The sequence below is a fragment of the Scleropages formosus genome, chromosome 8 (genome assembly GCF_900964775.1).
Source record: "Scleropages formosus chromosome 8, fSclFor1.1, whole genome shotgun sequence".
Taxonomy (NCBI): Eukaryota; Metazoa; Chordata; class Actinopteri; order Osteoglossiformes; family Osteoglossidae; genus Scleropages; species Scleropages formosus.
The window spans coordinates 18838021-18898968 of NC_041813.1; the positions used below are offsets into that span (position 1 = coordinate 18838021).

Genomic DNA, 60948 nt, shown 5'->3' on the forward strand with positions numbered 1-60948 from the left:
CGGCATGTATATTTAGCTTTAGTCCATCGGAATGCTGAAATAATAATAATGATCTTTAAAAAATGCTCAGGAACAAGGAACGGTCTCCAAATAATGTGTTTCCATGGCAACCTCTTTAACCGTGCACCGTTCTCAAGGTTTTGAGGTCAAATAATACAAAATAATATTTTAAAAACTCCAGAAGTTCTTTGTTCTGCCCGTCGCCTAACTACTAATTCTGAAAAAAATACACGGGCTCTTTCGTCAAGTGTATTATCATGCAGACATTGTGTTTATGATTAGTCAGTCGTAATTCAATAAAGCACATAATGCACATAATGATATCTGACAAACAAACATGGAGATCACTTTTTCACCTCAGTAACTAGATATTGGAATTTAGAGAAATAGCAGGCTTTGTTGCAACTGTAAGCTTTTTCAATGATACAAGGACTCGTTTTAGGGAGACAAAAGATGCCTTCGCACATTCATATTCACATAATGAATATTTTGCTGATTGTTCTCAATTCAAATGGTGTGGTGTAACTGAGTCAGTCAATGGATGTGTTTATTGCCCGCCACTCAAGACGGTAACTTTGTGCGGATTCCCGACTGGCTCAGCTACATATCCTCTGAATGTCAGCCTGCTCGAGGCGTTGCTCCAGGTAGTGTAGGTGTGAGTTGGTCCACCTGAGCATGCTGCCACCTGTCCTCTGGTCCAGGAGACGTGATGTTCTGTGCCCATCCTGGAAGCACCTGTGGAATTAGCTTGAATATACAGTACATGTAATCATTATTTACTGAGGTTACAGGACTCTGTGCATGCTCTTAAAGATTTATTAAATTTTTTGTCCAAGTCTTATTCATTAACTTTGAGAATTTCTAAATGAAGTGATGCAGGTTAAGTTCCTTGCTCAGCGTTGCAACAGTAACCTGGTACTAGGGTCCGTCTGAAAAATCCAGAGTAGCCAGCTCCTGCGCAGGTGTACGTTTTGCAGAAAATGATAAAAATATCTTCATATGTTGTCTTTTTTTCTCGCAACACAAAAATTTATTTGCCACCTTATTTGTGTGTGTGTATATTTATGACTTGTTTCTCAAATGACTAAATCACAACGTAAATAGCAGATTCAGATTTTGTGACTTAAAGATTTAAATATTGTTAATGTAGAAGACATCGTAAGGAGGAAGCAGGAAGGATAGAGTGTTTTTAAATTAAGCAATAATAAAACTTCAGTTAAATTTGTTTATATACAGCGATTTTCTCACACAGTGACACAGAGCTCTGAACAAAGGCATGAAACAAATAGATAGTTGGTTATACATTTAAAATGGGAAAGAAAATAGCAAACCTCAGCCGTTGAATGACCTGGTGCCTTTTCACGTTCTTTACGCTTAGCGGGACTCCTCAGCATTGTAAACATAAGAATCCTTGATGAGTTATTCCCCAACGTGTCATTGTGTTCAACAGAGGACTGACTGTGTTTGGTTTTGCTTATCCACTGTCTGCTCTGTGGAAACAGACCACTGCGCACCTTCGATTAAACGGTATTCATGGTGCATAGGAGTACTTTCAGATCAGAAATGCAACATAACTGTGCAAAATACTTAAAGTATTTTCATTACAATGACCAAAAATTATTTCTTTGTAGTTACTTTTATGTTTCAGTAAATGTGCATGAAAGGACACCCATCCCTCCGCTATCAGTAACCTCTTGTCCTGTGCTGGGTCGTGGTGTTCTAGAGCCTATCCTTGAAGCATAGGGTGTGAGGTGAGGTACACTCTGGACAGGACAGCAGTCCATTGCAGGGGAATAACACACACACTCAGTCGCTGACACGTGCACACACTGCAGACCTTTCCGGGTTTGAATCTGTCTCCAAATCTACAGCCAGAAGCTCCAATGCGCCAACACTACCTGCACTGCCATCATGCTTCCCAACATACATTAGTATGTCTTAATTGGCTGCAACTGGACCCCATGGGGTGACCATCGTTCAGTATCAAGCGAGTAGGATTTTCACCTAAACTTACAGAGTAAGCTAAACTTGAGTGAAGACATTCCACCTCCGAACCCTCCAAAATTAGCTCCACGGCCTACTGTTGCATTCAGATCAGATTTAAATTCCTAGAAGTCATTCTTTAGCCCACTGGTCGCCCTCAAAGAAACGTTTACCGATAAACTATAACTGGAAAGTTTATCAACACGTAACCAATGTTTCTCTTTTGGAGGACGCTAGAAATTGCAGTTATTTTTCTGTGTGCTGCGTCCCCTCCTCCCACTCCTCGAAGTGTCACTACACCTCAGAATACAATGGACGTATTTTGGTACGCTCTCGATTTTGAAGTTTTGTTGGCGATGGCTCCTATTTGTCCCTCAGCAGTGGTGTCCTGCCACACACAGCCTCTTTAACTTTATTAGTCATGATTTGGTGCTAATTACAGAGGCTCAGCTGGGATCGGTCTAAAATAAAAAAGGGCGACGGAGGTTTCGTAATGGAGAAAGTGGCCTATTTCAGTCAATCTCCTGCTTTCGCTTGCAGCTCCTTCAGCAATGTCACCATTTACAGATCTGATTTACGGATAAGGTATTTTTTCCCGCTTCTTTTTAAAGCATTAAAATGTCCCTCTTCACACAAAACCCCCCTGAAGCAGTGCTTTTGATAATAGCAATTACACGGCATCAGAATTGCTTACCATCTCCCGAAAATATAACTCATGTTTGATGTGCTTTGTCGTCTATGCAATCGCTACGGAAGCGGTTCCGAAAATTCAGGGCAGCCTCCCGGTGCCGTCCATAAGGGGACACAGCACAGACTTTTTATTTTATATTTTGTGTTTTTATGTGCTTTTAATTTCATTGCATGCCATTTGCCTCATTTCTTATGCCTCAGGTCCTGGTGGGATCTGGTCCCCTGTGTTTGAGCTCTGCAGGAGATGCTATATCTTAAAGTGGGCCTGACTGAAAGAGATACTGGCGCCAAAACAGCAGAGATGCAGCTGCTCTGGGTCACTGTTATAACGGGGCCCTTGGTAGCTTATTAAGAGGATGGAGTAAAGAAATTTTTGCCTACACGGACATGTTTGTGCCTATAACCAACAGTTCAAAAGCTATAATATGTAAGTGAAATAAACTGCTTAAATCATTTGCATTTTAATTGCTTAGAGGGGGTGCGGTGTTGCAGCGGGTTTGCCCTGTGCCTGCTCTCTGGTGGGTCTGGGGTGCGAGTCCCTTTTGGGGTGCCTTGCTACGGACTGGCGTCCCCTCCTAGTCTTGCGCCCTGTGTTGCTGGGTTAGGCTCCGGCTTGCCGCAACCCAGCTTGGGATAAGCGTTTCAGTCAATGTGTGTGTGTTCAATTGATTAAATCCAAACAAATATTGTGCGTTCAATTAATATACTTATTTTTTATTAGTGTATATGATTATACTATATTAATCTTTATTCCTTCTTTACAGAAATTTATAAAATACCATTTTCTGCTGATAATGACCCGTTCTGTGACCTGATATCACAGCTGATATCCTTTACATACTCATTTATTTCACTGTTGATAATTAATGTTACATTCAGTACCTCTACTGAATGCACAGGCACTCGATGAGAAACCTGTTGCACATGTTCAGATTTGTTTTTACAGTATATTTTGGTTAGTTGCCTAGATGCTGTATCTCAGTGGTTGCATTTGCTCTGTGAGTGGTGTTATTTCTCTATAATTCATACAGAAACAAACACAAAACACCGTGCGAACGTTTTAAAACCATTTGCACGATACAACAGAACTCCTTCAACTCAACTCCCTCCCATCAGGTCGTTGCCATGGAGACATCCAAAAGAGGCTCCCAGGCAGACACTACGGTTTCCATCGCCATGGCAACGTTTGGTTTTTCAGCTCGGCCGCGGGGTCTTCTCCGCATTCTCTGCAAACATTTCGCTGGTAGATCAACTTCAGTTTCCAAGTTGCATCCAGATAGTGCTCTTTCAGACCATCTGACACATACAGATGTATCCAGCACTTGTCCAGCAGTCAAATGAATGCTTACACACCACAGAGGCCTTAAGCCAAGTGGAAGACTATGCTGAAGCAGTATGTTGTTAAGTGTGCATTTCATGGACAAATGCTAGTGACTCTGCTAGAAATGCGTCAGAGTTATTTGAACCTGTTGTCCAGGAAACAACCTTCCTATTTCAGTTCCTATGTTGAGAGAAAATGATCGTTCTTCTACAACCTCTGTCTGTATGTGTAAAAGTCAGGTGTAAGGCATCCATCAGGGCAGAATCAAAAAAGAACTCCCACAGATGATGAAGACTGAGGTTATCACACTTTGGGCACGTCATGAGAAGATTCCCACAAAAAGACCGTGATGATTGGAAAAGTTGGTGGAAGAAGATGATGACGAGCAGCAACCACATGAATGTACTCAGAGTAACAACGGACACACAGTTTTGAACACTGAGGACACAAGTGGAGGAACTTTCTGGAGGTGCTCTATATGTGTTCACCAAGGGTTGACATTGACTTAAGAGTACAAGATCCTCCAGAATGTTCTGTTCTCCCGTTGGATTGTTAGGGACACAGGAATACAAACTTTGAGTAAATCTAAACCTCTCGTGATGTTTCACGTGTCATAACCGCACTCAACATTTGTGCATCTAATGAGACCTCCTTGGTGAGTGTACATCCGATCAACAGCAGAGGGCTCCCTAAACCTGTCAGCTCTTGCACAACATGTATTGCCTCTGAAAGGAAGCTAGTTCAGGATACTTGCTGTAGAACCTTGTTGGTTTGCACCTGGTCTAACTGTTGACTGTCTCGGTTTTGGTCAGTAGCCTTTCTCTCATGTCTTCCTCCTTTGTTGTGTTGTTCTTCTGAAGACTGCACCTTTTTTCACTGTAAATTAAACTCTGCATGTGGGTAGGGTTGGCTCTTCCGTCCACATCGTTATTCTGAGCGTGATCTCATCTCAGACAGGGTTAGGCTTTTGGTGCAAATTCCCGCTTATAGAAAGCAGGGCTAAATTACCACCATTTCTGAGCATTTCCTGACTTAATTACCCTAGTGCTTTAATCAGACACACTGTCAAAGATGTTGAAGCTCACCTCACTCTAAGGTTCTGTAACTCTTCCCTCTTCCTTTGGCCAAGAGGTCGAGGACCCCAGGATCACAAGGTTCTGCTTGCTGAAGAACCTCAGCATTGACCATTATTGTACCTAGCAATGCAGTCCACTGTTGCCTTCAGACAACACTGAAGGGTGGGTGACTGTAGGGAGCTTTCACATACTATTGAAACGATGCTGGATCGCAACGGACCCAAAATCTCTACCCATCTCCTCTTCTGCGAGATAGATCAGCTATCCACGCTGGACAAGCACTCAAAATTGTTAAAGAAACATGACTTTCCTTATTTTTTGAGGACAGTTTTGGACTGCAGGCGCATCACGAAATCATCCAAGTCAAGCAATGCGTCATCAGACACGCATAAACAAAATGATACATAGAAGGTTGCTCTTTTGTGACTTTCATGGAATTTTTTTTTTACTGATCAGTGTTTCAGGCCAAATAAAAACAAAAAAAAAACAAAAATATAGAAAAGCCCCTGGTCAACAGAGAGTCATACTGTTTAGCTTCTTCCATTTGATCAACCCACATTGTAACTGCTCAGACAAAACAAAACACATCTATAACCTGCAGCTAATTAACCAATATACAAATATTAAATTGTCTATAACTCAGTGTTGACATTGGACAGATGGAAACCTTTCTTCTGCAATCGAACGAGAGACAATCTGTCGCAGGTTTGTCATGTAACATATGAATTCGGGAAATAGTCATGCTTAGCTGCACATTTGAGAGGCCTCCTGACATGAACATGTTACAGGAACCTGCCTGTCCTGCAGTTACTCCCTTAATCTGCAGTTTGTCACTGGCTGGGATACCTGGGGAGCTTCAGACATGATAGATGGCTAACTTGCTGGGTGCCATTTTAATTGTTTACATGGGATATCATTTACATTACATTTACCTTTATTTATTTGGCTGATGCTTTTCTCCAAAGCAACTTTCAATGAACTCAATGTTGTGTAATCAGCCCACATACCTTATTCACCAAGGTGACTTACATGACTTACACTGCTAGATACACTACTTACAATGAGTCACTCATCCGTACACCAGTGGAACACACTCTCTGTGTCACTCACACATGGTGGGTGAACCTGAACAGCATGTCTTTGGACCGTGGGAGGAAACCAGAGCACCCGGAGGAAACCCACGCAGACACGGGGAGAACACGCAAACTCCAAACAGACTGAGCGGGGATCGAACTCGCTTCTTCTCGCACCACCCAGGCGCCGAGATCAGATCACAGGTTAATTGCCTTGAAGTGGAGTTTCTGTGGGGGTGCGGTGGCGCAGCGGCTTTGGCCTGTGCCTGCTCCCTGGTGGGTTTGGGGTTCGACTCCTGCTTGGGGCACCTTGCGATGGACTGGCATCCCATCCCGGGTGTGTCCCCTCCAGCCTTGTGCCCTGTGTTGCCGGGTTAGTCCCCGCTTGGGACCAGTGGCTTCAGTCAGTGTGTGTGTGTGTGGAGTTTCTCTGGTAAGAACTGACGGTTTATGAGGAGACAGACGATACTCCAGCTCAACAGGCAAAAACCTGTGTCCTCGTGCCCACTGTGCGAAGCCATGCATTCTGATCAAGCTCTGCTTCTTTTAGTGCCGCTATTTTGACTTGTTTGGTTTCTTCGCTGTTGTCCACGACGCACGCATAGCAAACCACTGGCGTAACATAAGCAGCAGCGCTGAAGCACTTCTGTGTTGTCCTCCCCCAGGATGTGTAATACATCAAAGTCATTGTTTACATTGTGGGTGTGTGCTGATTAATGGTTTAAGAGATTGCCTGAGTCACCGCATTCCTCCGGAGCGCTGGCCACCTCTGGAGGATCTCCGTGGGACTAAACAAATGTGCAATCGGTGATGGGCCATCTTCGCAAGGTGTACGCTCTACTCCCTTCAGCTGTGTGGCACGAAGGGAGCAGGAAGAAAAGGCCTCGCCGCACAGCAGGGAATGCTGATTAGCAGAAGCACTGTGTCATTGTCTTGGTGTTAATGGATGTTGAAGGCAGGGATGCGGAAACAGAAACCTATTATTACTTACACACCGCTGAGACCACTTCAGCAGTAACATTTAAACACAGCAACAGTGCCATGTTCAGTACTAATCTGCGAATCTTGCTCTTTGCTTGCAAGAGTCATGACTTCACGAGTCCAGCGTCTTGGTTTTCCGTCGGCTTTCTCTCTTGCTGAAAGCTGCTTCTGGGGAACTGGAGATAATAATTAGCATCCAGATCTCTCCTTCTGTTGATGTCATGCATTCTTTGTATTGTTCTCTGAGATGTACATTGCTTTGGAGGAAAGTGTCTCCTCAGTGATTAAATGTAAATGTAAATGCACATTAGAAAGAAGCCTAGGTGTCAACAGGTGGCGTAGTAATTACAGTTGCTGCCATGCAATTGATTAATCCTGGCTTTGAATCCCCATTTCTACAGTAGTACCCATGTGGTAATCAGCCTGAGTTGTTCCAGTAGAAATACACATCTACATAAATGAGTAAATAAGTGAAAGTAAGCTGAACATGCTATAAGTAAAAGCATCAGGGGAAAGAAAAGCAATAATGGTAGTATTACTATAACAGCAGCTATCTGAGGTGAGTTAAACAACAGTACTGAGAGAAGAAAACACATGGAAGTACTGTGGTTTTTAATAGCCACAGTTTCAATGCTTTAACTTTGTTTTTGATCGCGCTGTCCTTGTACCAGTTTGCAGAGAGCCTCAGAGCTGCACAGCAACTGCACTGCATCGTCACTTATGTGTTTTCTTTAAAAACTACTGGTTAAAATAACACAGTACAAACATTAAACTTTCTTTTGTCAGTTTTTTTTTTTTTTTTTTTTTAAAGATTATTTCCCTCATTTAATCATCTATCAGGTACCCCAAAAGTCACACAATAACTGTGATGGGACTGAATTGTCCCCTTTAAAGACCTGCCGCTGGCTGAAGGAACAAAGACTGAGATTCTTTTGTCAACTATTTCTCTAACACATAACTGACAAAAACTCCACTGTAATGTACTAGAGGCATATAATAATCTATTTTTGTTTGAAAAAAGGTATATATTTTCATAAGGCACTGTAGTGATTTTTTTTTTGTATTATATGAGGACTGAGTGTATTTTCATATATTGGTATAACGGTTTTCACTGTCTAGGAAAGTAATTCTAAGCAGCTGAGTGTACCAAGCTACTATTGTAAATTGCTTTTGGTGAAGGTGTCAGATAAATAATGGTTTATAATATAAATTGATAACTCCTCTTTTATGTCCAGTAATTATATTCACGTGGCTGCAAAGTTGACTTTGACTCCATTGCCACCAATCAACCCGAAGTCCCTAAGTATGGAGATGTGCCCAATTTGGAGTGACATTTTCAAAAGCAACTGCATTCAGAGTATTACAGGACCAGGATTGGTGATCACAGTTCTGTTTCGTCCCAGCAGGAGACAAATGGTATGATTTGCATGCTGGCTGTGTTTTCAAAACACATTTTGAATTTCAGAAGATTACCAAGGGTTTTTTGTTCTTATTTTTGTCACTGTGCGCTTGGCAGAGATAATTGTTCCTCAGAAATGTGTTTCCTCTCTGTTTAATCCAGCAGCATTAAACTTTCAGTCTTTGCTCCTCCACATCTGTAGACACAGGTCCTATTTGATTCTATATGAACGTGGAAGCTGGACACTGAAAAAAAAGAGGAAGGGATAAACCTGGACACTGTACTGTGGAGCTGAAGACTGGGGACTTTTAAAGACACCTGGAGCAGCTAGGAAAAAAAAAAAAATGCATGTTGGATCAAATCAAAACAGAACTCTCAAAGAAAGAGCAAATGATAAAACTGAGGTGATCATACTTTTGAACACATCACGAAAAGACTGGGTTCTCCCAAAAAGACAACGAAGTTTCTAAAAATTGAGCGATAAGAAAAGGACAAGCAGCAACTAGATTGATGGACTCAACCACAGTGACAATGGGCACAAAAGAAGCTCAGAACATTTTCGATGGACTATATGGATGTAGCGTGGGGGCGCGGTGGTTCAGTGGGCTTGGCCGGGTCCCACTCTTAGGCGGGTCTGGGGTTCAAGTCCTGCTTGGGGTGCCTTACGACGGACTGGCGTCCCCTCCTGGGTGCGTCCCCTCCTGGGTGCGTCCCCTCCCCCTCCAGCCTTGCGCCCTGTGTTGCAGGGTTAGGCTCTGGTTCACCGCGACCCTGCTTGGGATGAGCGGATCCAGACTGTGTGTCTGTGTGTATATAGACATATGGTTGACTCAGTAACACTTAGCATCAACAACAACTTTGAACTATACAGTTAGTCATATCTGCAAATCCTGTGCTTCTTCCGTGCTTATCCCAGTAGCATTTAGATAGTTATGAATTTCTATAACACTGTCAGTACAAATGACACGTTAATGGGTGACATTTTCAGTTGTGTAGTTTACTTTAAATAAATCTTGTGGCCATCTCTAGGAGATCAAACTGTATTGATGAGCTTCTATGGAAATTCCCACTGAGCTTCAAGGAACAGTGTTCAACAGGCAGAGGAGTCCATGATCTCTTAAGCTGCAGACAGCTTGTCGATTAGCTAATCTCTAAGATCAACCAAACAGGAAATTACCTTCAGTGAGCTGCGTCTCTAGCAGCAATGTTTAGTTAATGAGAGATGCTCGGGTTTTCCTTACAAGGTTTTCGTCTTTCTCTGCTCCAGGGTTTGTTCTTTTTGAATCTTCGTCTGGGGAACAATTTTATTCTCGGGTTGCGCATTACTCCTGGTGCCTCATACTACTGAAAAATCACATCTTCTCCACTGCCCACCCTTTGAGGTGTCTGTGTTTAACTAATTTCCCAGATTTATGGGCCGTTTGTATAACAACAAGAATCTGGGGAGAACTCCACAGGAACTAAGCTGCAGCGTTGCACACTGTCACATGGAATATGATGATTGATTCGATATTCGGAATTACACGGGGTACCACGTTCAGGCTCTGCACGGCTGTGGGCAGGATTGGTTACCCTGCGGGACATTGGTGACAGGGGTGTCATGAAACCCAGGTCCCAGTGCCTGAGCTGAGCTTTCACCAGGAATTTCTGACTCATTACATCTTCCTTGGCTACTGCAGAGTGCAATCCATATCAGTGGCCTCGCACCTGCCGCTTTAGCAATTCAATCTTGTGTAGAAAATTAGATTTTACTTTAAAAACCAAACAAGCAGGAATATACCTAGATCTGCCTTACTCTTTTGTCCTCCTCTACTGAGAATAACAATGGCAACATATTTCTGAAAAAAAGCATTATGTCAAATATTAAACTGACTCAAGTCCGCCAGATTCACTTTGACATTTCCATTTCAGTACTCTTTTGCTTGTTTGTTTCAGCATTTCTTTCCTTAGATAAAATGCTTAAAACAGTCCACACATGAAACTCATACTTATACTTGTATGAAAGTCGAAGCAGTTTACAAAGTGATCTACAAGACATGAGTTGAAGTAGGTGTAATAACGTACTGACTTGCATTTTGTGACGTTTTCTATTTTTTCCAAAATTGCCCTGATTCCTCAGCCAAGAGAAACAACAGGAATTGGAAGTCTGCTTGTATATCAATTTGTTTCCTATAAATTCCAAATCAGTAAAAGGCTGATAATATAAACTTCACTTAATTTATTGTTAGTAAGGTTATGCAAATAACAATGATATAACTATAATAAATGAAAAATATAATTTTTAATATTTTATTGACTTTGAGCTACTTCAAAATTATAACTAATTTAAAATCACTGAAAATGAAATGGCGCTGTCTCCACAAACTTCTATTTGAGTTGAATTACATCAGTTTCTTTGGATTTATGACCAACAGAATTTTTCGGAAATAGATATCCTAATGGGGGGGTGCAATGGGGCAGTGGACTTGCCAGGTTCCTCTCTCCGGAGGGTCTGGGGTTTGAGCCTTGCTTGGGGTGCCTTGAGAAGAACTGGCATCCTATCCTGGGTGTGTCCCCTCTCCCTCCAGCCTTGCGCCCTGTGTTGCTGGGTTAGGCCCCATTTCGCCGCGACCCCGCTTGGGACAAGCAGTTTCGGACTGTTTGTGTAGATATTCTGATTGCAGTGAAAACTAAATAAATTCATTGTGCGCCGTCAACATGACAACAATAAACTTGAACTAATTTGGAAAATATCTGTATCTGCAAAAGTTCATGATGTGACAAATACGAGGAGCAAGTGTATAAAAAAATTGCAGCACACATAAGGCATATAGAGTCTCACTTCTATGGATTGAAAGGCTAATGAAACTTTACCCTCATTTCCTTTTTGCTCCTATGAGAGGTTCCTTAGAGGTCTCTCACAGAATGCAAACTTAATGATCCAGGTACTTGGTGAGAATCTTTGAGGAAAGAAATCAATACTGAAAAAATCTAAGTGAAAAATGGATGCTATGATAGATATTTATTAAAGAAAGATAACCTTTTGAAGAATAACCGCTAAAGGTTCCCTATAATTGGAAAATATCCAGCACAACAGATTGAGTTTTTTTCTTTTTCGTTTTCCTTGTATACCAATTGATGTCTCCTTTAAACCCAAAGCTGTCTGGGTTGGTGATATACAGGGAATTTTTTGTCTAGACCTGCTTTTCGGCATGGTTTGGGAAACTAATTTACAAAAGCAGATTTGACATAATCACCATAAGGGCTTTTGAACACTTGAAGCGCAAAGCTTACCAAAGGCACAGTTTTGAAAAGATAAGGTGACCGTGTTCCTTTATCCATCAGAGGGGTTTCTGGAGACACAGTGGGCAAAGCGAATGCTCAGGGCAGCCTTTTATACACAGTGTATAGAAGCGCTGTTAAAAGGATGGGAAGTCATAGGGCAGAAGAACAGCTTTCCCTTTAGAGAGGGCCTCTAGGTATCGGCAGTGATGTCAGGTATGTGCTGTGTTTCGGGACTGGAGCTACAGGACACAAACGTCCCTCTGCATCCACTTAAGAGCACAAGCCAGGCCTTGGGGTTTCTGCTTGTCTACAGATTTTGGACATGGTATCTAATGGAAACAAGTTGCAGGAGTGGCAGCAGGACATTTATACTTTGAGTAAATTTGAACGGGTGTCCCAATTTTTTCTGTGTTAACCTACACAAGTCCCAATAACTCCCAGTGGCCGACGGCACATTTACGCTGGTTCATGACCCATCGTGAAATTAAAGTTTAACCAAACAAGTATTTTGATAAAATTGCAGAATCCCAGAATTTGAAAACCTGAAGACCATTCCAGCAGCAGGTGGCGTAATCATTAGAGCTGCAGTCTTACAATATACCCTTATACCAGTATTTTTGCCGTGATTGCAATTTCAGCAATATACTATTAACATTTGTTACTTATGATTCCAGAACAATTACATAAAAAAAAACATAGATATTGATAATGAGAAACTGAAAACAGCAACAAGGCTTTGTAATGTATCTTGCTATTTGAGTGGATTTACTAATCAATACTGTTTGTACCGCAGGGTGCAGAGTGGTTCCCACCTCCTCTTGTGATATCCTTGATCAGCAGTGATTTGATACAGTAAAAATGACCCCACTGTACAAATGGGTACATAGTGGTTTGTGGGTGAGGATTGTCAGTTGTTTTGGAGAAAAGACATTTGCTGAATATTTGGAATGTTAAGTTAAAAAGAGAAGCAAATGGTTGCAGTTTCAGTAAAAATGCACAAGGCCATCCCATCCCCCAGTCAATTGCAAAGTACTGAGCTCGGTTACAGTGGCCTCTGAAGCAAGTGACCTATGTGAAGAACACCAGGGTAAATTGGGATGCAAAGATTTTAACAATTTCTGCCTAAAGGTAGAACCAATGCAACGCTAATGATATCCAACTCTTCATCTCCTTATCACCTGGTGCATCAGACATTTCCTCGTGCATCGCTGCCTGTCTGTCGGACATGATCACCACCTACAGCTCAACCTCTCCAAAACAGTGATCCTACACCTCCCAGCTGGCCTGTGTTCCTATCACGATCTCTTGATCAAACTGGACAACTCACTCATGCCTTCCTCCTCAGCTGAGAGTCTGGGAGTGATGACTGACTCAAGTCTATCTTTCTCTCAGCACATCAAAGCCACAACCCAGACCTGCGGATACATCTTGCAAAATATCCATAGGATCCGTCCTTACCTCACAACTGACTCTGCCTGACCTTCCTGCTACTGCCATCAAACATCTACAGCTGATACAAAATGCTGCTGCCCGAGTTGTGTTTGACTTGCCGAAGTGTTCCCATGTATCTCCTCTACTTGTTTCTCTGCACTGGCTTCCTATAGCTGCCTGGATCAAATTTAAGACCCTGGTTATTACTTACAAATGCATCAATAGAACTGCTCCCAGGTATCAACAAGACTTTATCATCTGCTACACCCCAACCAGACTGCTACGCTCTTTCACATTTGCCCCCTTTGTGGTCCCACGCACGAAAGGTAAAGTAGGAAGTTCTCGGTTCTGGCTCCGTTGTAGTGGAACGACTATCTTGTCTCACTCAGAACTGCTGAATCTCTGTCCACACTTAAAACAGGTCTTCAAACTCACCTCTTCCAGATTCACTTCGCCCATGAGCTCTTAAATTCATGTAAGGTATAAATGTACATGCACTAGAACTTTAAGATTATGCCCGCATAAACCTTTACACAGCTACTCCTGTAATGTAACGTAAATGTTTATATGTATCTAAAAATACCAGGAAGATGATGAGGAATCATTGATATTTTGATAAAGTTTTATGCAGCTACTCGTGATGAACATTGGTGTATATGGTGAAAGAAACAATAACAATGCTTAAGAATCACACATCTGCAGCTATGTCTCTTTCTGCTAAGGTAATACACAGACTGCATTTTCTATGAGATGTAGGTTGCTTTGGAGAAAAGCACCTGCTAAATGAATAAATGTAAATGTAATGTAAATGTAAAGGTCAGCTCAGGAACACCTTAGCCAAACAGCCAGGGAGGAATCTGGATCTGTCTGACAGCTCTTGTAACCTGAAAAGAAAGGCGACTTCTCTTGCTGATATCTCTAGTAACAATAGTGAACTTTTAGGATGAGCACATTAAACCTCACATGAGAGAGGAGGTCTTAGGCTGCAGATTCTGTTATCTACTCATAACAGTACAGAGAACTCTCTAGAAAGACTGAAATTAACAGTAACATTAACATTTACTCATCATCAGTAACCGCTTGTCTAGTTCAGGGTCACAGTGGTCCAGATCCTATCCTAGATCGCATCCAAACTGCATCCACTATTCCTTTATAGTGTTAAATGCATCAGTTCAGAACTGAATACAAAACATACTGCCACCTCTAAATTTATGGAATTATGCAATTACTGCACTCTACAAACTCTAAAACTACCATTTAGTGTGACCAATAAGTGTCATTTAATACTAAAGCAATCTTTACCACATGTGCTGCAGTTTATTATCAGTACCTTGAGGATCTGATTAAATCTGTCTGGGGATATCTGTTGATTCCTACACCTCAAAGCTGGCCTGAAATACACAAATGCAAATAAACTTTGCACAAATATTCCCCGGGGATTTTTACCGTCCTTTTCACATCCAACTCTATATTTACCCTTATTACAAGAGTAAACTGAGAAAAGCAGGATGTTTTCTGGTGCAGCAATGCACTGTAAATAAACCGTGCCATACTCCTCTGTTATAATCACTGATTAATTCTTGGTAAAGGAAATAAGAACCTAAATTCTCTAATTAAAACATTTCTTGTGCCTAAAAAATCTTTATCTGGCTGTCGTCATGCGAGCGGAACCGTCTGGCAAGGCAATAAGAACCCGTCCTCCAGGAAAGGGTTCTATCAGCTGGCATCTAATTTGGACCACCTGTTTTCGGCTGGGCGAGATCCAGACGAGAAATACAAGAACCCACTGCCACTCGCTCTTGGAGGATGTGACTAAATTGATCAGAAGTACCCCCCCCCCCCACCACCCTGCTATGTTAGGAATGCTCCTAAAATGGTTTCCTCTCGGAGATGGGCTCTTCAGAGATCATATTGCTCTCTGCTAAAGACAAGAGAATGACGTCTTAGAGCTAAATACTAGCAACTCTTCCAAGATGGGCACATGAGTTACTTCTTATTGTATTCTTTTTTATCTGTTCATGCATTGTGGAAATTCACATAAGAAACAAGAGTTAGGACCTTTTTCATGCCACAAGTACAACTGTCCCTTGATTTTCCTTAGAAGCAGACTTATGGAGTCTCTCATCATTAGGAACATTTTCTCTGTTGCTGCTGAAGAATACATTGATAGAGACAGTCCCAGCAAGGAATCTGGTAAAGCAGTGCTTGAAAGAGCAATGTTCTGCACTATTCTGAACTACTCTGTTGCACCAGAAACTTATCTGCATGATGCATTCCTGAAGGAATCAACATGGTAATATACATCAATAAGAAAATATTACGCATGTTGCCAGTTTGTTACATATATCTACATTTACACACACCTAAACACATACTGGGGTAAGACCTTGTGTGCTTTTTCTGTACAGTATAATCCCAAGGGCTTGCTTGGGGAAGCCCTGGCAATCGTAGGAACCAGTTACAGAAACAACCTTGAAATGAGATTGATTTAGACATAAATGAAACAGCTGACAGCACTCGCTGTTCCCCTTTTAGCATTATGCAGTGCAGGTGTGAAAAGCTTTGTGGATGTTAAAACCCCTTCGAGGCTAACATTTCTAAAATAATAAATTTACAAACATCCTCTTGCTTCATTCCAATCTGGAAGTGATGGCCTGCTCTGGGCAGATATTCCCACCCAGGAGTTGCCTGTAGCCCATGGGTGACAGCCTGTAGACCATGTTTTAGCCAGGTCATTCCCAACAGGGAGAAAAAAAAACCCATTTTTGTAATATGTAATACTGTTTTTTTTTTTTTAATTTTTGTTTTTTAAATGAAGGTCATCTCTTGTGAACTTTATTTATTAGTTCACATAAAAGACTTTGGTGGCATCTACATGGATTGTCCTTACCTGTGTGAATATAAAATATATAAAGCTATGCTTTCTTAAGAATACCATTTGTAATATAGTTTTGAAATTTGCTTGCTTCTAGCTTTCACGTCAACAGCATATTTTTCAGTAGAATTCGCAGTCTCATTCAGCTCTGAGGTTTAAAAATCCTCAGACTGCACATGTTACAGAATGGAAACTTGGTAAATGTGATTTTTTTTTTTTTTATAGATTCAAATTATTTAATGGCTCAGTGAGGAAAAGTTGAATCTGATTGTTTTCAAAATCAAATTATTTTGAGGTCGTAGGGGTACCTTCAGCATTCCATCATGTCAAAACTCTAGGTTAAAATATGTGCTTCGCTAATGAATGTAGGGCCAGCTGACACAATGGTTCCCTTGGCATCAGCTAATAGGGCTATTCTGTGTCATATTGTTGGAGTGTCAAGTGTCTTTGATAAGGCCTGCCACCAGAAAAATATTAAGCATCACTGTTCCATGCAAAGATAGACTTGGGAAAACCATTTGTGCATGCTGACCTATGGGTTTACCACAGCCCCTTGTCATTTTCTGGGAAGAAGGAGTCTGCTCACAAGAGCTGTTAATGAGTACATGTGATACAGTGAATTGTTCCCAAACGTAGACCATAACTGTGAAACGTTGACCCTTCTCAACACATACTTTAGCAGCATTGTTCTCTTTTACCTACCAGGCAAAAACAGCCAGAACAGATTTTTTTTCCCTTCACAGCTACAGTTCAAATGAATTTATTTCACATCTACTGTATGGAATACATTTTTATAGAAATTTTATCAGAAGCCGAAAAGGGTGGAAAAATCAGGAACCTGGTGTCAGTCCAGCTTCAGGAGTTCAGTGGTTTCATTGCCATTATCATGGTCAACATCTTAAAAAAAATATGAACCTGTTTTAGGAAAAAACATAGCTTGGCACGACATATAAATTGCATACGTACAGTAGCATTCAAAAAGCACAGCAAATCTTAGACCAAAGGTGTAAATCTTTCATTTATAACCAATCTGACCAATGCACTAGCCATTGTGTCCACTGTGACATATGTCTTCATGAGCCTTTTTAGCACTGATGAAATGTAGGACGGACATCGCTAGCCTGTGAATTTATCTATTCTATTTCCTTGTTACATTAGCTCCTAATTGTACCTTTGTCTACAAAGGCAGTCTTCTCCCTACTTGTACTAAACATCAAGGTCTTACTTTGGGGCAGCTATCTGGGAAGTGACTGGAAGAACCTGTCTGATATGACAGGTGAAATTTGGGGAAGATCGATGTCATCCTGCCTGCATTGTCTCGCTGTAGTACTCGGATCGACTGAATGCAAAACAAACATGATGTCGAATGGAAAGAAAGAGTCCAAAGCCCTATGGACAACAGAGGGAATGTCCACAAAGTGCGGTCCTTCCTTCTTTTCTAACAACACTGCCCTCTGTGTTTCTGTGAGGTCAGCCCTCTCAGGAGCAGTTTGTTCGAAAGCAGAATGAGGTTGAAAGCCCAGATTCCAAAAACCCAGAGGGCTGTCAACGAGAACCGTAGAGATGCGGTAGTGGTGTGTTCAAATCTCCTAGTTTTTGAGGGCTGCAGATCCACCAAGCATCACACCACACCACCCAGTCCGCAAAGATTGAGCCTTGTGTGTTTCACACACCAAAGGTACTGGTACAAGGACTGCTACCTCTAGACATTAATGCTTCATTAGAAGGCTTTGTTTTCTCCACAGCTGAAGGTTTCATCGCTGAGCTTCCTTTACAAACAGCCTAATTGCCCATATGTCTCCATGTATCCAGTTGAAAAATCAGAAAGAACTGAGTGTTTGGATGAAATAAGAACTTATCCTCAGCCCTGTTGTGTCAGGTTTTTGCATCTCTGAAGTCCACTTTCGCCATGCCTCCATGGAATGTGTTACATCTGCCTTTCAGTGTGTCCATCCAAGGGAGCTGGTTTTAACCCATTTCGTTGTTCCTCTTCGTTTTGTCGTTAGGCTTAGCTACTGTTACAGAATTTAATTATGCAACGATGGCAGCCTCGATAAACAGCATAGGCTTCTTTTATTACTTTATTTCGTGTTCTTCCTCCCCTTGGGGTGCATGTACACCAAGCACGCACAGTCAGACGTGCGAAAAAGACTCGCCATCTCTCCCCCATGAGACTTACAGCTGGGGACCATGTTTCAGAACCAACTTACTGAACTTGCCTCTACTGGAAAAACTCAACAGCTCAATGACTCAGTGACTTATTCCCTCTCTCTCTCTGTCTGTCTTTCCATCTCAGTGCTGGATTGGCAGGTAAAGCCCATGCTCACACAGTCACCTCTGTCTTGCTGTTGGTGACGAAGTAGGGCTGTGGGGACAGGTAGTGCTGGCTACGCGAGACATGCAGCTCGCCGAAGCGGTCCATGGTGCCGTGCTTCCTGGGTGCCCCATAAAGGGTGCGGTGGCCAACCATTTCACTGCCGTTCCAGCCCCTCAGCATGGCTGTACTGGCGATGGTGTGCGAGGCATAGGGCAGAGGCTGGGGCCCCTGGGACCGTGCCACTCGTGGCTTGTGGCCATTCTGCTTGGGTACGGGAAGCATGGTGCCGTAGGCTGGGCCTGGCTGGGGCTCCAGCCGTACAGGGTGGAGAGGCAGACTGCCCTTGGTTGTCAGCTCTGTCAGATGTCGACGGTTCACATAAAAATTGTCGTTGGCCTTTTCCGCTGCAAAAAGAGAGAAATGATAGGTGTTTAAAGAACCAGAGATTGTACAGAAAAAAATTAAATGTTCTTTGTCTCTTTTACATTAAGTAGCCCTTCCTTAAATGTAGTAAAGTAAGAATGTCTGAAATTTCACTGATCAACCGTAGGCAAAACTTTTTAAGTGATGAAAACTAATCAAGAAAAAAAAAAAAAAGAGTAATAGTCCTGCACTGAGCTTATAATGCTTTCAATTCGAAGTAGGGCGGCCTTTCAGCGTCACTTTGGTTGCTAACAGTGCAAAAAAGACATGATACTTTTGTACAAACCTTTGAAATGTGATGGAACCCTTCCCCTCAAGAGGAACCAGAATAAAATGCATCATGATGAACAAAAGTAGTTGCTCAAAGGAAAGCAAAAGCACCTGTTCACTTAACTGTAGCAACAGTCAGCTGCCCCTTATACATCTTTACAGAACTTCCTTCTCATAAAAGTACAAGTTTGTCCAGGAATAGGGTCACACTGTGCTTTCTATATTTGCATGTGAGTGGAGGAATACCCGTTAAAACAATAATATGATAAAAGTGCAAAGCCGTTTAAAATGGTTATGGATTTTTAGAAAAAATAAATTCAGTCCTAAGCCATTTTTCCTTTGTTTTTCATGTTACTTGCTTAATAATTTACCTTTTCTGGTTAACTGCCTTCATAATCAATAAAAAAATGACCATTAGTAATCCAGACTGTAATTACTTCTAACAAAATGATACATACTTGAATAATACATACATGGTTATTATATATGGTGCAGGAATAGATTTTTGTTTTTTTTCCTGGTACAAATGTAATATCTGCAAAAACATTGACAGGCCAGTTAATTATACTGTGATTTCTAACATTGTGTATGTTTTTTTGTTTATAGTTCAATTGGATGTTTATGCGCTGGATGTAATCTGCCTGGCAGCGTCACAGATCCGACAATCAACTGTGAGATGACAGTAAGCTGACCTTAAGTCAGTGCATCAGTGATTAGCCAGACAGAGCCAATTACAAACTAACGGGCATCTTTAGGCATCTTTAATTACACCATTTGGGAATTGTACCCTTTAGGCCTCACTGAGGATGGCTAATGGAAACTTTAAAGCAGAACTATCTCGTGCAACAGGGATATGAGATATGAGATCTTCAACACTTTCATTTTCAAGTGATCTCAGAACAAATGTACTTTCTTTTTTTGTAAATGACATTCACATAATTGGTCCCCTGTTTGCACATGGACGAAAGGGTACGGATCCACATATCTTGAAGCCTTCGTGCCCCCAGTCTTCCGTTATTAGTCTGCTGTTTCTGCATGTCCGTGTCTGGAAGAAATCCAATACTGTGACCTTCGGAGCCCTTTGGGGACAGGAAAATGGCGGATTGATTTCCAGAACTGCAGCTCATCAGCGCCTGGGCCCTGGATGAAGCTTCTTTGAGAATTTGGAGACGAGCCAATTTTAACAGGAAATCACGAAGCAAACAATTGTGAGTCTCTTGGCAGATGGGCTGTACTTCTATAGTGCCTGATCATTGATGCTACGAAAAAGTTTCTTGTAAAACAAAGCAACCATATGTTGCTTTTTCAGGATTAAACCTAGTTCAGAAATTGTAACGCTGGATTTGTGAAATGAGGGAGGACTTTGTTCTGGCCAAGGAGGAGTGCTAAGCCATGTCCATACATCTCTCACAGGCTTTGCTTTCAGAGCGGTGGAAATAACATATCCATATTTGAGCGATCTTGATAAATAAGTTAAATTAGCACTAAATGAAAGGCAAATCATCCGTGTCATGCTGTAAACAGTTTGGCACTTATCGAAATGGTCCAAGCAAATAAGAAAGGCAAAAAGGAGGTGCTGGATGAAAATGGCAATTTTTTTTACCACTTTCTCCAAGCTCATGCATTTTCAACAGCCAGACAGATTTAGCTTTATTACTCTCATTAGCAGTCACGTCAGTTCAGAGCGATGTCGAAACTGCGATTAGACCAAACGAGCTCACTCCGGCTCTGCACGATCGTCGGTGCAGTCAGACGGACAAGAACTGAGGAGAGATCTTAATCACGCCGAACAAAGACCCAATTTAACTCAAGCGTGGAGTCGTAGTCCGTGTCAACTCAAGGGGATTGTTTACTACTCTCCAATTATGACAGCGATGCGTGATTAATGCACACGCTGGGGCTTCCAGAGAACTTAATTCCGAATCCACTAAATGAGACACCGTTCATGCTTTGTCAGGATGGGGGCAGCATTATTGGAGGCTTTGGGAGATGACTCCTCACCACGTGTGCTCATCGTGGCGCTCATGGCTAATGGTGCAAGGTGCCGTTCGAAACTCTAATGAACTAAAACATTGCTGAAAAGAGCCACTGTGCCTGTAGCACCAGTCAGGGTTCCCGGGCTCCTTTCACCAACTGATCCTCCCTAGTATTTCGGCATCCTTATTTGATCCCTGTTTTCATTATTTTCAATATACTGCATAAATGAATATTCTTTAGTAAAGAATTCTTAATCCTGCAGAGTAACTCGGGGTAAAAGTGCAGCTGTATGTCTGAGTTGCTTTTTTTTCTAAAATTCATTGTAAATGATAACGACCGCTGCATGATTGTTCCGACTCCTCTGTATCTTTCAATCACAGAGACTAGCAGCCACCATGGCTGTCAATACCCTGCTTGCTGGTATCGGACAAAGACCACTGATATTGTCAGTGAGCATTCATCCACATGCATTAATGGCAGACAAAAGAGCACAGAGCATTGGCGTCCCATAGTGCAAGGCTCTTACCGACGGCCTTCAGGGAAGCGTACTTGTTGAGCTCCTTGGTCGGCTGTGGCTGTTCGTAGATGTGAGGAATTGCACCCAGAGTTGCGTAGTGGTGAGGCTGAGCCATGGTGGGAACAAGTGTTGGAGTGGGGCCCACGTTGTTCATGTGAGTGGGCTCTGCAGGGGAGACAACATTAAGACAAGGGGGTGTGATGGGAAAGAAGCTGAATCAGACCCTGGTTCAGTCCTTGTTCTTTGTTTCGTTAACCAAACGGACAATGCATTAGCTCAACTGGAGTACCTCACTTACATTGCATGCACATCAGAAAGATTATCACATAGTAAGTTGCACTCAGGTAGGAGCTCAAGTGTCTAATTCCTTTACTATCAATAGCAACTATTTAGTATACATCCCTAGAGTCTATCTTTTGGACAGCATCAATTGACGCATGGGTTTTTCCCAGCACACCAAAGCATAAACTTAAGTCAGAGTGCTTCATGCAAATTTTGCACACCATTTTACCGTGCTGGTATTGGCCTTAGGGTTGCACGTGTGATAAAGATTTGTCTGAATGGACCGTGTTCAGGTCAAATAGTTTTTTAAAGAAAATACGTGTTTACATATTCATCAGCTGACTCATATAGCTGGACAAGAACAAGGTGACACTGCATTGTGTTTTTTCCTCTTGCGCCTGGGAACAACCGTGCACGATTTTTCAGTTTCTTTTGTTAATTAGGGTCGTTATGCTATGACTCCCAGCTGCTCATGCCTTTCCATAGAAGACAACGCTTCTCCCGTCATCCAGAACAAACAAAATTATTCTCATACTGTCCATGATCTGAAGCTCCCCGTACTCAATGTGTTACAGTTGTCTGCAAGAACATTTTGGCAAGGCTATTTTTAAACAAAGGTCATGGAAAGAGGATATAGCTGAGCGACTCTTGAGATGCCAAGGTCCGGTGTGGCTAAGGAGAGCTCAGAAAGCGAGGGCCTTGCCCCGGGGCTCCCGCTCAGACAAAGTCACAATTCCTGCTCTGAACCTCTTCCGGCTGACCCCGGCAGGAGGGTAATTAACTGTTGATCTCTGTGACAAAAAGAGCGACCACTGCACTAATCGGCCCCCAGTGAAAACCTTGCGCAATCTTCTCACATCTCAAAACATTTATAAGCATGCTGCTAGCAGCCCCACCGGTACGGTTTTCACAGCTTCCTGAAATTTAACTCATTGTATTGTTTCAGATGCCCAATGGGGTCCCGTCTCACTTAAAGCTAGAGAGGTTTGTGATCCTCAGCGGAATACTAGGTTCATGTCAAGGCGGTCCTTAAAGCAGAGGCTGGTTCAACCATGCTAGAATGAGGCATCTGTTCTCTGAGTCCGGGGGGGTTGAAGGATGGTGGGTGGTTTGAAGCTACAGCAACACCTGGCCCTCTCCCTGGTGGTCTGGTGAAGAATTCATCACTTTTGTCCATTTAGAAAACCAGAGACTAGTGGGTTGGCCAGGAAACACAAAGTAATCCAGCCACCTGGATCAGCAATGAATGCAGGTTTGCTTTGTCTCTGCCAATGGTAGTATGTGACACTGACTCTCTCAAGATACTGAAATTAACAAAAAAAGCATAGGAGAAGGGTTATGAGACATTTCCTTGTCCTCCAGTGCCCTGATACTCACTACCACTGCCCCGGGGGTCCTTCTGTCAACACAGCGAGTGGTTTCCATTCTTTTTTCCCATCAGACACTTCTACTTTTAAAGCTAAAGCTGCTCCCTGTAATTACCAATGAGCCATCGTTAACCTTTGGCCACTAGACCCTTCCAGATTGTTTGATGTCCTTTGTTAACTATCAAGTCATTGCTGGATGTGGAGTGATAATGGACAGATACTCCCCATCCTGCTAGAAAGGAAAATGTGTACGTTCTCAACACCAGTCGCAACCAGGGCAGTTTAAACATGCAGGCAGATGTTCCATGGCTCTGAGAAAGGGGAATTTTTGCAGGCAGAATTCAAACATGTGGCTTCGCATTAGTTATTTGGCAATGACGCGACCTCTGCCGGCCAAGGTGCGATTCGCTGCATACATTCATGCAGGTGCATTTCGAAGGGTCCTGGAGGTCAGCCGGGAAGGGGGCTATGGCATTAATCACCCCAGGAAGAGGGCTCTGTTTAATTCATCACACTTCCAGGGGCTGCAGTGCAGCATGGGTAACTGGCTTGACTCATTCTCCATCAGTGCTCCTCTGGTTACCCTAAAATAGAGCAAATGCCATCCATAATTTCAGGCAGACTCGATTTGCTTGCCGCAGACGTGAGAATGACGGGTGGCGCGTGAAGGTTTTAAAATATCCCTTCTAACACATCAAGGTCTTTGCACCTGACTGACCTGCTTATATGAAGAGTTTCTGCTTCCCGATGTACTGCAGGTGTGCAGTTTTCGAATGTGTTATGTTTCTTAAACCATTTACAACACAGACAAAGGTCAAAAGTTCAGAAGTCTTGATTTTTTTCTCAAGAAAGCATATGAACATTTTGCAGTTAGGAACCCATCTGTGCATGACAAACTGATCTTCTTACTCTGGTTCTCCTGCAGCCCATGGGCCAGTATACAGAGAACAGGGCTGCAGTGCAGCATCGAAAGGGCACAAACCCCATTCCTTCTGCCCCAAGCTTGTCAAGAAGTTTACATGACAAAATCAAATGCAAAATCGACAGAAGTGTTGCATCTTGAGCAGGCTTGCTGTGTGCATGTACCTCGCTTTCTTTCCGACATTCATGACGGGGGGGGGGGGATGGGGTGCCCTACCCACAATGTCCCTGAGCACGGCTCCCTCATTTGTACCAATTTACCGCACTTTAGTTACAATTTCGCCTGGGTTTTGAATTTCCCATCATGTGTGTTGCCATGCAACCACTAATCATGTATGCACAGCGGAAAAGCCAAGCTGCATACAGATTTCTTTGCACAACCATTTCATTTTTACCAAGAAATGACATCTGGTGATTTTTTAAAAAATTTTCTATTTCCAAATGAATATGAGCTAACAAGCATGGATGCTTGTTGCCTCTTCAACCGAGGTTCTCTTTGCCTTATTTGCCTGCTTCTAGCCAGGAAGGACATGGGGAAGCATCATATTCTCTCAAAAAAAAGCTGACCAAAACTATTGTTCCCCTGACAAGGCTGAATGACATAAATTGATATAATTTCAGCTGTGGGTAAGGACGATGATTTTGTCAGAGCACATCTCTTGCCAAGGTGAATAAATTTTATTCAGTTTTTTGAGCTAGAGTCTTATACATGTATCACCTTTAGCCTATATTTGTATATATATATATACACACACACACACACACACACACACACACACACAGACACACGCTATATGACACTGCAGTATTTGGTTGCCCATTTCCTGAGCTGAATCTGGTTCATATCACTTTTAAGACTAAGCCTCTTGTCAGAGTTGAAGAAAACGGCTGTCCTCTTTCAAAGATGGAGAGAATTCATTCGGCAGGGGCTGATCGCATCTCGCTGCCTCCTCTTCAGTGCTGCAAGCACAGAGCTGCTATGTAGTGAAGGGAGCAAGATGTGCACCAGGATATCGTTCCTGCCATACACTCTTACTGTAATATCTGAGTTTTGCTGTGGGCAATGCTTTGTTTTTCTTTTCCTTCTTTGGTATGTTCACAATTAAGGCAACACCTTTGTGTTTGTGATTATCAGAATGGTAATTGAAATCCCACCATCTTGAGTAAACGGTCATGAATCCCTCAGCAGACTTTATTTCTGTTTACATAACAATTTAAAACGGGAACCCTAACAGCATAATTCCGATGAATGATGTTCTTGGGTTCGCATGTCTCTGGATCCATGCTTTAGTTTGCCTGTGGTGTTTAAAATATTACTTTACGTACCAGGTGGTGTAGTGGTAAAGGAACTGGCGTTTTTTATAAGGTTGAAGTTTCCAGACCTAGTAGAGTCTGTGTTGTGCAGGACCTGAAAATATACCTTTATCAGTGTCTCTATACAGTTTTGAATTCTAACATTTGCATAAGAAGACAGGTATGTTGATGAATATTATTATTTAAATATTTGAGCTGGCTGCCAGTAGGAAGAAACCCCTGTCTGACTGTGGAAGCTTCTTGTCCATACCTCACAAACGCATTGGCTCCTGGCAACTGTTTTCAGGCCAAGCAGTGGTCCTTTCAACATAGGAGTGTCGACACAAGGGGGCATGAATTAACTATGAAAGCCGTAACTCTGAGTGATGCTTGAATGAAAGAGCTGAACCGGGGCAGAGGAAACTTTAAATAAAAGAAGAAAAGGGACACATTGGTCTTGGCTCTTGTTCTCGCTTGTAATTAGACTCTAGCGATGCTTTTTAGCCAGGTGACGTTGACAGAGAAAGCAGCATGTGTCAGATGCAAGAAAACTGACATATGCCCAAAGATTACACCAAAATCAAGGTTTTTGTCATGCAGGAAATTCAGAAGATTCAGAGAGCTCCTATAACCGAGAAGCTGGAAGGGAAGCACAATCTGTCTGACTGATAACAGGAGGTAATTTAATGCGAGAAGTAGGACAACTTTTCCCATAAGTCAAAGGCTGCCCCACTAGCTTCATTAAAAACCATGGAATCGTCCATGGGGTTTTATAAAAACCAAATAAAACAAGCTTTCATAACCTTTTTCCCAACTCTTTCAGCCTGTTTCAGTGTATCTCTAAGTACAAATGTCCTTGGGGGAACTAGGGTACTAACAAACACTAACACTAGCAAAAAGTTTTTTCTAAGCTCTCTGTGGTGTGGAAATCACTCTTGATGCAGAAATACACGTCACCTATCGAATTTGTTAGGTCACTAAGATGTGTACATACCTTTACTTGTGCTACTTCCATGTAATTTGCCTGACAGCAGATAAACAAACTACAATAAATATAAAAATTCATGTTTTGTTGGGTACTGTACACCATGAAGAGACATTGAGGTCATCAGTGCAAATACATTTTTGACAGTTTTAATACTATTACTGTTAGTATAATAAACTAAATATTAGTATAATATTATGTATGAAATCCATGAAGGCATAAGGTAACTGACATGCCTAATGTTTTGTTCTTTAAGGACTTTTTAGAGTTCTCCTTGCACTGTAGTACCTTGAGACCTGATTTTTTTCCAGCTAAATGTTGTCTAAAAAGCCATGTCTGTCACTTGATCCACGTCTGCATGCCTCTGCGTTGGACGGTGTCTGGATTTATAGGGGTAAAGCCACGAAGGCTACTGCACGCAGAGAGCCAGAGAACAAATGAGTCAACAGTACAGCAACAGATACCCTCCATGGTCTCATAAAAAATTCAGGAGAATATTTTGAGACCAGGTTAGAGGAACATCTCTGAAGGAAGGGGGTTTAATTTTACAGGTCAATCCATGTCTGGAGTGGAGCTGCCTCTCCTCTGAAGCCTTGAAAAAGCTCAGTGCCATTTCTCATAAGAACAGAGCTGCCACTTTAAGCAGACATCCATCATTATAAACACTCAGACTGGAAGTACAATTAGTTCTGGAAGAAAATCCAGCACCCTTTTTTGGCTATAACCCTGTTTTTTATCATCATAAAATCAGCATTTTAAATGTGTTTGAATGAAGCATTGCAAGTTAACTCTTTGAATCATGATTTCCTAAAAAAAGGTTCCATAGCTGGTTGGCATCACTGTCTATGGGTCTGCAGATTTTTTTTGCATCTGTTTAGAACAGAACAAGATACCTTAAATCCTACCTGTCCTTATACATACTGTGACAGGGTTCCCTTTTAATTTATGCGCGTACTCACCTGCAGTTAGAAAACCTTAAATTGCTTTAGCTTTCACGGTTAAATTATTTTGCTCTACTGTGGTTGGAGGAAGAAGCTCATTAAAACATCATTATCTCCTTGACATTTCTCAAAACGAGCAGTCAGACTGTCTGCCACTGCTTATTGTGGCTAGGCTTGATGTTCTAGTGCTGATTTAAGACGTGTTAGCCATGTCGCTAAGAGCGGCCTGCAGAAAGGTGGGTGGCAGGGGGTACGTGCGGCGTGTAATCAGCTTGATGACTGACAAGTTGAGCGGATTGTGCGACATCTCTGCCGGGGCCTGCCCGCCTCATGAAGGCTATTGTTCATGCTTGCTTTCTCGCTCGCCTCAAGTGTCAGAAAAGCCAGAAATAGACAGGCTACCATTATGAACCGTTGTGGGTCAACACCAGAGCAGTGTATTTCAATCCATGAGTCTTTGGGGTCTGGCATTCTTATTGGCCAAGCACTTTTGTTTTCTTTAGAAATAAATGTTCTTCAGGCCTTTTGCATCTGTCAACTCCCCACAGGTGTCATCCCTGATCACAAAGGATCGGTCATCTCCTCCATCTCTGACCCCACCAATTTTGATGTAATTGCTGTCAAGCTTGCCATGAAAGCGAGACCCCCTGAAGGTGAGCGGTACAAGAAATCTTGGGCTGGCTTCCAGAAGACGTTATCTCAGCATTACATGGATGACAAAGAGTCCTCATCGATTAGAGATGTTAGGACTTTGGCCCGCACACGATGACATCGTGCACACCCTGAGACTACTTGTTTGGAAATTAAAGACCATTGTATGTACAGCCTGAGCCAGTAGTAACAACCGATCCCCAAGAGAGACTGTGCACCTGAATCTAGAAATGTATATGGATGAGAAACTATCCTACCATTATGACAACTCTTTATTATGCATTATTTCAAATTCAGATAAGAAAATCAGTATTTTAAACAAAACTGCTTAGTTTTTCTCTTTTTTTTAAGTTAAGCAGGTGGTGTAGCGATTTGAGCCACTGCCTTTTTCTTGCAGGGCTCAGGTTCAGATCTCACTCTTGCTATAGTACTTCAGTGTGCGGAGTTGGGGTTGCAACCAGGCGTCAGGTGGTACAAGGTGAAAATATACAGTTTTCCTTAAAAACATAAAACAAACTGTGGAAAAAAACAGATAAGAACATAGAACACAAAAAAGGAGTAACTACGTATATTCATGTTGTCATGACCGTGCCCGCACCTCAACCAGCAGCACCTGGCTCCGATTAAGCACCCGATTTCAATTGGAGCACTTGGCTACAAAAACCACTACTCCACCACTCCCCAGTTGTGGAATCTCTCTTGAGACAACCATTCCCTCTGCGCTCTCAAACTAACCTTGTTTTACATAGCCCACGTCCTGTTGATCATAATTCCCCAGTCCCGCTCCACGCTCCTCTAGTAAATGACTGTTCACCTTGTCCCCTGACCACGACTTCAGCTCCTTGCTTCTGTTCTGTTCGCCAGTCGACAGACCATTCACCTGTCCCCAGCCACGAGAACAAGTCTGATCCCTTAACATTGAATAAACGATCCTGCACTTGGGTCCAGCCTCCTCTGTGTCCTCTGTTCTGCATGACACATATCAGTCTGAGCTTCCCAGTCCTTTCATATTGCATAAAATACTGTTCTCTGGAAGGGTACTCGTGACAAGAAGGAGTATGGCCATACCCACCTTCTGAATTACTGGGTGATCCTGATCGGGAGACATGGGTTAAGGTGCATTCCCTGAATTCATACAATAAAAATGAACCAGAAGTTACAATGGGTAAGTCCTTATGATTAGTATATAAATAAATGTACTGCAAATGTGATAATAGAGGCGGACGCACTATATTAAAGTGGATGGTTGCAATTTTTTACCATTAAAGAAATGAGCAACAGCAAAATTGTAATGGTAGCTGACTAATGGCGCTGTGGCACGAGAAGTGTTGAAAAGCTGGGGAATGGTTTCAGTGGAGACAATGAATTGAGTTATGATAATGAATGAGTTGAGCTGCGCTGTCACCGTCAGTCATCTTCTGCGTCTGATTCATCTTGAAGCTGCGCCGCCCTAATTAAACTCCACGTTCACCTGTCACTGCATCGGATCTAATTCAGATACAAGTCCATTTGCGAACTGAGTGTAAAAGTGCACCGCTAAAAGTACTTGGCGCAAGGTTACCTTTTCAATGGGCGACAAAGGTTTTTGTTCACAACAGAGGCAAAGCAAAAGTCAGGGGGGTTTTTTTGGTCCTTTTCATTGAATGAAAGGAGCATTCGATGCAGCACAGGCATTTGTCTGGCCAAATATTTGCTTTATGCACTGCAAATTTTATTTTACCGTAATTTTGTCCTCCTGCACTTCAGAAATGAGGAGAGCAAACACACCTTTTTCCCCTCTCTCCGTGTCATTTTTGCACTTTCTGCGTGGCTGCTGTGTGTGGATGGATATGACTGGGTGTCGAGTCAGGAGCCGCAAGCTACTGAGGCCTCGCTGTAAGCCCCTTCTAGAGGAGATGTGCGGCAGCTGGTAGCGTATTGGTTAGAGCTGCTACCTTTGGACCCAAAGGTTCCAACTTCAAGTCTCACGTCTAGCTTTAGTACCTTTGAGCGAGGTGCATACCCTAATAAATTGCACGAGTAAAACTACCCTTCTGCATAAATGGGTAAGTAATTGTAAGTAGCTTAACTCTGTGAGTTGCTTTAGAGAAAAGCATCAGATAAATGAATGAAGGAAAAGATGGAGCTTGAGGTGGTTCTTGACAGACTTTGTATTTAAAAGAAGAGAAGGGTACAGTAATTCTTTAGGCCTGGTAATTTGAGAGAGATTCTTAGCGGCCTCTCGTCGCTCGGATGGCGTACTGCAATGTTATACGGCAGTGAAACTTGGGCCACCACGAAGAGAGAAGAGCAAAGGTTGGTAACTGCTCAAAGGGCGATGGAGAGATCTATGCTGGGAATATCACTAAGAGAACATATCCGGAGTGAGACGATCAGAGAGAAATCCGGCGTGAGGGACGTCATCAACGAGTACGAGAAGCAAAAGTTGAGATGGGCCGGACACGTTGCTCGGTTCACCGACAATCGGTGGACTCGCGCAATTGTCGAGTGGTATCCGCGTGAGCGGAAAAGGCCACGTGGAAGGCCTCCAAAACGATGGATTGACGACATAAGAAAAACGTTTGGAGCTACGTGGATGAGGAAGGCGCGATCCAGAGAGGAATGGAAAGTGTGCTGTGACCAGCGGAGTCGATTCGACGCCCGATAGTCTGGTCGGTCAAGTGATCAAGTGATCAAGTGAATTTGAGAGAGCTGTGGACTTCTGTAATGCTAACTGCTAACCAACATGCGCATCACCAGTGACAAGGTAACAGCGATCTAAACACATGGAAGCCATCGCGTGCTCCACGGCGGATCATGAGCGTTGCGAGCGTCCGCAGATCCGCAGCCGTAGACGTGCTGAGATGTTGTTTTGTTTGAAAGAAGATTGCTCAGCTTTTTCTCTCCTGGGTGAGATTGACAGCTAGCGTGAGCAAAGCAACACGGGAGAAACACGGCTTCGGTGCTGCTTTGCGTTTGTAAAAATTGTTGCCACCCAGTTGCATCATCAGTCAGCGACGACTTCAAAACAAAGTGGCGGCACAGAAACGGCAGCCTCCGCGTGGCCTTCAAGTCGCAATTTAAACTGCAGTCCGTTTGCCGTGAACGGTTCTGGATGAGCGTGGCAAATTAGCGTCTCCCAAACATACGGTCTCTGTTTGAAGTCGCCAACCCTTCAGCACTCATGAAATGCGGAGAACGGCGTTGTCATACTTTTTTGTCGGACTTTGTTCTTTTAAATTCCCTCATCCACCGGTAAATTTCTACCTTACACTTTTATTACCTTGTCGACATTTAACGAAAATTCGCTCCGCAACAAACGCACCTTTTCTTACTACTAAGCAGTGTGAGAAGTAAAGAGTTTGTAAACACAGATGGGTTATTTCATCCTGTTGTGTGGAGAAGGTTCCACTTACCAGTGTAATTACTATGTATTCCTTCCCTTTGACTTTTCCCAGTGTTTCCAAAATGGATTAACTAGTTTCAGGGACTGAAAGTAGTGCGCGCTGCGTTCATCAACACCAATTAACCCCCTGTGAGACCCAAACTCATTCCGTTTTTCACATCGATGGCTTTTAATTGTTTCTTGTTCAACGCAAGATGACGAGCAGTCCGTGTGGATCTGATCCGCTTTCTCGGAGGAACACACCTGACTTTTTCAGTTTTCAGCAGAGCTAGCCTACCTGCACTTCTTTCTGTGCATTGGGGCTGGTAACTTTAAGGAAGAGAACATTACACATTCCTACTGAAGCAATCTTACTGGTGTCTGGTGGGGGAGTATTACCATATTTATGACCTCAAGTGCAGAGAAGCCTGCAGTAACTTCTATGCCTGTGCAACTGTAACTACATCAGTGGCTCTATATGACTAAATTATGATTGTGTTACTTACTACATTAATGACTGTATGACTTTACCTTTACCAATAACCCTATATGACTACACAAGTGACTGTATATGACAACGTAAATTAGTGTGTCTATATTAATGACTGTGCGGGGACGCAGTGGCGCAGTGGGTTGGACCAGGTCCTGCTCTCTGGTGGGTCTGGGGTTCGAGTCCCGCTTGGAGTGCCTTGCGGCGGACTGGCGTCCCGTCCTGGGTGTGTCCCCTCCCTCTCCGGCCTTACGCCCTGTGTCTCCGGGTAGGCTCCGGTTCCCCGCGACCCCATATGGGACAAGCTGTTCGGAAAATGTGTGTGTGTATATTAATTACTGTGTAACTGCACTGCTGACTCTATACTATTTTATTTACTGTGACTAAATTAATGATTGTATGACTAAGATCTACATGAATATCACTATATGGCTGACTACAGTACTGACTGAATAATTGTAAGTATATTGCTGACTGTATGACCACATAAAGCGCTCTGTAAGGGTGTAACTACATTAATTATGCATTACAATGTAAAGGGACCTCTGTGTATGGGTGTAACTACATTATCGACTGTATGACTGTAACTGCTCTCGCAGCTCTGCAACAGGTGAACTTTATGAGCCGTATTTTCAATCAGTTATGAAAGTGGCACTGGATGCCGGCTGGACTTGCAGGCTGTCATGCCTCTCCACAAACCACCATAACAACAAGGAAATGCTTTTATTCCCCATACGGAACTCCACCGGCTGTCCTTCTGCGGCCCGTGGTGTCCGCTGTTTCTAGCGCAGGTCTCAACAGCGCAATGCATCAGCCATGGTCATCCACAGGCCCCTGACAGGCAGCCTTGACTTGACTCTGATTTTCTTTTATTTTTTTCTCTCCAATTCACTGAGCTCCCATCACTGCCCTGCCCGGCACACACCACACTGCTCTGCCTCCTCTTGTGTCGACTGAAATTTCCCCTGGCAGTTGCTAAAGCGAAGTGACGTTTGTCCCGCTATGGAGGACAGCTGATGGTGACTGCACGGTATCCTCTGCGCTCCATGCTGCTCTTCCCTCAACGGATCTCCTGGGCCTGAGCATACCAGCTCTGTCAGAGAAGGACGGAGGTGTGCTGGGTCCTTGTCACTTGGCATCAGCGGATCCACAATGAGCCATCGCCCCTGTGCTCTCCGGGGGGGTCAGCGAGCAAGGAGCGAAATGATTTCTAAAACAACAAAGCAGCCCCTTTCATCGGATTGCTACCAGCCTGTTGATGACAAGACAATGAACAGACGAAGGCAACCGCTGGGCGCAGTGAAAATTAGCTATTTTAACCGGTCTCCTATTGAGCAAATTGGTGCACATTCTTTGACATGAGAAATGACAGCACGTGTGAAGCAGAGAAGTTTTGGAAGAATTAAGGCATTCCTTTCCGGAAGGATTCGTACGGAAACAAAGTTATGGAGTGCATGACTGAGTGCTGAATGTGATTTGCATGACAATATCTGTGACAATGCTTTGAAGCAGTGTCACCTAAAAAGACAACGTTTTTCAGTAATTGATTCTGAGAGAGTAGTGCTCGTGTTTTCTTTGATAAAAAGTTAAAAAGAAGAATGTTTATTTTCCTGTAGCCCTGTACTGTAAATACTGTATTGCTCTTTAAAGAGGATCAGCGAGTGGCATACTGACTATAGCTGCTGCTTTTGGACACAAATGATGAAGGTTCAAATCCTCCCTCCTACTGTAGTGCCCTTGAGCAAGATAACCTGAATAGACACAGTAAAAATTATCCAGCTGTATAAATGGGAAAATCAGGGTAAATAGCTTAACACTGTAAGTTGCTTTGGAGTAAAGCAACAGCTAAATGCTTAGATGTAATATAAATGTAAAACTGTTAGGTATTTAAAGTGGCGTAAAATCCTTGGTGCACACCATTGCATGTCTCTCGATTCCTTTTCATAAAAAATGTGTGAAAGACTCATGTAGTCTTGTGTCTTCTACACAATCCTGGCAGCGTGCCAGATTTTATGAATAGATGGGGTCTGCAGTAAATATTTTATTCCACTTACAGCAATGCACACTTTTGGCAAAAAATTGTTTAAAAAAAAAAAAAATCACATTTCGATTTATTGAGAAAGCCCTCTGCAAGCTAAAGATTTGCTTATTGCCTGTATCGTTTCGTTTCCTTGGTTTTCTGTTTCGCCCTGGAAGAAACACCTGAGATCTTGCAGCACACATTTAAATCGTGTTGCGCGAACACTGTCTCCACGAGGGCCGTTCTTTTGTTTTTGCAGTTTGTCAGATGCGCTGCCCACTCAGACTGGAAAGCTTCTCTATCCCTGATAACAACTGTGCTCAGATACTGCAGAACACCTTCTCCCAAGGAGGGGACCAGGGTGATAATGTAAACAAGCATTTTCCAGTATATTCTGAATTGTATCTTCTTCGCTGTCTTTTTTCTTAAACCTGTTTATAGCAATATGAACGTGACCCTCCAAGCCAACAAATGGCAGCAAAGCTCGCCTAAATAGAAGCGTGCGACTGTTTTAATTCAACTCATTTCCACAGTGCTTACAACTCATCTCTGGTGTTGGTAATCAATAACAAGGTGAGGAATGCTGCATGTTTATGATATTAATGCATGTTAATCACTCAACAGGTGTTTGTGAAGAATTAGTGTTAATTTTAATGTAGCGTGAAATCTGTAGGGAAAAATATATATTTTTTAGGTACAGAATATCTTGCAAAATGGATAGACACTCCATTGTACTACAAATGCTCATGACCAAACCAAACCAAAGAACAGATCAAGGAACATCTTTATTATACAGCATCACTGAAATAGATGATTGTGACTTCGTGGTAAAAGTGACTTTGGAGTTATAAACAAAATGTGTTACAAACAGACTTTTGGGCCTAACTGTGTTCATAAGTTGAGGGCACACTTTAGCCTGAAACAATTAGTCTGGACATGCAAAGAATTTGGATGACAAAGTTGTGCCCACCTTACCATTAAACTGTCTAACACATACAGATGAGATTCCCTCATAACAGGGATAATAGTTTTCTTCATAGCTGTGTAAATGCTGTAACCATCTTTGATTTTGGAAAGAAAATTAATTTTTTTTCCCGCACTTTCCCAATGGGAGAGGTACTTCTAATTTTCTCTGTAAACCGTTGGGCATTGTGTTTGGACCCGATACGAAGGAGCGACTTTCAAGGTGTCACAAAAGGAGGCAGATTATCCCAACGACTGAGAATTGAAACCATTATTTCCTTCGTAGCACGGTTCAGTGAACCCACAGCGAGGCATACACATGCAAATAATGTGAAACAAAGGAAATAAGATTAATCAAGGATCAACCCTTTAAAAAATAGTATAACAAAGGAAAATTATCCAGTATCATTGGACGGCAAGGAGAAGTGCTGTATACAGATCAATAAGTGAGAGCAGAAACTGTGCTCACAGTGTGTTGCATTGCACCATAAAGGTAAGCACTGCAAGTCTTCACAAGGAGCCCCATGCTGTCTGAAATCTGTTAACCCGCCAGATTCCTGCTGCGTTTTCGTTATGAATTATGGATCGTTCCAGCTTGCGCTGTATTGAGCGACAACAGACCATACATGTAAAGAAGAATCTTGTCTGGGCTCCACAAAGGAGAGCAGTATTGATTCATTATTGACTGCAATCAGCATGGACGTTTATGACATATTTTGGGGATTTTTCTTAAGGTGGTGCATCAGTTTCATTCCATTTGATTTCTACAATGCCTTCTGATTGGTACATTTTCTGCACTGATTTTTATGTTTAACTAATTTTGAAACACAGATCTTGATTAGCTCCAAGGCTGCGGTAATGCATGTCAGAAAGGGCTGAACAGCTCTGATGAATGAAAATCACTGAATCACGTTAATGTTACTCATTAATTTGTTGTACAGGGCCCTTCTTCTCACGCAGACAGACTGAGCTATCAGTTGTTTTAGGAGCTCGTACCGAAATAATGGCTATTGATTAAATCCCGCAATTAGCAATCCCCCTTTTACCATTCCTCTGCATTTCTCCTGTAGGGGTTTCATCCTGTGGTCCAATAACACATCTCCAGCCATGTGCTGCTGTGAGACAGTGATCAGTGGAGCTCAAAACCATGAGCAGTAATAATTCACAGTAGCAGGTTCTGACTGGGCAATGGGATCGGTTTCGCATCACTGAACGGAGGCCTGCCAGTGATCCAGCATTATTGCATCTGGTGGAAGGAAACACTCCAGCTGCGGCCCTGCAGGTCGCGCAGGCACGGCTGTATTAATTCAATGGAAAACATGAGTCAGATTGCATGTAAATTCCCCAAACAAGCGGCACGGCGACTGAGGCGCAACTGCTCTCAATTAGAGCTCATCCCTTGGAAACAAAACCATCTGAAATTATGGTTATGCCCACAATGGTGCAGAGCACACATCACTGCACATCACTGACAGCATGAATCCTGAAACCAAAACAGCCAATCATGCTGCTCAAACACGGTAAAGGAATCCAGCCAGCGCAGAGGTGTGTTTAAAGACAGGACACTAAACTCTCTGAATCTCTTAGAGACAGTTGATTTGAGTCAGATTTCAGACAGGTGGCTGCAATCTGCTGAAAGGGCAAAGACTTCAGGACTGGTAAGACAGGCTCAATGCATTACATTTAATAATGTACTATGCTCCAGCAAACTCCCCTTTCATCTTCTAATAACATATTTGCAGAGGTTCTCCTCCTATGTAAATTTATCCTTGACAACACGCATACATTCATTTAACGGCAGAAATGTGCAGCAACAGCCCACTGCTCTGCAGACAAAGAGTCAGTCCTGAATTATTAAATTCATGAGGCTCAATGTCTGGATAATCCCAGGGGTCGTGACATGTGAGAGGAGCATTATGCCATTTTTCGCTGAATGAATGAGACAGAAACAAAAAACCTTGCATTCCGGGGCAAAGAGACAGACTCTCATTTACATAGTATTGGGGCATTAAATGAAGTCGCTCAGGGAGAGCCACCGTTCCAACGGGACAGAACAGAGGCTGAATTGTCGGAGTTTGTCAATGAGTTTTTCACTCGAGAGGAAAGATGCGTGCCATCTCTGGAGCTGCGTTCCATCTCGCTGATGACTCCTTTTGGTCCAACATGGGCAACACACTTCCAGGGAAGGCCAAGGAAGGAGACCTTGATGGATATTCTCCTCAGCAGCTCCTTGGTTAGACTCCAGACTGCAGAAGTCCAAAGCCCTTGCAGTAGAGACCGCCCCGGCATCTGGAGTGCTGCTCATGACCCGTTCGGCTTCTCTACTGTAGCCTGCCTGCTGGCTGTCTGCTTTCGGGATGTTAAGCGTCTGCTATAGACGACTGACCCAAAGATACAGGTGGTGGTTATGGTCAGGAGCCATTTCTGAACCTGGGAGTTGACTGGGCACATACAAAGCTGCTATTAAAACTGAAATCTGTTCCCTTTTATTTTATGCTTTCATTTTAGAAGCGTGTGATGTTACAACCACTAATTAGGTAGGTTGATGGAAATTTCAAGTGGTTTAATTTTTGCTGATGCAACAGGAGCGAGAGCCTTCTGCAGGTGCAAATATTAACACTGCATTTTATTTTTTTTTCCCACGCAGAATTTGGGACAAATACTCCCTGGATTTCGAGTTATGAAGGTCCGATTTGGACTTTCACCAGCACCTTGAGATTTGTTCGTAAAGCTACATCCTTGTTCCATGCAGGCCTGAGTTTCCAGTTTCCCTCTGCATTGCTCACTGCTCCTGGGTCCATGGTGAGAAAATGCCACCAGCACTTTTTCCACCAACAAACCCATAGTGGTAAATGCTTCTGCACCTGACTTATTTTCCAGCTAGGCCTGTAGAACTTACATTACATAACTAAAAGTACATAATTACAACAAGTATGATCTCACTGCTCTTTTCTGTCTGGGATTCAAGCCAGAACATCTCGTTCTGGCATAGTAACTTCTCAATTCATGATGCACTCATAATAGGAATCCATGCCATCGTTACTCGTTACTCTTTTTTTTTTTAAACTCCTCTTAATTAAAAAATTGTGAACTATAATGAAAGACGTTACCCGCGGGCATTCTATTAAAAATTTCCATCCGTCCTGCCTGCATTTAACTCGGGCGTTATTTAGAGAAGGAACTTTTCCTTGAGTTTTCCCGTTGCAGACAGATGCAGGTTAAAAAGCTTTCTGAAGTCAATCAGAAAAATGTGTCAGATCAATATGAATTGATTCCATTAACTAAAGTACAGGATAAGAAACAGCAAAACACTCGGATCAGTTATATAACCCCAACTGCAATGTGCAAAACAAGGTACCTGGGTATGGTCTTCTTTGCATTTTATCAACTGTACATGCATGTTTACAAGCACAGAGACTCAAAATTTACATAAAATGGCATGTTGTACCAGTGTTTATTTGAACAAATTCTGATTTAAAACCAAGTAATTATTTCTTTGTTTGCAATAAAGAAGAATATTCCGAAAAAGAGTTTAAAATTAAACGTGGCTACATTAGGCTAAGTTCAGCACGTTAGCGTCCAACCTGTGTCTGTGACCCTGGGGAAAATAGTAAATCTATTAGGAAGTAATGGCCACAACGTGCTCTTGCTTCCCTGACAGATGCTGGAATCTGACTTTAATTAGATCTGCAATTACAGTTGCCATTACCGCCAGTTACTGTGACCTCCCTGGATGCTTGGACCTCACCTGTAAGCTAAATGAGCCTGACACAGCGCTGTCGTCAATTTGTGATCCATAAAATTCAGTGAAAAATTAGTAAATGATGCCAATTTTATATGCTTGATGAACTTGATGAACTTCTCTGGTGCTTCATCCTGAAATTTTGCACGTGCAGTGCAGTACCAGGAAACAACTAAGCCCCCAAAATGGATAAAAGGAGATCCCCCATCCCACCCTCAGATCAACAGACACCTATTCACCCCAGAACCCCCTCCCAGCCTCAAAGAGCGAGATGATGCATGCTGGAGGGGTGCGGAACCGCCCTGCACATGCCCTTCCCCCGCAGCTCCTGCACTCGTGCTTTCACAGAATGGAGCGAGGAGTGACAAACCACCACACAGTGACACCCACCAGCCTGTCCCACAGTGAATCACTGGAGCACAGGAACAAACAACACGTAGACCCACTCAAAATAGCAAATGACAAATGTGCTGCTGTTACAGGGGCTGGAGGGGGTGGGGGGTAGGTGGCACAAGGTGCCTTCAGATATGCTGGTTTAATTATAAAAATTACCCCCTGATTGATGGCACCTGTTTCAGCTTTTTCTCTGCAATCAAAATCCTAGGGAATTAGTGGCATCTTCTTTTCTGGATGGTGCATGTGAACTTTTCTGCTGCCTGTATGGTGTTTGCTTTGTCTGGGAGATCAGTAATGAATTATTTCTCCATATAGTAATAGCTGTTTGAAAAACAAAGGCAACTTCAGCTGAAATGTGTCTGTGTGCAAAAGCATCCTTCCTGCCAGGATGAAGGTATTATTAATGAAATAATGTTAAAAAAAAATAAAAATTCATTAGGGCTTGGCAGCTGCCATTGGAAGAGCGTGCCGCTCTCTTAATGCAGCGTAGCAGAAAAAGGCTAATTTAATCATAGTGTTTCATGTTGGATTATGTGTATATTTTCGCATTTCCTAATCTTAAAAGAAGTAAACGTTATCATTAAAAGGATCACCGGGATTTCCCAAAAAAAGGCATTTCCATTTTTCACACATCCAAAGGTAGATGGCGACCATTAAATTACCATGTATACCTGTTCTGACTGAATTAAGAGGGCACAGTTAAATGTTTTCTAATTAAATATTCAATTGATGACAAATTTTTATCTTGACAGTACATGGTCATCTTGTATTCATGAAAAACCTCACCTTTTCAGCATACTTTTCACCCCATACAGTAAGAAAACTTCAACGAGTACATGTCATATTCCCAGTAGCCTTTCTTTGTATACTTATGTCACTATTATCTGTTACTGTACTACCCTCCTCATCTGCTTAAAATAATCCCTTCTTTCTACATTATATTACAAATGTTTCACATTTTCATGGGATATTAGGACAAAATGTGTAGTGCAACAGGGCAGCAGAGTACAGCAAGTAGATTTAGTGAGGGTTGGGCAGACAAGAGAGAGGCGAGCTCCCTCAGCCCTGTGACAATGTATGGTTTGCTGGAAGAGCCTCACAAAAAAAAAACAGTCAGGGGAAGGAAGATTCAATTCAATTAAATTCAGTTTTATAGTGCGTTCTTCTCACCAGAGCGAGACACAACTCTGAACAAAGTTACCGGACAGTTAACTCTTAGGAAAAACCATTTAGCAGGTGAGGAGAAGAAAACAAAAAGCTCTTAAATGCAAAGCAATTGAGAAGAATAAACCTATGGGGTCTCTTGGGCATACAAATTATCATACTGATGGTCTAAGACACAAGAAGGCAATGGATATAAGTGCTACCAAACATATGGAAACTTTTTACTGTACCCAGGTGCTCAGTACAACTGAACAGGGTCAAAGAGTAAACCCATTTGTTTATGTAGCGGATAGGATGGGTCATGGTCTGATAATTAATTGTCATTGTCGGTAAAGGGGTTTTCTCCTACAGAAGATCTGCTGGAACCTTCAGTCATCAATAGTAAAACTTCTTTTCTGGCAGTGAGTCTGATTGCTTCTCCATGTATTTTCCGCATAGTTCCACGCCTATCCAAGTGTGTGTCTCAGTGGCACGGCTCACTGGTGCAGCAGCAGTCATGGTTATCCCTTCCCACACAGTCATACGGCAGCAATCCTGCTGTAGGCACTGAGACAAGTTATAACACGGAGCACTGAGCTTATTCTTTAGCTGTAGAACAAGTATTTCACCCTTCCGCGAACATCCGTACAAAAACCACCTCATTAGGAGTGCAAAATCTTTATTCCCAAATGAACGGCACTGAGGATGTATAAAATTTACACTGAGGATCGATTGAGATGCCTCTTTACACAGCAAGCATAGGAAGGAGTCCTGGAAGGATGGCAAGGAGACGGTGCAATGCGAACGATACTCTGCACATTGTGTCCACAGGAGCTATCGTACAGCTTACCAAAGGATCCCAACCACACACAGCATGATTGAAAAGGCGCTTTTTTCCGCCCAAGGACATAATATTGGAGAGCAGCACAACGAGACAGCAGTCATTACAGCTCTACCTAATAATTGTGCTCATGGTATAGTTGGTGTTTTTTCAAAAAAAAAAGAATTATTTAGTTCTCTGGGTCTTGAGGGCAAAGCCTTCACATATTCTATGTGTGATTCTGAAAATTGATTAATCTGAAACACTCCTAGTTCTACATTTTGTGAAATTATGATGTTTTTTCTCCATATCTCAAAACATTATGGAAAGTAGGTAGCACTATGTTCAGCTCTAAGACAGGTAGTTAGATATTCTGGTCGTCATCTTGAATTGTGGTTTTTCACCACTCTCTCATCGCAGTACGTTGTTTGGTTTGGTGGATGGCAACTCCCATTCTTTAATGCACAATAGGAAGACGTGGTGGAGAATGCGGGCACTCTGAGGCTGAGCAGGTCTTTCATAAACCACGGGCAACCCCCCTGTGTGATACACCTCTAAGGGTAACCATGGTCCAAGCCATGTCACAGTGTGTCACTGTGATAACTCAGCTCCTCATACTCAGCGCAAATGTGCCATTCTTGATGCAAATGTTTCCAGATCTGTCTGACAAACATCTGCAATTTGGGATGTTTGTAAACACTGAGCAGCAGAGCTGAGCATAGTCAGTTGTTGACTCCATAGCAACACGCTAAAGCTCCCTGAAGCTAAATGGAAAAAACAAGCTCGTTCTGGAGCAATCAAAGTCTTTGTTTGAGAGCAAGACACATAGTTTTTTTTAACTCTTTCTGGATTGCTCTATGATACTAAAACCTTCTGACCTCACAGAGCTAATAATTTACTGCTCCAAGTGGAAATGTCAGGCTGTAAAGGGTGGCCATCATCCATTATGGCTATCAGCGTCAGCTTCAGCAAAGATTTGTGGCCGTAATCCTCCAACCACATAAACCCTAGAGGGAGAAGAGGAGGAGATTGATGGAAAGAGTGACGAAGTGTAGTAGGTGACAGACTATTCATCCTGGTAAAGACGTATCTACGCATCCAACTCTGTTTGTCCTTGTATATGTGCACATTCCTTATTTACCTCACTAAAGCCTTCATAAAGCACTCTGCTGTCTGCACTCAAACAGTATTGAACAGTACAAAGCCAGTATCGACAAAGAAATAATGCAACCTAACTGCTTATTACAATTCTTTAGTGGGTTTAAGGGCTATGATCAGTCCTGGAACAGAACTGGCATTTATCGGGGTTACAGGGTCAAAGTAAATACTGTACAACGGGTTGTTTTCAGGACATGACCCTGAGAATCCCTTGAATGAAAATACAATAAAGGCATTGACTGATCCACAATAATCGATAGCATCGCCTCCCTTTTAAAGAACTGTGGAGCATCACAGTTCTTGCAACAGCATCACTTTATTTTGTCTCGACAGTTTACGTCGAGCTACACGGCAGTCCCTCCTCAGATAAAAAACAGCACCCCAACAAAGGGCAATTTGTCCGTTTTTCTGAGGAGGTGGCTTATCAGTTTAAAGCCAGACTTTTGTCAGTGCAATTTGAAGTGGAATAAGTTTTTTTTTTTATTTGGCGCCGTTTTTATCCTTCATTGTCCGCATCTCCATGGCAACAGTCATGCACAGTACAAGCCTCATGATCGCTGACAATATAAACACAAAACCTCTGCTTAGCCAGCGTTATGCCTCTACAGAGGAAGCAAGCTGTTCCTCTGGCGATGGGCAAATATCCTCCTTAGGGCCAGGTGGTTACAACAATGAGGCCGTCCTCAAACAACTGCGGGGATTAGCCATGCAGAAATGTACCTGCGTCAATCTATTTGCAGTCGTTTCCATGGAGATCACATACAAATTTACTGTGCTCAGCTTGTGAATACCTTTAAGTTTTTGCACTGCAGAGGGACTCAGAAAATCTGAGACTTTTTCGGTGATATTCTGCAGAAGGCTCTAGCGCAAGTTTTCACTCCGTTGTGAAATTATCAAATATCAGGATGACTTTTATTGAACTGCATTATTATTACTGAGGTAAGTAATACAATATAAAGTCTATAAAGTACTAAGTCAAGTATTTGCATGAATGTGGCAGCATGCTGATTGGTCAGAACAGAATCATACCCTTCTTCCTAATTCGTGCTCCGTACAAGAGCATCACCTTTGCAAGTTTATCTATGATTAAATAGTGTCCACAAGGAACAATTTGATTAATGTTGTTTATTTAAATAGCATTTCATAAAGCAAAGTGAAAGCAGCAAAACTGAGCCATTTCCCTGAGAAACTGAAGCTTTGCTATCTTAAAAAAATTTATACAAGCTGATGAAAAATGGCATTGCTCACAAGACTAAGCAGACAGCACATGATGGAATTTTTATTTTTATATCACGATTTCCAATATAAACCAACTGCACTGTGAACACATTGTAAAGGAAATCCAGCTGCCATCGACCTTTTGCAGAGGTAGAGTTAGAAAGAGCGTATTTTAATGGATCCACTAGACCTGCTATGCTGAGAGCTGTTAAAATGCAGTTAACGTGGCATCTCTGTATAGCGTAGTCTCTAAGTGGTCTCACAAACACGGGAACCTCCACAGAACACCGCCGGGGACACGTGACCCCTATAGGTCAAAGTGGAGTCCAAAAGAGGGTTGTACAGTCACTGTGATCTATATATTTCCGTGCTGTTATTTTTTCCTGAATGAATGAGTCCTGTGAATTAGAAAATGCACCTATTTAATTCAGTTCCAGCAAACTTCCCTTTCACGGCAGACCAACAGTAGCCAAGTCAGACGACCGAGGGAGGCCAGCCAGATAAGATCCCTCTGTTTTAGTGCTCAGTCACGTATCACTGCATCGATGACTGTAAAAGCCCACATGAAGATGCTGCTGTAAACAGTAAAGGCAGCACATGAGTAATAACACATAATATGTTTCAGAATGTGCTGGTGTTACTAGGCTCCCTCTGTGGATGTTCTTGTTTACCCTTTTGTGGTTTGTACATAATGTGTCTTTCTGCATTGACCTTGCAAGGCATTCTGGGTAAGGCTATCCTCCACGTTAATACATAATAACCAATCACATCAGCAAAACAGTGTGCTGTTTAGCAGGCTGCTATAAATGTTCATGATGTACTAATTAGGACGGGCATATATTTGTTAAAATGTCCAAATCAAGGCTGCAAGAGTGTGTTTTTGAGTGCATGCAATTGCTTATTCTTGAACTTTCGACTTAATGTAAGGGAGGAGGGAGGGCAGATGCCCAAAATACATCTTCACTCTTTAGATTGAAACAGACCTCAATTGCTTTGCAGGAACTGTGGCAGATTTGTTTAAAAGATATGGCCTGATTTAGTCTCAGCTGGACATTTCCCCAGTGGATGTGGCTCACAGATAGTTTGGAAAAATAACTAAAATAAAAGGGAACTTGAAGCAAGTGTCCCAGTAAGCAAATAGTTGAAATTATAAAACTTAACTTCCAAGGCCTAATTAGAAATACATGCTGTGGAGGGTTTGAACACACCCTAGGTGAAAGAAATGCCAAACAAATGTTGCTGTGCATTCAGAGAAGTTGAATAGCAAATGTATTTGGGGAATATTTTCTGGCAAATTGTGAGAGTCCATGACCATGACAGTTTAAAAAATGCTTCTTTGTAAAACAAATGAGAATAGTTGTACAGTATTATATATGATTTGTGCTTAAACTTGCATATAAGACACAGGGTCTTTGAAAGCACAGGTTTCCCCCGATTAAGAAGCCTAATTGGTTCTATGAAATCGTCCCCTTAGGCAGATATGAAGATCACATTACCATTGTCTCATACAGCAAAAAAAGAATTTGTTCATGGACCCAAAATAGTGGCATCCAACATTAAGTCCCAAAAATAACGACTCTATCAGCAACAAAAAGACCACAACAGCATATTTATTCAAATATGTGACGATAGTTAAAGCAGATTACCACTTATTGGCAGTTCAAAGCAGTACAGCTGATGTACTTTCCTGTACATAGAGGTCTGTGTTGAGTTTATAGTTTATGAGTAAGTTGAGATCAAGCTGCTAGTTAATATCTCTAACACATCTGCATATTGGTAAAAATGAGCGAAATAACATAAAAAAAAAGAAAAATCCCATTATGTTAGCCTAAAGGTTACAATTTTTATATACCACTCGATCGAACGTTCTTATGTGGGACTCTATGTGTGTACTAGAAAGTAGTGGCGTACTTCAAGTATAAATACAAACATATCCTAGACAAACTGAAGTTAGTGCTCTTATTTTTCATAATAGAAGTGTTACTGTCCTCGATGTGTAAGTGATATTTTAATGGCTGAGTGGTAAAACAAAGAGTGAGCTGCCTTAATCTTGTTGAAAGCACTTCCACGGAACTGCAGAAGTGTCAAAGCAGTTCAGTCTCAAAATTACAACTGTTCAGCTTGTGCCACGGAGAAAAAAAAAAAAAAAAAAGAACGCAGGAATAAAACTAGCTTGTTTTCACACAGCTGTGGTGAAATTATCCAGTGCTGAAAAGGATTATCCTGATTAAGCCTACGAGCATACTAATGAGTCACTTTCCAATTAACCGTCTTTTGTGTGCGCCTTGCCACTGCGATGACATGGCAAACTAATAACAGAGAAACAGTAAACGTTTCATAAACAGAGCTCCTTTGTGTGATCAACATCTATGCCAGTGTCATCGTCATCCGTTCTGAAGAGCCTCCTTCAGTGATGGAAGATCATACCTGACTTACTTTGGTAATCGGTTAGTCTGTCGTTTTCAAGTGCAGCCCAAGTCAGTCGGAAGTGTCTGCAAATATCATGACGATAAGCGGGCTGTGTATACAATGGGTGGCATAAAATAATTGGTTCAGATATTTTTTATCACGCGGTAAAGATTCAATATTTTCCATCAACTCTATTTCGTGTTCCAGGTTTTTCATGTCCTCTCAGACTCAAGAACAAGAATGGAAAATGACAGTTGGAGAACAAACTAGCAGCGTTCTGGGTAAATATATCACACCTGCCTAAAGTCGATCCACAAAGGAAACCATGAACAACATCTTGGAGAAATAATACTGCCTTGAGTGTGATTGAGAGGAAAATGTGGAATCTCTTTGTTCTGGGTTGTCAAATAGGGGCACTGTGGTGTCTTCTACATGGGTTCAACTGAGCCTGTTTGGTCTTTAGGGGGCTGCACCTGATGGAGAATGATATGAGAGCAAGCACATGGCTACTGTAAATATTCAGAGAGAAGATCTACTCTGTCTGGGCCACTTGAGTGGCTACAACTTGACCAGTCCCGCTATGATGGGAGGAAGGGTGAGTCTTTGAAAGGTGGGAGATTGAGCCTCTCGGGAGGAAGGACAAGTTTCTTGTCGGAGGAAGGCTGTGTCTCTGAAAGGAGAGAGATTGATTCGGTTATGGGAGGAAGATAGAGTATCTGAAATAAGGGAGACTGACTCTGTTGTGGGAGGTAGGTTGAGTCTCTAATAGGAGGATGGGTAACTCTCTTATGGAAAGAAGGCCAAGTCACTGAAAGGAGGGAGATCGAGGGTTATGTGGGAGGAAGGGTGAGTCTCTTGCGGGAAGAAGGCTGACTCTCCGGAAGGAGGGAGATCAAGGCTCACGGGGGGAAAAGATCAATTCTGTCTATCGTGGGAGGAAGGTTGAGTCTCTGATGGGAGAAATGCTATGCCCCTGATCGAGTCTCCCAGGGGAAGAAGGTTGAGTAGTCTCTAATGGGAGGATGGCCAAGACTCTTAAAGAAGGGAGATCAAATATCCCATGGGAGGAAGCAAGAGTCTATAAAGTGAAGAAGGCTAAGTTAAGTCTCTGAGGAAAGGGAGGTTAAGTTGAGTCATCCCACTTTTATGTGTGTTCAACCCCCAATCGCTCCCAGTCATGAAGGTCATGCATTTTTTTTTTTTCAACACATGCCCACTTTCTGAGGTCTGTGTGGTTGTGGCTTTTAAAGGAAACACTAGGCCTTCCTACACTGCCCTCTCCTGGGTAAGCCCTGACGCCACCAGGCTAATTCCGTTTCTCCACAGCCACAATGAGCCACTAGAAGCCACACCCTGGGGAATTCCACTACCGAAGCTCCTCAACAAACAAGCAGAAACTCTCAATGAAAATGCTCCTGTGGACAAACACACAGCCTCTCCGCATTTAGCCGCTCTAATACCTGCGTAATTTCACTGTAATTACGCGGCAAAAACGTACACTGTAATTACACCGCGGGAATTACACAGCTGCAGCTTCTTCAGAAGAATTACATATTTAGGGTTTCTTTTTTGTTTACTTTAAGTTGTCTGGCAGATGTGTGGAATTATTTAAATTAAGAACATTAAAAATAAAAAAGACGCTCCTGTTACTACATGTTGGTCTTGTCTAAATGTGACACTGATGAGTATTCACTATTTTTCCATGCTGGAGATGACCTATATGACTTGACAAAGCTGTGTTTTGCACCCAGGTCATATGATTCATTTTTACATATTAACTGATAACGTACCCTCTTTGTTGCCATCCTATGGGTTAGTGTTTGCCACTCTCCCTCTACTCCCAGGACCTGCTGTTTTTTGCCATTTATGTTAGGACAATGCACCTTTTAGGGAAGTGACAAGCTGATAAACCGGAATGGAGAATAAACTGGAAAATATCAATACATACAGAAAGAGAGGGACACAGAGCATCCGGTGGAGAAACTGCTAATGCAGCACCGCTCAAATAGCTAGGGGACAAGGTGCGTGCCCATCGCAGTCAGTTACAAAGGCTTGGCGGGAAGATCACTTTGTAGGGCCTACAGTAGAGTGTGCATCAGTCAGAGGAAAGAAGCTGCAGAAATTATTAATGAGACTGTGGCATCTAGATGGCTGTACATCAGGAGAGGTGAACAGTAGTCCAAGACAGTACCACCTGAATGTAGGCTGGGTTCTGAACAACCTGGCTTGGGTCATCTGGGTGAGGCTGTCTGATGCTAGCAGACCTGAACCGCTCCAGGTTACAAGACCAATGATGTGTCCAAGTGCATCGTAATTTGTGTGGTGTAAGCACACGTTTCACTCCTCTATGTCCGCGTAATTAGCTAGCACTGATTTGTTCTGTTCAGTTTATTTATTATATAAATTAGGCACAAGTGCTGATTTTCCTCAGTTTTATCATTTGTCTCAAGCCGTTCTTTCTATAGAACGATGTCTTCCTGTTGGACCGTGAGCCTGCTCCATCAGCACTCATAGATCTAGAAAGAGACCATATAGACATGACAGGGATGTTCTGGTGGAGTTTTGGACATGCAGGATGTTCCAGCTCTTCACAGGCGCTACTGAAGCTGGATTATTCCAGAGCTGCACTCTTGGTGGGGTGCGCTTCTGCTAAAAGCCAAAGAAAGGACAAGGTGTGCGCCCTCACAGCTCATACAGTGACCCTCGGCATAGTAATTTATAATAACATGCGTTAACTGTTTATCCTGGTTCTTATTCATTCTGCTGGATCACAGTCAACACTTCGACTGTGATCCAACAGAATGCAACACTTTGACTGACTATCATCTTTGTAAGCTCTTTCCTTTAAATGTGAAAAAATTGCTTGTGGTCCAGCTTCATCCTCAACCTTCCACGCTGAGCGCTTGTCGTAGTGTAAACATTTAATTACCGCATGTTGTTCTCTGGGAGAAACAGTGGTGTGTTTGCAGAAGTGGCAGGCAAACACGGTTTTTCTCGCTGTTTTTTACCCCAACGCATGGCATTTAAAAACGGAGAGCTTAGCGGTTACAAAACTGTACTTGTCAATGAAAGATTTCCCCAGGAGGGACACTTCTGTGCAGTCATGTACTTAACCTGAAACACCTTCAGTGGAACTATTTTGCTTTATAAATAGTCACATTTGTAAGCCATCCGGGTCTCTTTGAATAAAGCATCACCTGCGGCAAGTTAGAATAACAGTCCACAGCAACAGTGAGGTGTCTTGTGGTGACTGGTGCCCACTGGGAAGCTTTAGGTTGGCATCAGCGGTGAAACCGATCAAAGCGGTGCAGCACTTTTGGCTCCTCCCTCTTGGTCACGATTGATAAGTCAACAGCCAGTAAGGAGAGTTTTAAATGCAGGCAGTATATCGTGAAGTCACATGTCACCGGCTTTTGGAGATGAATCACAGCAGGCCGCGCGCGTGAACGATGTGAACGCGTATCTCATTGATCACCTGTACGCTCACGCCGTGCAGGGAGCTCTGGCGTAGGGCGACGTCCCCCAGCCAAAAGTCTCGCATTGTCTGAGCTGCAGAACCTCAGCTTGAGGCGAGTAATGACATCCTCTTGCTTTTATTGATGTCGAAAGGTCACGGCACAGGAGCAAAGTAAAAGTCACGCTTGGATGAGGCTTGTCACAGACAGAAATTCCCCAGCCGGTATCACACTTGTAAAACACAGAAAATGCGTGCAGCTGATGCGTCTCCCAGACTGCGACTGATACGCTCACAGGTGATTTCCAGCGAGGGCCGGCTACATGGTTTTTAATTTCCTACACATGCATCACTGAAAGCAGCGCTGCCAAGACAAACAAATGAGCTGCGTCAGTAATTCTACATGTTTTTTTCTTTCAAGGATGGAGCCTGTCTCCAAAGACGTGGTGACGACCTTTTTTCGGTTTTGTTTTTGCTAACGTTCCAGCAATATAATTCTTAATTTTTTTTTTTTCGAGAGCACTTGAAGAATGCTTTCCCTTTATGTAAAGTTAACATGAATAAGTTAACGCAGAAACGGAGGAAAAAACCGCAGTTCACCATTATGTTGCTGTCTTAGCTGTCGTAGGGGGCGCTTAATATAATCCACATCAGCGAGGACATTCTAGCCCAATTCAACACATGGCCTCTGCACCTTGATGCCACTCAGGGAATATGGTGATAGCGTGCGGTACACCTGCAGTTCTCTTTCCATTTGCCCTCCATTCTTCGTCCTACAGTGGCCTTGGAGGTGGATGGGTAAATGGAAGCGCTCACCTTCCCGAAAGCTCAACACAATCAACCTCGCCGTCAATGTCCTGTAAAGAGGCTGTAATCCAATTTCTGCCAGCTAAAGTTAACATCCTTTTCCAGATGAGCATAAAGATCAATTTTTACACATTTATACATACTGTTGCCTTCAACGATGAGCTGAGAGATGTGATTTCTCCTACATAATTGCTGGCACCTGCCCCACGCTCATAGCCTGCTGCACAACACAAACTCTTTATTCAATCGTAGCTCTCAGATGCTCACACTCTCACTGTGAGCTGTTTCTTGCCAAGAACATGCACCGACTGAGATGGCATTCCCTTCTGCAGTGTTCCATATCCATGGTCAATTTTTGACAGGCTTCTCGGTTTCCCTTGTACGGGTGTCTCTGATCGCACCGTTCCCAGATCAGTCTCTGCTCTAAGTTATGATACATCGCCCACCCAAAGTACGGATGGAAGAGCGCAGAATACGTTTTCAAAAAACTGACTTTAATCCAGAAGCAGAACTTGTGTAGCGCAGGCGGTGCGGGGAGGCTGTTTTGGCAGTGTCGGCACTCGAGGCGAGTTCCAGTGGTCAAATCCCAAATGAAGATGCTAAAGATGAGCAGAATCCTCCCTCGTTCTGTTGTCTCAATACAGTGTGCGTGCGTGTGTGTGTGTGTGTGTGTGTGTGTGTGTGTGTTTAAAGTCAGCAGTGATAATTACCCAGGGCACTCGATCACAACCACATAGCACTCATGTCAGCCCACGAGAACCACAGTAAGAACGATGATGCGCTTTCTGAGCATCTCCACCCCTCCCGTTCGCACCGAGGCTGCCGAAGTCATGCTGGGTGGAGAATAAAGCCCCCCTAACGTGAGCACAGCACCCTTCCCATGCCACCACGCGTACGTTCAACTTAGGTCTGCGACATTTCACAACAGTGTCTGCCAAACATCATCAGTACTGGTTTTGGAGAACCTAAGGAGACTATATATTGGGCACGTTCTTTCAAACTGACCTCATCTTTATGCAAGATTCCCTTTTCCAAAACACTCTATTGCTACAGTATGATCATCAAACAGTACTCTATATAGAATAAATCAAGCCATTAAACGCTACTTAATGCCAGTGTCAAACCCCCAGTATTAACCTAGAAACAGGAAATATTTGGCACTTTGAATCTCTTAATCCATGCAGCGAATTGGCAGTATAAACAATACTATAAAAACCTTAAACGCTTGCTGCTGTTTTCTGCTTCATCGGGGACTTTGAATCAGCCTATTGCCAAGACAACATCCATTGATGATCATGTGCAGAGGCCCGACCAGCTGCTGTTCCTCTAATAGATTGCTGTAATCCCATTTTATGCGTGTATAAAAGCGCCCTGCCAGCCCCGGTAATATGTAATCCAGATAATTTTGCTCCGATTCTCCTGTGTGCTGCCCTATCGGACACCTGAGCGTTTATTTATAGCCCAACCAGGATCCTTCTAGCACTTTCCTTTGATTTCCAGAATGCCACTGGCGGATCCAGGTCAGTCGGCACATGGTCGCCCCCGAAGGAGAGCTCCACCCAAACAAGTAAAAACGCATGGGAACGATCCGACTTTAACCCTTTTCCTGTCTAATGGGTGCTCCTCCATGCTAAAATCAAAGTCCAGGAAGGTGACCCATATCTCTGAACTCCTCATCATTCATTCCCATTGCCATTATTATTATTTTTTTTAAATGAACAACACATCAAACTTTTCAACACATCAATTTGCGTCCACTCGTGCAGATTAAACCTAAAGTGATCACTTACGGAGGTTGTTTGCCATGGCCCTCGCTTGCAGGTTTTCGTAGTGCTGCACGTGGGCGCCCAGGGCCTCCTCACGCTCCATGGACTCCCCCGGACACGGACCCTGCTGGCGCATGACGCTGGCGAGAGCTCTGCGTGGGACAGGAGACTCACGCTGAATGTATGGACACCTTCACTGAGAGCACACAGACCGAACACAGAGTAACCGAACGTATCGTTAGGATTGCGCTTGGCTTTAGGCGTTTTATTGGTCACGAGACTCGTCTAACATGACAGCAGCTCCAAGGATGCGCCAAAATGCAGTAATTGTGAGTACAGAGCAAGGAGGTTCAGAATTGCCCATCAGACTGCAGTGAGGCTCGGTGAGGAGTCACAGCGATGCTGCCCTGTTCAGAAGAAGCGGGAGGAGTCAGGGCTTCCACTGCCTTTCTTTTTTGGGGTTGAATGGCAAGACGACGAAGCTCAGTAACGGAAACGTGCAATTAAAAACAATTTGGCACAGTTATGGCACAGGATGTGGACACAGGTTGTGAGCACAAATTGAATCCTGAGGATGGAGCAGACCTATAAGTACACGTCTGCATGGGTTTCGTGAAAAAGCATCAGCCACAATACCATTTCTCAACCGATGCAATTAAATATTCCACTACTAGAACTGCTTTCAGTGCACATTATTATTATTATTATTATTATTATTATTATTATTATTATTATAGTAAATTAACCCCGATCATACTTATGATCGTAAAGGTCTATTGTCCTTATGTTAGTCCGTGTTTATAATAAACGTTTCATGTATCATGAAACCCTAACTCCTGTTTTTTTCAAAACCATTATTGTCTAATTATATGAATGCCGCTGTGATATAGAAAATATCATATGCAATATAGAAATGTGGAATTCCTGTGTGTTTAGAATGTTTTCTTTAACACTGCTCATGATTTGATTCGTTCTTATTGTTTTATTATTTTTGATCAACTCTGCGCACCACCTGAATACGGTATTTCCCACACTTGACTTTGGGGAATATTTCAGATAATATAAAACGAATTTAATCTGATCATCTTTGCACTGATTTACACTACGCTACGCAGCAGCTGCGGTAATAAGAGTATTAGGTTATTTAGAGTCATCGATACACAGTATTATTTTAACAGCGATTACATATTTTCAGTACTTTGATTAAACGATTGCATCGTGCGCTGAAGACGCTCACTTGCGTTTACTCCCGTTTACTCTGGTTACTTTGGACTCTGTGGCTCTGATCACCTTGTCCTCTGCCCTCTCGGCTGTCCCGTTGAGCCTCGGTCAGCCCACCTGGTCTCGATTTCTAACGAGACTCTCCCGCTCGGTTGTTTCTCCTCGCCAGTCCCTCCATGTCTCCGTCGTGGGAACAGGACGCCCACGCGCTGCTCCCGTGCGTGCGTAAAAACGCGAACGATCCTCGCCACTGGAGCCGTCGTGTCGCAGGTGTGTTTAGCCGTTCTGCAGCACCCGTCATTTCGGGTCCTGCGAGGCGCTGCCCTCCGTTCACCCTGATCCACCTGGGATCCACCTGCGAACCCCCCGGCCCGGGCTGCGCGCGACACCTGATGCTCCTGCGCTTTCCAGTGCGTGTTGCGCACGGCCGCCCCACGAGAGTGGCGCACGAGCCAGGTGTGTTACCGATCATCGCTGGTCCGAGTGACCATGATACACGCGTGTGTGTAGGTGCCCATGCCATGGTGAATGAATCTGTGCACCCTCGTGGGGGGGTCCCTCTCACAGTCCCTTGGAGAGCGCAGCCCGCCCCCGCCGCACCCACGCCCACACCTGCGGGCTCTCCGGCTCACCTGGTCATGTTCTCCCTGTGGGGGCGGTGCGCCTTCTCCAGCCCCAGTTTGGTGAAAATGCCCACGAGCGCCATGACGGCCACGACGCCGCACACGACGTACACGATCATGTTGGTCTTGTCCCTCGTGGGGTCGTGCGCCGGGTCGCTCTTCTTCGACGGGGGTCTGCCCGTCATCATCCACAGGGGCGTGTCATAGTTCTTGCACGTGCTCTGGTCCAGGCGCGAGCTCTTGAACGCGCAACAGAAGCGGAAGCCGCACGTGCCGCAACAGTACAAGTACGCGCCCGTCCTGCACACGAACGGTGGGTCCCACTGGCCCATCACGTCGTAGTACCCCCTGCAGCGGTCCTCCGTGTGCGGGCCCTCCGTGGGGCCGCCGTCTGCGTCCCGAGAGCCGTTAGAGCCCGACACCACGACGAACCCGGGTCCGGGGCCCCCTTCAGCGCCGCACGGCGGGACCGCCGCTTTGAGCCACACGTAGCCGAGCAGCAGGAGCGCGCGCCTCATGGTGCACCCAGCGCGCGCTCCGCTCCGCACGCGTTTTCCCGAGCAAAAAAGAAGAAGGCGAAGGAAAAGAACTCGAGAGAGCCACTCGTGTCACAGAGAGCGCGGCCGCATGTCTGTCCCTCCGCGCGCGCGCTGCAAGCCTCTCTCACCCGTCACCGGGCGTCTGCGCTCTCGCGCCGACAGCCACCTGTTACAGGTCCGCGCATCGCCGTATCCGTCGCGAGCCGCTCGCTCCCCGAGTCGGCAGAGATAGAAAGTGAGCAACAGATCGCGGAGTAAAGCGAGAGAGAGAGCGAGAGAGAGAATCGAGGAGGAGGAGGAGGAGGAGGAGGAGAGAGGAGCCGGCGGGGGCGGGACAGAGAGAGAAACTCTGTGTGTGTGTGTGTGTGTGTGTGTGTGTGTGTGTGTGTGTGTGTGTGTGCGTGTGTGTGTGTACGTGAAAGAGACAAAGTGGTGTGTTGAGTGATGTTGAGTGCCCAGCTGAAATATGTCTCTTTTATATAGGTCAATGTATGCTTTTTCGAATCAGTTTATTTTTATTAATTGCTCAGTGACAGTTTTGCTTAGAAGCCTTTTTTTTCTGTTATTATTTATTTAGCTTTTCACTTTGATTATTTAAATATATTTGATTTGTAAATAGGGGGTGAGGTGGCGCAGTGGGTTGGACCACGGTCCTGCTGTCCGGTGGGTCCGGGGTTCGAGTCCTGCTTGGGGGGCCTTGCGACGGACTGGCGTCCCGTCCTGGGTGTGTCCCCTCCCCCCTCCGGCCTTACGCCCTGTGTTACCGGGTTGGCTCCGGTTCCCCGTGACCCTGTATGGGACAAGCGGTTCTGAAGGTGGTGGTGGTGGTGGTGGTGGATTTGTAAATATTTATATTTTGGGGTTTGTGGTATTGGACAGTCTTGTGGTTCTTCTACTGAGCCCCACCCGACAGAATCTTTCTCCACTTCCAACTCTCAGATGCCATTGCAGAGTCCTTTTATTCACACACACACACACACACACACACCACTGTTTTTTAATAATCACTATGTCTGGCTGGTATGTAACTCCTCCATCTACCCATCCGCTTTGCTCCAGGTTGCAGTCCCCTGTCCGTGGTTCTGAATAATCTGTTCAGTTTGTATCTCCGCTCTATCTCACCACCACACTTTTATCGCTGCAGATTTTCATTTCTAAAGAGTACAGACTCTTCAGAAAACTTCATGCGTTCTGGAATCACAATAATAAACCGTGAAGTGTGAAAAACTTGTTTTTGTAGCAGTGTTTTTGAAACAGGTTTTGCGAGACACTTTCCTCTTATGTTAACAGGTGGAAGTGGATGGCTTTAACGAGATCACTTAAGTTAAACATTAATTTAGAATAAGAGCCACATTCTTGAAACAGGGGGTCGGAGCGTGTGTGTAAATAAAACTCCGACCTGCATTTCGCATTTTTCATTTCAGCAGAGGAAAGACTAAATATTCCAAACACAAAGTTTAAAAAAATCATTACCAGAAAACATGATTCAATACAAAAAAGTTTCTAAATTCTAATCAAGAGATGTTTTTCTTAAAGCCAAATTGCTGTAAGCTGCAAGGTCACGGGACCTAATTTAATTCCCAAGCATGGGGCGTCTATTGCTATGAGCTGTAGAATGAAGTTTTACCATTGCACGCTGTAGTCATTTTGCTGAAACTCACAGACAACTCTCTACAGCTTTAAGAAGGTCCCTTGGTAGCTCAGTTACACTAGTATACAATGTGTATGGTTACTACTCTGGTGTCTCAGGCTGTGGCATTGGGATTCCAAATGGCATCACTTTGAAATGACGGTGGCACTGCTTTCCAGAGCTTGGTGCAAGATTTGTGTGCTGGACAAACGCCTGGTTGTGTTCTGGCTCCCGTGAGAACAGTACGTTAAGCATTTTTTTGCAGATGTGGGCTCAACCACGATGTCCAAACACCTCAGAGTTTCATGAATTTGTCTCCCACTGCGACACTGTAAGACTCTCATGAAGATTCTTTCACAACAACCCCTAAGTATTCAGGCTGTATTTTGAGTTGTCAGGGGCAACGGGTCATTGGGAGCCTTTGATGGGTACTTGAGGTTCACCGAAAGGATTGCTCAATTGAGACATTACCACGGTAACTGGGAGCTTTGAAAAAAACTCTCTCTTTTGACACTTCACAGGAAATTTGTGAAATTGTATGGAGAAGATGCTTTTGGAACAATAAAGAAGCTAAAAATTGACTGAAGGAAATAGATTTGAAACGGTCGTCATTCAAGATTTAAGCGCCTTAAATCACAAAACTGCCTCTTTGGACCATTTTTAAAACTCCTTTGTTTTGTCTTTTCACTGAAGCTCTGTTTTAATCACTGAACTCCATCCCTTCAGTCACAGATTACATTTCTAACATGCAAAAAATACTTTACATGACCTGGTAGCATATGCACCCTGCAAGTATAACCAATTCTTCAATCAGGTTACTTTTAATCAACTCTGACTCCTTGTGCCAAGGGGGCACGGGGGCACGGGGGGTTGGACCGGGTCCTGCTCTCTGGTGGGTCTGGGGTTCAAGTCCTGCTTTGGGTGCCTTGTGATGGGCTGGCGCCCTGTCCTGGGTGTGTCCACTCCCCCTCAGGCCTTACGCCCTGTGTTGCCGGGTTAGGCTCCGGCTCTCCGCGACCCTGTATGGGACAAGCAGTTCAGATGGTGTGTGACTCTTTGTGTTACAAACAGAGAAGTTATGGATTTTTCACTATATTTATTTTTGATAGCATCTTCTTAATTGAATTCTTAAGTCTGTTTAGTCAAAAGTTTAAGTTTGTTGTTTGCAAATGCAACTTCTATTCATGTAACCAGCAAATAGATAGCAGTAAAGCACACCCAAACAGAATGAGAGTGCGTGACACCTTTAATTCAGCTCGGTTCCGTGACACTTACAGCTTGCATTACATGTTTATGTGATGAATCAGCCAACAGTCAGCGCTGAGCTGGAATTTGTGGAAACAGCATATTTTTATTTTCTTTTCACTTTAATTCCATTTTAATGTTAATGCAACCAGGGGTTAATACAAATATTCACTCATTGTGATTTGAGGGCAATAGTGACTTAGAAGTTACAAACAAAGCAAATTACAAATAGACCATTGCACTTTTGTCTGCAAGCAGCTAATGTACATTTACATTAACATTGCACGTATTCATTTAGCAGACTTTTTTCTCCAAAGCGACATACATCTCAAAGAAAATAAAAACTGCCATTTCATTATCAGAAAAAGATACATAGATGCAAATGCGTGATTCTAAAGTATAGTTAGTTTGTTATGTTTGTTCTGAACTGTGCTAAAAAAGAAGTGTAAATCAGTCACCAGTGAGGCATGAAATAAAGCAATAAAGTGCTAAAAAATAATAATAATAATAATAATACTAACCGTCATTTATCCAGAGCTAAAAATTTCTCATCCGGAAAAGGCAAGAGAACCCTTGAGAAAAATAATGTAATCTAATTTTTGTAACCGCTGAGACATTTGTAGGAATTATTGCATATGGAAAACTTATTTGCATAATCCATATTTAAGTTGCCCAATATGAAATCCTTAATTGAGTGAATGTGGCACACAATTTAGCATCAAGTGCAGCATTAATAATTTGAGCAAAGATTTATTGCTAAATTTTGTGATTTAAACAACAGTAAGAGGCGGTATAGGAGGTGCGGTAGCGTGGCAGGTTTGACCGGTGCTTTGCTGTGTGACGGGTCTGGGGGTCGAGTCCTGCTTGGGGTGTGCAGCGGCCTTGTCTTTCTCCCTGTGTTTGCCTCCCCCACCACGCAGAGGAAGTACCTGGCATCCCACCTCTGTTACTCTCTTGTCTTGGAAGCCACGTGAGTAGTCGCTGTGGGTTGGCTCCGACTCAGCACCTTGCATGCATTCAATAGGTGGTATAATTCAAAGTCTATAAAGTTTGTCCTCGATTTGCAATGTGTTTTAGAAATCTTAGGAATTTCAGAAAATTTTAGGTATTTGTCAGTAAGTTTCTAAAGAATTTTTTTTAGAAATTTTTTTTTAAAGTCATATTCACTTTCACAAATGTCCTTTTTAAGACAACAGCTGTGTTTCTCTTTCTCTTCCCTGAGAGATGACGGATTTAGCTTTAAATTTTTGGTCACGGCGAAGACAAAAAGCCACAGCTCCCAGAATGCATCGTGGACCTGCCCTAGACGGGAGATGCAGCGCTGAGACAAACAGCCATTTTTCTGCTGTCCAGTGCATCACCTTTCAGTGATGCGGAAACCAGACCGCAGAAGAAAAACTTGTCGAAGGTCACCTTGAGGTAAGAAGAATGATGTACGTTGTTTTGAGGAAGCACAGTAAAAGCAGGAAATTATTACAGTTTAATTCCAATACTCTTAATTAGTCAGAGTGAGATCCACTTTTCCTCTTCTGTTTCTGTGTCTTTTCTCTCCTTTGCAAGTTGCCTCATCCTGTGAGTTGTTTACTTTATATTGGGTGTTTATCATCCTGGAATTTTTCACAAAAAGTCCATCATGTTTCATTTCTCTCATTGTGAACAACAATTACACGGATGCATGCAGCTGAAAAGAACCTTTATAAAAAAACCTTTATATTGTAAAAGGCAGACAACACAAATTGGTTTGTGAAATACTAGTGGGACTTATGCTAATGTATTACACATTTAAATTTTATCCGTGTGGTTATTTTATCACATAGAGTTATTTATTAAATCTCAGTATGTAATTAGAGGTGTGAGTAAACAGGCAGTTGGGATAAGCCAATTGCTGCTCCAATTAACCAATCAACCAATCAGCCGACCAATTAAAGGGATCTTTGACTGCTGAGCTCGGAATTCAGTTTAAAGAATAAATCATTCTAAGTAGCTCAGTATGCCAAAGAAACACAGTCGACAGCGTTGGACAAAGGCACAAGCTAAATAATATATTTTTCTGTTGAAGTGTATTTCCACATTTTCTAATTTCTTGAAGTTCCGGTTCTTCACTAATTAACTGCTGCGGTACTAATTCAGCAATGCCACCATCCTTGGGTTTGAGATGTACCTGATGTCTCCGATTTGAGAGGGATATGTCTGCCAGATCTTGCTCATGCGGTGGTGTTAGTAAAGGCAAGGGATACACAGACCCCCAAAAGTTTGCTATGGACGCCTAAAAAGAGCCACGCAACTTGTCTGCAGCAACAACGGTGACACAGCTCACTTTTTCACAAGAGGAGGTGCTGGCACTGACTGCAGAATGGAATGGAGTTTAGGAGTCTCTCTATCCGGCCCCCTCAGCAGCAAGCCACATTAGTACAATGTACAGTATTATACAATAGTCGGTTGCCACGGAAACCACCGCGTTTGCTTTTTGTCTCCGCACTTCAGCGGTCTGTTGCAGTTGAGCGAAGGCCAGCCTGTTTCTTGAGCCCTTACCTTTAAATGTGTCTTTTGTGCTTCTGTTTCTGAAGCTAAAAATATGTTGGCAGCATAATATTTACTGCTCGTGTTTATCTGGCGTGTGACTCAGTCCATCGCTTTCGGCCCACCGAGGAGCCACTGTCTGCCACTTTGGTTCGGTTTCTGTTTGTGCACAGAAAGTGTACAACGTCCCCGCAGCAGGTCACACGTGACACCATGGTTTCCCTCGTGGTCTTTAACTTCTGTCTTGTACATTGTCTTATATTCGGTGAGGAACTTGACGAACTCAGTAATTCGAGTTGGAAAGTCAAGAGGCGTCATAAATTGTACGGATTGTTTTTCTGTTGCAAGCAACGTTATTATAATAAGAATCTGAACCGTTTTACATCATGATGGCACGTAAGCCACGTTTGCAAGCCTGCGGTTGCCGTGAAACACACGCATCATCAGCATCTTCAGCGACTAATCACTCGCCACTTTAGTGTGTTGCAAGAGAGCCTTGTCACCCGTAAATTTGTAAAATAGATTATATAAATGCATTTATATATATATATATGTATATACACACACATATAAACATAAATATGTATGTTTGTATATAAAATCTTTTAGAAAGCTTGCTTTTATCTGGAATTTTGATTAAAAAGGTTTGAAAGCACCATCTGCCACCTGAGAAATCTCTCCCGTTTGTGTTTGAAGTTGGCTCTGAGGAGCTTGAGAAACTTACTTTTATTTGCAATTAGATGTCATGGGACTGTTTTTTCTACCCGTGTTTTAAAGTTGCTAGGAGATATTTCACATCATCCCTGGGGATATTTTTCTGTCTTTTAAATCTGAGTTTAAACTGCTCAGTACGGGCACCGTGAAAGTCCCCATGAGTTGTTTTAATGTCCCTTAAAACGCCACATGGAGAAAGTGCACTGGAAGCACATTACAAGGTGAAAGCGACGGCCCCGTTACTGTTTGTCTCATGATGTTGAAAACGTGCGCATTTTTAATTAACTGATAGCAAGGTGTGAAGATGGAGGAGGTTCCCCAAGAGGCGAGACTCTGCAGCATCCGTGTTCCACGAGGAGTGGAACGACAGTGGAAAATGTCACGTTCAGAACAAAGGGCTGAGAAAGCAAAGCAGCCTGTTAATTAAATTAAAACTTTATCTCATCACATTTACATGCATTTAAATAAGAGGGTGGAGCTGAGGGCTTCTAATGAAGTAGTAGATGAACATGAATAACACATAGTTGCCTGCATGCTTTGCTGACTGATGGTCCAGTGGGCGGATTTTCTTCAACATCATCTTTCTTCAGCTCAAAACATGTATGAGATGCGTTCAAGCGCCCCGGGAGGGGTCACGTAACACAATTGCGCACACAGCTTGTTTTTGCC

The 60948-nt window shown here is 43.1% G+C and overlaps 1 protein-coding gene across 1 annotated transcript; it reads right to left on the reverse strand.

The window, feature by feature from the left end:
* Positions 1-16912: 16912 nt before the first annotated feature.
* On the reverse strand, positions 16913-54408 carry shisa9b (shisa family member 9b). Its single transcript, XM_029254320.1, has 4 exons — positions 53641-54408; positions 51812-51939; positions 21607-21762; positions 16913-18814 (listed from the first exon to the last, which is right to left on the reverse strand). Exons 1-4 carry the CDS (start codon positions 54147-54149, stop codon positions 18417-18419), a joined length of 1191 nt encoding a protein of 396 aa, XP_029110153.1. The 5' UTR covers positions 54150-54408; the 3' UTR covers positions 16913-18416.
* Positions 54409-60948: the final 6540 nt, after the last annotated feature.

Excerpts from the sequence above, each read along its gene's own strand:
- shisa9b (XM_029254320.1), bottom strand. The coding sequence starts at position 54,149 with ATGAGGCGCGCGCTCCTGCTGCTCGGCTACGTGTGGCTCAAAGCGGCG. Across the intron at positions 51,940-53,640 it reads CACAGGGAGAACATGACCAG|AGCTCTCGCCAGCGTCATGC; the intron begins GTGAGCCGGAGA and ends TGTCCCACGCAG. Across the intron at positions 21,763-51,811 it reads GGCCATGGCAAACAACCTCC|AGCCCACTCACATGAACAAC; the intron begins GTAAGTGATCAC and ends TCTCCCCTGCAG.